The sequence below is a fragment of the Nicotiana attenuata genome, unplaced genomic scaffold, assembly GCF_001879085.1.
Source record: "Nicotiana attenuata strain UT unplaced genomic scaffold, NIATTr2, whole genome shotgun sequence".
Lineage (NCBI taxonomy): Eukaryota > Viridiplantae > Streptophyta > Magnoliopsida > Solanales > Solanaceae > Nicotiana > Nicotiana attenuata.
The window spans coordinates 923,000-988,248 of NW_017670291.1; the positions used below are offsets into that span (position 1 = coordinate 923,000).

The 65,249-nt window shown below is 39.1% G+C and overlaps 1 protein-coding gene and 1 non-coding gene across 2 annotated transcripts; one reads left to right on the plus strand and one right to left on the minus strand.

Moving 5' to 3' along the window:
* Nucleotides 1–18,952: 18,952 nt before the first annotated feature.
* On the plus strand, nt 18,953–19,024 carry TRNAE-UUC. Its single transcript has one exon. It is a non-coding gene; the product is annotated as a tRNA-Glu (tRNA).
* A 6,741-nt stretch (nt 19,025–25,765) lies between these two features.
* Nucleotides 25,766–40,581, minus strand: LOC109237352 (protein RETICULATA-RELATED 1, chloroplastic-like). The gene is made up of 8 exons (XM_019403652.1): nt 40,029–40,581; nt 38,517–38,681; nt 38,339–38,431; nt 38,148–38,263; nt 27,581–27,679; nt 27,188–27,493; nt 26,900–27,064; nt 25,766–26,468 (listed from the first exon to the last, which is right to left on the minus strand). The coding sequence occupies exons 1-8, from the start codon at nt 40,389–40,391 to the stop codon at nt 26,183–26,185; spliced, it is 1,593 nt and encodes a 530-aa protein (XP_019259197.1). The 5' UTR covers nt 40,392–40,581; the 3' UTR covers nt 25,766–26,182.
* Between the last annotated feature and the right edge of the window lie 24,668 nt (nt 40,582–65,249).

Sequence of the window (65,249 nt, forward strand, 5' to 3'; positions counted from 1 at the left end):
CCAAATCCTAAATCTACCCGACCCAACCTGGATTTAATCCTGGCCGTTGATCAATTTTGATCAATGATCACGCCCAACTCTAGTCCTAAAAAGGATAAGCGGTCGCTGCAAATATAATCCGGTCTAAAAGTCCGGAGTCGAATCTCACAGAGAACTAAGGTTTCGCTGTAATTGTTCAATATCGCAAAGAAGACAAGTTTGAACAATTTTTAAATTATAATATTAAGATTTTTATATCTAACTAATTAACCAACAAATACTATAAAACGGTAAAATTATCAACTAACGAGACAAAGGTTTGGAGACTAAATTAAGGAGGTCTAGAGTTATGATTTCCCCAATTGTTGATTTCAATAATTGTATGTTTCTTATAGCTTTGACTTAGTTACCTCTATCAATCATGAACTCTCCAGCTATCATAAATCTCTCTCAAACAATTATGATAATTTACTAGACGGACTCTCTCAAGCTACGCTAGCTAGATTCACATTACAGTTCACTTAGATCGCACCCGAGGTATCGTTATCTCTAATCCAACCTCTAAACCCTCGGTTATGACTCTCGCCTATACTCCGGGAGTGATGTTGTTCAAACAACTACCTAAATATGCACTCTCTCTCAAGCAGATACATAATAAATAGGAACGGCTAATTGAGGATCCTTTCAATTAACCAAAATCAAAACGTAGTTGAACAAATAGAGATTAACAACTAACTCAAAACTATATTAATATAACAACCAATTCATCCCCAAAAGGTTCCATCAAAACCCTAGAAAATGAATTAGCTATTCATAATAGTATGTAAAAACACAATACTCCAATTCATNGCCCACGAAGGTACTGACTCGGAAATACATACTGGAAATACTCTCACTACCAGAACTGACTCAACGGTAGGAGATCAGCACAACATCGCTCACAAAGGCTAAATATGCAAAACATCCCTTCTCAATGATCCATTGGGCCTTCAAATATGAAATCACTCTACTAGGAACATAATCTAAGGAGCATCTCCACTCTAACCTCGGCACCCCAGGCATCGCCAATGCCACGATCTTAGCCCGACGATCAAAGATGGCGTGATATAGCAATAACCAGTCCGTGCCCATAATCACGTCAAAATTAACTACCGAAATAATAAAAGATCAACCCTCATCTCTAATCCCCCAATAGTCAGCACACACGACTGATATAGATGGTCACAACAATAGAATCACCCGCTGGCATAGATACATGTACAGGCATGGCTATGGAATCATGAGACATATCAAAATAATGAGCAAAGTATGATGACATATATGAATAAGTCGAACCAGGGGCAAATATTACATAAGTATATCTGTGGCATACTGAAGCAGTACCTATGATCACAACATCAAAAGCAAATGCCTCTGATCTGGTGGGAAACGCATAGAAACGAGCCTGACCACCACTTGTCTGACCTTCACACGGAGCTGGCTGAGTGGGGTGTGTAGCAACTTGTGCACGGGTCATAGACTGACCTCCGTACTGCATATGACCTCTATATTGACGGGGACGATACTTGCTCACTGTCACGAACCAAACCGATGGGCCACGACGGGCACCCGGTACCTTACTCAACCTAGTACCAACATAACGTATCTTTCCTATCATGCTATCATAGGTAAATGAGACGGAAAGGCTGCTGTAGGATAACTAGACTAAAACATGTAATACCAACTTATACGTAACACATATGGGCCTGTAAGACCAAAATGATCACGCGTATACTAAACATAGGCCAACAAGGCCATACAAACTCTCACGTACATGACATTTTTCTACAAGCCTCTAAGAATACATAATACATAATATCATAAAGGTCGGGATAGGGTCCCGCCATTCCAATCAATACATGTACTAATCGTACTGACCAAAGAAGCAACTCCGGAGCAAATGGAGTGCACCAACATCTTCCGCTGATCTGATGGCCTACTTGGAGGACTCTCGACCTGTCTATCGGAACCTGCGGGCATGAAATGCAGCGTCCCAAGGCAAAAGGGACGTCAGTACGAATAATTTACCGAGCATGTAAGACACATAAATAAGTACATAACAGACATGGAAGAAATATAAGTAAATGACTCAANAAACCCAATACTTATGTCAAACCAAAACTCCACCTTCACATCAATGTATATTACCCCATTCTTCTTTAAGCACACTTACATCAAGAGCCACCACTTATCAAGGAATTTTTTTTTCACAACAATCCAACTATTTTATTTTTTTCAATTCAAGTGGCTCTTACTTTTTTCAAAACAGTGCACCTTTCTCCTTATTTCATTAGTTCCACTCAAAAGCCAAACCAACCACCCCACACTTTAACTTTTACACAGTTCATAATAATTCAAGTGCTCATGAGAGGTTAAAAGGTTCAAATAGATGATTAATTCAAACAAATGGGTAAGGCTTGTAATGTGGTTGCCAAAGAAACAGATTACAGGCTCAAAGGAGTTAACTACGATACATAACAATTAGTTGGGTAAAATATACATATCTGGCTCAACAAAGAAACGCCTATATCACTTCCAAGACTGAACAAAACTACTATTTCGCTTTGCAAACACACAGGGCAAGTTCTAGGCATCAAATGTAATGCACAGAATATAACAAATCCTTACACGCACATGGCACATAACTCACTCAGGATTGGTCTCATCAAGACACTCTAGTCAAAGCAGTTAAGCAAAGTTAAGATCATAAAATTTAAGGTACTTATACAAGAGTCAAAAACTGAGTCTAAGCATCACAAATAAAGTACTCACTATTCTCAAGGCATAACAAAGTCAAGAGATATTGCTTCAATTCAAAATACAACACAATGGCTCCTATTCCCCAAAAAAAAAACTAACTACACTCGGTTCAAACAAAACCCTTGGAAAAGAACCGCGGCACAAAGAAAAACCAAGGGGTAATTGCTACACTACCTAACAACTACACTACCTAACAACAGAAAATCTTTTTTTTTCTTTAGACTTAATCCCTCAAGAAAATTGTCTAATAGATCATCGTCGGGAAAAGTCCAATCTTTTCTATTTTAAAAAAAAAATTATTCAACTAAACTAACACAACTAAAATAGCATAGAAAATCACCCAGATAATCTCCTCACCCCACACTTAAAATTGTGCATTGTCCCCAATGCACACCATAACTAATAAAAGGGTAAAAGAGACTCCTGGTAGGCGAAAGGCCGAAGCACTAACAACTCATGGGGTACTCAGACTTCTCCCAAGCTTGGTCCTTTGTGCGGGTACCTCACACTTAGTTCCAACCATTTGGTTTGTTGTTGCATCCTTCCAATACCTTTGATTTCCATGCTCCTAAAAAATAAAAATTGACACTACAAAAATAATACAATTAAAAAAAATAAAAAATAAATAAAAGAAAACAATAAAGCTGGGTTGCCTCCCAACAAGTGCTTGATTTAACGTCGCGGCACGACGCGAATCACTTTTTGCCTCCACCTCGAGCTTATGAATTGAACCCCAAGTTTTGATTCAAGCTTATGATTATGGTCATGGGGCGGTGGAACGAATCTAACTGGCCCAAGGAAATAATGTAGTATTCTGCACTCCTTGGCCTTTGTATGAGGTATGTAATCCTGACTTTCTGGCAAGACGAATTCCAGAATATATGCATCTTGTTCCTCATTCCTTGACTCTTCGATTGGTTCAGATGACTCTATTTCCATATCATCATCCAAACATAATGTGGAAAAATGCTTGGAGTGTGGACCAATGCGCTCAAACATATGAATTTCAGGACATTCAACATCCTCCACATCAATGATACTAGAGTCAACAAAATTTATGTCCTCAAAGTCCTTGGTTGGCTCTAGTCTCACTTCTTCAACATTGACATCCTCAAATTGTAGTTGGCTAGGTTGTTGATGTTCTACTCTGACCTCCCCAATTAACACCTCAACTTCATGCCCTTCTTGACTGCTATCCTCAATGTTGGCTTGTTGAGCATTAAAAGCTCCAACCACTTGAGCCAATTGAGCCTCCAACTTGCGAATAGTTGCCTCTTGCCTTTCTATGTGCAATTGTTTCTCATTGTTTTGTTCCAGAAGATACTTTAGCATATCCTTGATCTCCTTCAGGTCCGCATTCCCAAGTTCTTTGTTCCTATTAACTTCACAAGAAAAGGTAGAACCATCATAGTAAGGGGTTGGGGGAAAATAAGAAATAAAAGCACAACCATGAAGGTGACCATTTTTACCACCACACACATCACACACATTCCACAAATAAGATTGAGTTGGTGCACATAACTCGCTCTCAGGAACATTTTGAAACTTTTTCCACGGGTGGTTTCCTTTACAATATGTATGGAGATCAATATTAGAATTATCTACACCTAAATTCCCATAATTCCAAGATGTCATGTTTCTCAAATCAACATTTATAAAACAAATACCAAAAAAAAGCAAAACAAAATAAAAGTTCAAACTTGAACCCTAGCAATATATACAGCTATAACTACACCGTTAGTTCCCCGGCAACGACGCCAAAATTTTTGATCACGCCCAACTCTAGTCCTAAAAAGGATAAGCGGTCGCTGCAAATATAATCCGGTCTAAAAGCCCGGAGTCGAATCCCACAGAGAACTAAGGTTTCGCTGTAATTGTTCAATATCGCAAAGAAGACAAGTTTGAACAATTTCTAAATTATAATATTAATATTTTTATATCTAACTAATTAACCAACAAATACTATAAAACGGTAAAATTATCAACTAACGAGACAAAGGTCTGGAGACTAAATTAAGGAGGTCTAGAGTTATGATTTCCCCAATTGTTGATTTCATTAATTGTATGTTTCTTATAGCTTTGACTTAGTTGCCTCTATCAATCATGAACTCTCCAGCTATCATAAATCTCTCTCAAGTAATTATGATAATTTACTAGATGCACTCTCTCAAGCTACGCTAGCTAGATTCACATTATAGTTCACTTAGATACGCACCCCGACGGTATACCGGTTATACTCCTAATCCAACCTCTAAACTACTCGGTACTCGACGTCTCGCCGTATACCCCGGGACGTGAACTGTTACGTTCGAAACAACTACCTAAATATGACACTTCTACTCTCAAGCATATACATAATAAATAGGAACGACTAATTGAGGATCCTTTCAATTAACCAAAATCAAAACGTAGTTGAACAAATAGATATTAGCAACTAACTCAAAACTATATTAATATAACAACCAATTCATCCCCAAAAGGTTCCATCAAAACCCTAGAAAACGAATTAGCTATTCATAATAGTATGTAAAAACACAATACTCCAATTCATAACCAACAATAAAATAGGAAGAAGAAGGGGAAAAACTCGTAGTTGAATCTTCCTCCTTGCTCCTAGCGTGTTCTTGCCTCCAAGGGTGTTGTCTAACCCTAAAGTAGTGTCTCCTCCTTCAATGTGGTGTTTTAGGATGTATTTATATGACCTAGGGTTGATGAGGGGCGGAATTCTTCAATCCAACTTCGGATGGGAGAGCTGGAATCCGCGTCTGCCTTCGCCTCTAGACGCAGACTTTGACGCGGATCCGCGTTTGCCTTCGCGTCTAGACGCGGACTTTGACGCGGATCCAGATTTTGAGATTCTTCCATTTTGCAAAGCGCTCCGTGCCTTTGCTTCGCTTCGCTATTTTGTGCCTTAACTTTTCTCCTTTTTCGCGTCCGACTTCGTGCCACGTACGAGAATAGACGAGCTCCCACTCCTTTAATTTCTTCTTTTTGTGTTGAATTGTCATCTTTTGATCATTTATCATCCAAACTCGTTCCTACACATAAGAAACACATAATGAGTATATTTCATTTTGAAAATCATGTAATCTCCCGCGACACACACAAGAATTAATATGCAAATATACTCAAAAATATGCACTTTTCATCATTTATCAATCAACGGTCCAGATTCATTCTTACCAAATTAAACCAAACGACCCCCCAAACCCCTCTCATTCCTCAGTCATCTCGATCTCTCTATCTCTGGTTTTCTCTAGAACCTTCCTCCTTCCCCTCCGTTCCGATGAGTCTCACTCTCCTTCTCCGGCCACCTCCTGGCTTGAATCTACGGTGGTCTCACCACCTACCAGCCTTCCATGGTGCATACACGCTTGTTTGCTGAAGTTTCATGGTCTGGCCATGAAGAAGCTTCATCCAGACCTTGTTGATTCAAGTTTATGGCCATCTCAGGCCTTGCTCCGACAAGCCATGTCTGTTTCGAGCTTGACCTTGACTCCTCCTACTTAAATCTATCCAAGCCTTTCTTACCGTTTGGGTTCCTCTGAAACCCTAGCTTTTGAGGTTCTTCTATTTTCTTTATATCTGTTCTAGATCCGTGTTTTTCCTAAACTTTTAAACGATTTCTTGATATTTCTTGCAAAAGTTATGCTTTCAAAATCTTTATATTTTTCCGATTTAGGGTTTTTCTTTTTTTGTGTTCCTTATATGTCCTCTACTGTGTTCTTTATATGTTCTATACTGTGTTCTTTATATGTTTCTCTACTATGTTCTTTATATGTTTCTCTACTGTGTTCTTTATATGTTTCTCTACTGTGTTCTTTAATGTTTCTCCTACTGTGTTCTTGTTAAGTTTCTTCTAATATGCTTCTTAATATGCTTCTCTTACTGTTCTTATTAGTTTCTTCCATTAGGTTTCTTATCAGTTCTTATACTATGTTTCTTTGAGTTCCGCTGTTGTGTTTCGCTTGTTGTTCTTTTACTATGCTTCTCATGAGTTCCTGCTACTGAAAGAGCATGTTAAAGGTCTCAGTTCCTTTCTAAGACCTCTGAACCTGTTTCGATTAGTATCTTTTTCCTTGATTAATTGTCCTCTCATCTCTGCACTCGATTGATGGTGAAACCCTAGAATTAGGGGATTCATTCGAGTTTGAGAACATTGGCTATGTGATATGACTCCATCTTTGAAATTGTCTGATTTCAGAAACCCTAACTATTTCGAGTTTCTGAATTTGTTTCATCTGCTGCTCAACTGAGTCTTGAAATCTTTGTTTTCAACCTCTGTTTCTTTAAGCAATTCTGATTCTCCACTAAACTCTTCTAAGGTCTTTACACTGGACTTTTATATGCTATTTGATACTATCTCTCCTCTACATTGCTGACCTATGTGACTACCATGATCCTATATCCTATTACCTACTGATTTTGCAATGACATGACATTTTTATTTGCCCTAAATTCAGCTTAGCATGTTTGTGTGCTCTTTATATGTGTTGAACCCCCTCTAAAATGGCTTTTAATTTTGATTGGTTTCAGTTCCTTGTTTGCTGATTTTCCTATTGCTTGGTTTGAGTCGTAAACTTTCCTTAGCTTTTCTGACTTGGTTTATTCATGGACCAATAATTACAAAATCTCTTCCTTGATTTACTATGTACTAATTGATTTTCTACCTTATTTTATGAAACCGTGTATTTCAAATTTCTGCCTTTAAATAAACTCGTATGTATTTACCCATAATTGCCTACTTTGCACAAGATGCTTGTTTGATATCTTTCCTTAAATAATTTCCTTGCTCATTACCGTTTAAGTCTGAATTCCTTAATTAAAGGAAGTCTTGCACTGATTGATTTTAATTGATACCCAGTTCCTTAATTATTTTCTTACCTTATTTCTGCCTGTTTTTCACACTATAAGTACACGACTCTTTCATTAACACAACGACCCCATCACTGGTAGTCTTTCTAAACTTATACTCACACTCAAAAATTATTCTCTCTTGTTTGCTTATACTGTGGCCTGTTACAAGACCTGTTGCTTGCTTTCTCTCTATTTGTTTCTTTGAAACTGGTATGTCCTGATTTAAGTTTCAGCACCACAACAATGTGTTTATTTACTGCTTTAGTATCCCTGTTTACTGCTTATGTATAGTTCAACACTCATTCTAGCATGAATCCAAAAAACCTTACCCCCCCCCCCCCTATGTGTTTAAGCTATGGTTTGAGGCATGGCAATACTGCAAGTTATTGTCCATGAATCAGACTTGATCCCCTAGGATCCTAGCCTCTAATAGTATGTGTTCTAACAGGCTTATAGGTATGCTAGCACCCTCCATTGCTGGGCATGCCTAAAGTCTGCCCTTGCCTAAGCAATAGGCTCTTTACAATCTCCCCTCTTCCCTGCACCCTTTATGTGTGTTTACTTGTAGTTGTTCCCTCTCCCTTTCCCCTTTAGCATTCTGTTCTACACTTGCACTCTCTCTTAGATTTTAAGTTCTGCCCCCCTCTTGTGAGCCTTGCCTTGGGACCCTTTGAGCTCCCTCTGTACTTGGACACTCGAGGGCTGGCCCTTCCACACTGCATTTGTCCTGATCTGATAATACATTTGGGTGTGAGCATTGCCCGAAGTCCCTTCGAGGTTCTTAAGGAACTTTGACACACTCAAATGAAAGAAAGGCTTTGGATCATGATCTCTTGGAGTTAGTTTACCTCATATTTCAGACATGAATTCTGAATCAGGCTGTCCTTTGGTTGTACTTTTATTTTACTATTTTTTTAATGTAATTTTTATTCATTCTGGTTAGTAATAAGTTGTAATAAATGCTTGGGGCTGGCTAGTGAAAAAGGGTGGGTAATTCTGCATGCAAAGGGTAGAAATCATGTCTATAGGTCTATCATAATTTTGCATATTTCAAATACATATAGAAACCATGACTATAGGACTACTATATTCCTACCTATCCAACTATCACATAGAAACCATGTCTATAGGTATTCTGAATTCTGCATATTCAAATAGAAATCATGTCTATGGGTCTAATCCTGCATATCCAACTTCGTATAGAAATTATGCATATAGGTTTGTCAATTCTACATATTCAATTACATCTAGATACCATGTTTATAGGTCTTAAATAAATTTTGCACCTAGATGTCATGTTTATAGGTTTAAAACAAGCCTTATGCATTTAGATATTATGTCTATAAGGTTTCTGCATTTTTACGCCATGTCTATAAAGTTTAAAATCAGCAACGCATAGAAAGAATGCCTATAGGAATTGCTAATCGAATCTTATTCGCCTTACTCAGTGTTAGATATAAAACCAATAATAATGGATACTGACGGTTGCAGAATTTATAATCAATTCGTTAAATCCTGCCTCTCATTTAATAATCTGATTCCTCCACTTAGCAAGTTTAACAAGTAAGCATTCAAATAATTTATTTCAAGCCTTACTATTTTCTGAATTCAGTAGATATCATGCGTATAGGACCCGTCTTAACACTTAGGCAAGCCATAGGGTAATAACTATAAACTGGATCTGTTCTATTAATTACAACTAGCAGGCAGGTCTGATTCGGGCTTCTTATCTGAATTATGTAATAAATCAGTCTGCCTCAACCTTTAAGTTATTTCACGTTTAGTATTCACTCAGACCCTAAACAGTATGTGTAAGTCATACTAATTACGTGCTTCTTTGTTAAAAGGGGGTATATTTGAGCCTTTGCTTGTTATGTGGTTTCTCCCAACTTGTTATACGTGTTTTGTATGTCGCCTTAGAATTTTCCCCTTTGAAACCACAAATAAGCTAACATCCCTTCCCTTTAGGATTAGTAGTCCTCATGCCCCCGGGACTGATAGGATTGGGATGGGTAGTAGCATGCAATAGAAGACCATTCCGCGCTTTAATACCTAAACGGGGTGGGAAGGGTAGATATGGATATGATGACCACACGATAATGTCACATGTAGCCCCTCATCGAGGAGTGATTACCGAGCATTGTTTGGGGTGATCCATATTATTAATAAACCTAGGACCCCCCCTCCCTCTATTCTTTATTTTTTAACTCTTTTTTTTTTAAATCAGCTTTTCTAATTATTCCTTCAAACCTTGTTTACTTTCAAACCTTTATGTGATGAAATCCCCTCTTATTTGAGCCCTATTTGTTTGTATGCTAAGTGTACCCAAATTCACAATAATAGTCTGGCCGGGAACCACACTAGTAGATTCTGAGGGGTGCCTAACACCTTCCCCTTAGAATAATTTCAAGCCCTTACCCAATCTCTGGTTACTCAAATCAAATCTCCTTGGTGTCCTAATGCACCCTGATCATTAGGTGGAGACTCTTCAAATCAAACCCAATTCCCAAAAGGAATGAGTTGTCCTCCCAAATGTCATAAACCCGATTTCGCGAGAAAAAGGGGGCGCGACAATTGATCGGGGCCTCGGGTGGATTCCGGATGGTTAACGGATCAAACTTGAAATTTGAAAAAGGAAAGAAGCAGCTGCCTTCTGGTGTAACCGCACCTGCGAGGCTTGGGCCGCAGGTGCGGAGCCGCAGAAGCGGCCTTGGTGCCGCAGAAGCGGAAGTGGCTGGGCTAGGCTGGGACCGCAGATGCGATCATCTTGCCGCAGAAGCGGGACCGCACCTGCAGAAGGAGAAGCGCAGAAGCGGAATGAGGGGAGCTTGGTGAAGGACCGCAGATGCGGTAGTGGGGGCGCACCTGCGAAACCGCAGAAGCGGTCAAGCGACCGCAGGTGCGGAAAGGCTGGAGGCAGTGTGTTCTTTTAAAAATGGGATTTGGCCCATTTTCCTTCATTTTTCTCTAGTTTGGGCGATTCTTGGAGGGTTTCAAGAGGGGGTTTTCATCATCAATGGAAAGGTAATCCATCCCCACCTTTTATGAGTTAAATACATTGATTATGTATATGTTTTAACATGGAAATTAGTAGAACTTGGGCTTTGAGGGAAAAACCTAAAAAATTGGTATTCTTGGATTTTGACCACGATTTTGGACGTGAAGTTGAGAGTAAATTATATATTTGAGTTCGTGAGGTTGTGGCAAACTTTATCTTCAAAAAATTTTGGAATCCGAGCACGTGGGCCCGAGGGCAATTTTGTCAACTTTTCGATCGGGGTTTGAAATTATTATAAATTGGATTATTATGAGTGATTGGACACATATTAATGGGTTTACATAATCATTGGCTAGTTTTGGAGCGTTGTGCATCGATTTGAGCCTTCGAAAGGGCGTAAAATGCCGGTTATGGAACTTCGGAGCGAGGTGAGTCTCCTTTATAACCTTGTAAGAGGGAATTATCCCCATAGGTGAATTAATTGGATATGTGCTCCTATTTGTGGGGGCTACGTACGCACGAGGTGATGAGAGTCCGTGCGTAGCTACTATTATGCTTAAGTCCGGGTAGTCTAGGGCCCAAAAGCATGCTTTACTTGTAATATTTGCAACTTTGTTGTAAAATTAAAATGCTTAAAACATATCAAACGTATAAATAAATTTCTAAAAGGCTAGATGTCATTTCTTGACTTTTAAAAAAAGAAACTTGTCTTTTCCTGAATAATTGCTCCTTGATGAATTATTTATTTGACTGTTTGAATGTGTTTATCTATTGTGGAACGGGCCGAACGCCTCGGTAGATTAAATCGATGCATCTATGGTTCGCGCCATTCGACCCTCTGGCAGTGCACAGTTTAAATATTTGTTGGATCGGGTTGTACGACCTCGGCATGATTTGCGCATGCTTGTATTGCTTGCCTTGAAATTCATAGATGTTGATATTTGTTCTCCCTGGCCTGAGGTAAATATATAAATGATAAAAAAATGAATTTGGGAATTTCCTATTAACGAAAGAATTGTTTTACTTGCCTCATGGTATTGAGTTACAACCATTTTTATGAAAATCCTCGATTTACTATATTATTGGTATATTATTATTGGATCACTAGTAAGTGTCGAAGTCGACCTCTCGTCTCTACTTCTTCAAGATTAGACGGGATACTTACAGAGTACACATTGTTTTTATACTCATGCTACACTTGCTGTGCATTTTTGTTGCACAGACACATGTACCTCTAGCGGCCTAATGGGCGTAGCAGCATGGATGATACGGTGAATTAGGTGAGCTGCATCTCTCGAGGCGACCCACAGCCAGCATAGTCTCTTTCAGTGTATCGTATTTATTTTCTGTTCAAATTTGTATTTCGGACAGTTATTGTACTTCATGTGATTTCCTAGTGAATGCTCATGCACTCGTGACACCGGGTTCTGGGATGATTATGAGATATTAAATATGAAAAGTTGTAAACACTTTCATTTATTCAGTGACGATTACCTTTTTACTAGTTAAATTAAGGGAAACTATGGTTCCTAAAATATTAAAATGAGGGTTTAGATTAATTATTTAAATGTTGGCTTGCCTGACCGAGGTATCCGACGCCATCACGGCCTTTGATGGATTTTGGGTCGTGACAACATGGTATCAGAGCACTAGGTTCCCTTAGGTCTCATAAGTCATGAGCGAGTCTAGTAGAGTCTTGCGGATCAATACGGAGATATCTGTACTTATCTTCGAGAGGCTACATGGCTGTTAGGAGTACTTCCTTTCTTGATTTCCTCATCGTGCGATTTGATCCCTTTGAGGCATGTGCCTTTATTTCCTTTCCATTCAATCTTATGCGACGCGAAGCGCTGGTTATAAATCGGGAACTGAGTATTGGTAATGGTACTACAGATGTGGTGCGGGATGTATCTCCCTGCGTGGTTGTTTGGGCTATTATCGTCGGCTTGCGGAAGGATAGTTTGTCATATCCGCTCTGTAGTTGTACTTTTGAGCGCTTTGAGGCTATGCACAGGTTGCTATGATGCTCATGAATGGTTATCGCACAGTATTGATGTGATCGTAGGATGCTTGCTTATGTGTTGGGGCAGTGAATGACTTGAAAGGAGGTTTACTCAGAGCACGATTCTCAGATTCGGTATTTTATTTCCGGTTAGGAAGGGCAATCGGACTATAAATGTTCAGGTTTGGTTTAATAGGGCAACGAGACATGGTGTTTTCAAGTGTGGTGGAATTTTCATCTACAGCGTGGTGTCGTCGTCCTCGATTGAATATATTAAGTTCGTCGGTGTTATGTTCTTCTACAATTCGTCTCTGGGGCAGGATATTGTTAGATAGTATTGAAGAAGCGGCTGTCAGAGATTGTGAGGTGTGGTGGTTCAGGATTGAAATCGATGTTTCTAATGTCGACAGCTCGAGAAAGATGATCTTCGGAAAGGTTTAAAGTTAGTAGCGGTCTATTGGTTCAAGTGCTACCGAGATAGATTTGATCTAAGGCATCAGCTGAGCAGCAAAGGATGAGAAAGGACATGTGAAAAGTGTCATGCGGTGGTTAAATTTCTAGAAGGCCAGGTGTAAAAAGCCGAAGTCGAGTAGTTTCCTAAAGAAGAGGGGTTTGGCCAAAGTGGGAGAGTGGCAGAGTAGCATATGGGTTCAGTGGCAGGATGACTACACACCTTGAGGAAAAGTTTAGAGTGATTTGGGAATATTAGAGGACGGTGATTGGGTCAACGGGCTTAATTCGAAATATTGGTTATTATACGTCGGGAGATAGGATGCAACAGAAAGGGAGTTGCTTGATATGAAGAAGGATTTAATATAACTTAGAATTGGAAGGTGTTGTCGCACATTTAGCTGATGTCCATGAGGAGTGAATGGGCTTGTATAGCTAGCGTATGAGCATGGGCTCAGGTTGGGTTACGGATTTTGTAGTAATTGTGCAGTGCAGCATCTTTGGGAGATGTCGTCATGTAATTTCCACAGGTGGGTTATCTCCTGTGAGCAGGTTAGTGGTCGCGTGGTGTTGACGAAGCTTATGCGAAGAATTCTACCGGCTATACGGTAAGAGGTCGGATAGGTGAATGTGATTAGTGATTCAGAGTGTTCATGAAAGTCAAACAGAAGGATTTCGAGGAATTTGGCGGGTTGGTTGTACAGGATCATGTCAGCAATATAGTGTATGTGTGTCTTTGTGTGTGTGAAATTACTCGTATACTTAATTATAACTTAGAAATTTAACTTAAATAGGTGCTATTATAATTTATTAAAAGTAATTAGTTAATATAATTATTTATAAAGATTATGCTTATAGTTTATAATTATTTATAATAAATATATATATGTGAATAAAATAAACGCGTATAGTTTATAATAATTTTTTATAGTTTATAATATTTTAAAAAATAAAAACACAAAAAAAATTAGTTTTTTTTAAGATAACCGACCAAAGTTGGTCGGTTAATAGTCAAACCGTCAAACACTTAGTGTACCGAGCAAGATTACCGACCAACTTTGGTCGGTAATTCTAATTTTAGATCTGAAAACGGGATTTCCCCCTCGTTTCTTTTACTTTCTTCTCAAAATTTTCATACTCCTCAATCTCTTCTCCCTCACACACACAACACCCTCTCCATATCTATTTTTCTCACACAAATCTCATTCCCCACCCCACGTAGCCACTGCCCCGAGTCGCCACTCCCCCGCCATCGCCGCTGCCGCTACAGTTGCTGCTGCTAGTGACTCCACCACTGCCGCCCCTCCTTCTCCACCTCCTAAAAATTCTAGGTTAGAAATACAACTTATTTATTTTTTATAAATTTAAAGTTTTGGTAATTATGAATTAGTTAATCAGTGTTTAAATTGATTGTTTAACTTTGCATTTTATTGAAATCTAGGGTTTAGGTCTTGTTTTAATTGAATTGATTACATATGGTGTAAATTGAATGTTTAAGTTTGTATTGTTGAATAATTTAGTTAGAATTGAATTATTAACTTTGAATTGAATTGAGTTTTTAGGATTAGTTCTCGTGAACTGAACTTTTAGTGTATGGTTGAACTTTTAGGATATGAATTGAACTTTTTGGATATGAATTGACTTTTAGGATATAAATTGAACTTTTAGTTTATGTTTGAACTCTTAGGATATGAATTGAATTGAGTTTTTAGGATTTGTTCTTGTGAATTGAACTTTTAGGGAATGGATTGAACTTTTAGGATATGAATTGAACTTTTTGGATATGAATTGAACTTTTATGATATAAATTGAACTTTTAATTTAGGGTTAAACTCTTAGGATATGAATTGAATTGAGTTTTTAGGATCTTGTGAATTGAACTTTTAGGGTATGGGTTGAACTTTTAGGATATGAATTGAACTTTTGGATATAAATTGCACTTTTAGTTTATGTTTAAACTCTTAGGATATGAATTTAATTGAGTTTTTAGGATTTGTTCTTGTGAATTGAACTTTTAGGGTATGTGTTGAACTTTTAGGATATGAATTGGACTTTTTTTATATGAATTATACTTTTAGGATATAAATTGAACTTTTAGTTTATGTTTAAACTCTTAGGATATGAATTGAATTGAGTTTTTAGGATTTGTTCTTGGGAATTGAACTTTTAGGGTATGGGTTGAACTTTTAGGATATGAATTGAACTTTTTGGATATGAATTGAATTGAACTTTTAGGATATAAATTGAACTTTTAGTTTATGTTTAAACTCTTAGGATTGAATTGAACTTATAGTTTTTAGGATTTGTTCTTGTGAATTGAACTTTTAGGGTATGGGTTGAACTTTTACGATATGAATTGAACTTTTTGGATATGAATTGAACTTTTAGGATATAAATTGAACTTTTAGTTTATGTTTAAACTCTTAGGATATGAATTGAACTTATAGTTTAGAATTAATTATATTTACTAAAATTTAATTTTGGTGTAATTAGGAAAAATTAATTATCTTAATTAACTAAAAAAGATTTAATTAATTTATAACTGTAGAATAAATTAATTTGTTCTTGTTTATTTGTATAGATGGAACATCGTATTTGGATGTACAATAGGAATTGTCCTAATCGGCGGGGATTGCGGAAGAATTTTATAGAAGGGGTTGAAGACTTTATTAGACATGCAATGTCACTTTCACCATACCAAATTGAAGGAGTAATTAGGTGCCCTTGTGTCATCTGCGATTGCGTGAAGTTTAAAAAACCGGAGCTAGTTAAGCTTCATCTTTATAGAAAGGGTTTATAGAGAATTATTTTGTGTGGACTAATCATGGAGAGACCGATGGTAGCCGTGGAATATTTCATAACATGGTTGTTGGTGAAAGTAGTAGGTCGGTGGAGAATACAAATCATGATTCTAGAATTCACGATATGGTTGCAGATGCTTCTAGGATGCACTTCGGGGGTGAGCCCAGTGAAAATGTTGAACAAACTCCTGATGATGTTGCAAAATATTTTTATGAACAGTTAGAGGAAGCTAGTCGTCCACTACGTGAAGGAAGTTCGCACTCTGAGTTGTCTGTTGCAGTTAGAGTACTAAGTATCAAATATGATTGGAATATTTCTCAAGCAGTCATGGACTCTATCATTGACCTTATGAGTGAACTAGTTGACCCAAATATCAACTTACCTGGTGATTTCTATAAGGCAAAGAGATTGGTTTCTAAGTTAGGACTTTCGTCAATGAGAATTGATTGTTGTGAAGATGGTTGCATGTTATATTATAAAGATGATGCAAATTTAGAAAGTTGTAGATTTTGCGAAAAGCCTCATTTCAAGAGGCTTTCCAACGGGAATATGGTCGCTGTAAAGGCGATGCATTATTTACCTCTTATACCTAGGTTAAAGAGGCTATAGTGCGGAAGTGGCTACAAATTTTCATCATAAAGCTCGCAAGAGATTGGTGGATCATTTCTTGGATGGTAGAAAGAAAAACAAGAGGCCTGGCTGGTGTCTTGAGCATTTATGGAATGATTTGTTAAGCCAATGGCAAACCGCATATTTCTTAGAGAGGAGCAAAAAAGGAAAGAAAGATCGTTCATCCGGGAAGGGAGGCTCCTTGCACACTGGGGATGCTATCAGCCTGGGGACAATAAAGAAGATTGGTAATTGCTTAATTAAATTATTTTACTTTTCTAAGTATATCAATTCTATTTATTAACTAAATTAATTTATTTTCAGGAAAAGAAGTATGGGCGTCCAATGAGCCATGATGAGTTATTCAAGGACACGCATAAGAGGGGGATGGAGGTAGGTGGGTCGAGGACCGGGCCGAGACTTCATATGTAAGCTTTCAATTTTCTTTAGGTGTTATAATATACTTTTATAAGAATGTTTAAATACTAATTTAACTTAAAATAATGTAGCGTCGCAACCAAAGTTACGTGGAGGACTTCATTCGTAGTCAGCCAGCTGGTGAATCGGGTGAGACACCCCAACCTTTGGATGAGGATGCTGAAAGACTATGGTTGGAGACTATTGGCGGTCCAAAAATGGGGGAAGGTGTACGGGCTTCTTACGAAAAAATTCCATCGTTATAGGTGTTGAATGCAAGGAATAGGGACTTCCTCACAGGGCGATGAGCTTAATAGGGAGAGCCTCTCGTCTATGCGGGAGACAGTGTCAAAGCTTACATCCGAGCTAGAAGTAGCCAAGGAAAGAGAAAGGGCAAGAGATGCTCGATTCCTTGGTATGCAAGCTCAACTCAGAACTCTTCTTTCTGCTGGAGCTTTTCCGTTGCCCCGGTCTCGTGAGTCATCGCCAAAGGCTCGACCTCCAGGTGATCGTTCCTCCAGTCCTCCTCGTGATCGTTCCTCCAGTCCTCCCCGTGATCATTCTTCCTGTCCTCCACAAGAGCGTTCTCTATACCGTTTTGTAGATGAAAGTTCATCAGATGGTGATGATGATGTTGTAGAAAACACCCTTGACCAATACTTTGATATAATTTGAACTAGACTAATAGAACTAGTTTTGAATTAGATTGAACAATTTTTAACTTGTTGTAATTAGTTTTTGCTTGGTTTTGGATTGTGATGTTCAATTGAACTTTAATTTGTTAGTTTTAATGTATTAATTGGATATTTGGTTGTTGTTGTTGTTGTTGTTGCTGAATATTTGGTTGGATTTGTGGTGAATTAGGGGTTTTATGAGGTGAATTGGTGATTATTAGATGTGAATTGGGGGTATTGGTATGCTGTTTTTATTTGGCAGGTGGTGTAGCTACCAAAATAGGCATTTTATGGCAAAATTAAACCCAAAAAATTGACCAACTTTGATCGGTAAATAATTAAAAAAAATTAAATTTCACATTACCGACCAATGTTGGTCGGTTAATATACAATAAAATTCCCAGAATTCAACATTACCGACCAACTTTGGTGGGTTTTCTGCATACATTGTTCAGTTTACCGACCATCGTTGGTCGATAATTTTAATATTTAATTATTTAAAAAATATATATTTTTCATTACTGACCAAAGTTGGCCGGTTTTTTTAAATTTTAATAATTTATAAAAAAAAAAAAACATATTTTCCAGTACCGACCAACTTTGGTCAGTTTTTTTTGGATGATTTTGCCCGGATTTTTAGTAGGGAGTGGATATTTTCTAGTTGTATATTCTTATTCAAAAAAAGAAAAGAAAAGAATTTATTTATCCCTTTATTACAACTTTTAGCCTTGTGGTACTAATGGAACACAAATATCAAACAGCAGAAGCAAATGGATAATATTATTTGCATGTTATAAAATAACATAACACAAACTTTAATTATCAATACTATATCTAAACGCGTGACTAATAGTTTATATCCTAACAGATATTTTATCATCTCGAGCACCAATTCGATTGTCCTACTGCTACCTATTGGAAAGCTATGACAAACTCCTAGATTTTATATTTGTCAGGAAAAAAAAATGAGATAAGAAATATCAAAAGACAACAGAGAATAATTGATGAATTGTGATTAACGCAAAAGGAATAAACTAAGATCAGAAGAATAAGGTGAAATCGATTAACTTAAGGTTTAATTAAGAGTATTCTTTTCCACCACTTACGTTGTTAATGTTCAAGCTTAAGCAGTTAGCTACTCAATCTGCTAACTCAAGGGCACCAGCGTTTTTACACACAGAGCAAAAAAATATATGTAGAAGTCATTAAAATTTTGTAACTGATTTTGAAATAGTAATTTTAAAACTAATAAGTTCAATATTAAACCCCAAATAATTGAATCCAATTAAATCAGGAGAAGTGCCGAAAATTCAGAGTTGGAGGCTCGTCGATAAAAATAAAATCATATCTATCTTTAGCAGTAATTCCGTTATCGTCCAGCGGTTAGGATATCTGGCTTTCACCCAGGAGACCCGGGTTCGATTCCCGGTAACGGAAATTGTTTTATGTCTGTTTTTGTTATTTTTTGTACTATGCATGTAAATGTTTCCAATTAATCTCTTTTGGCTTTTCGTGGTCATATAAATGCATATATTTTGGACTCTATTTTTGGTATGGCACTTCACAACTGCAATATATCTTCTATCTTGTGATTTTTATCAACAAGAAATTTGTCAGACTTTATTCAGAGCAACATCTGAATAATCTCGAGCGAAATTTTAAACTAGTTGAGTAGAATTAACACAAGCTGATTGAGCATGCTTTTCTTTTTCTTTTTTGTTTTCCGCCTTTCTTTTCTTTTTAAAGAATGGGTAGTACTAGAGTTCAGAGGCGGCTTAACCCCCAAGCCACTAAAGCGGTTGCTTTAGGCCTCACAAAATTAAAGACCCCAAAAGCTACTCTTCTTATATATAATTTAAATATTTATTGTACTAATTATGTGGTCTTCTTTTTGTAGTTGGTTGAAAAAATTCTAATGAAAGTGAAAGGCAATTAAATCTGCACTTGCTTTAAACAAAAATATCTAAAATTATAAACAAGTTGAAGGCCTGGCATCTATTTATGGCTTGAACCGCCTCTATACTAGACTTTAGCTTAACCCTAATAATATTGGGTCGTTGCCAGTGAGATGATTGCTTTGCATTTCTCGCTAAAGAACATATAGCTTAATAGATAATTAATCTGGTATAACTATGCAGAATACAGGGTTGATGTGGAGAATGATCTTCCATTTATACATTTCTCAGTTTGCATAAGCTAAATTGGCTGTATCCATATGTCCTATATTGGACTATTTTATCACAAAAGACCATTTTCCGAGATTTATATCACAAAAAACTGTTACTTGTCCTCATCTCTTTTGGCCTATATGCTTTGAACTACTCATCTTGCCAACATCTCTTTTACATATATATGCACTAGAGAGCAAAGTGGCTGGCGGAGGTGGGATATGTTGGAAAGAATGAAGGGATTAGATGGTTAGGGAATTTTTGAGAAGCATTAGGATTTGGAGAGGGAGTTTCAAAAGAGGGTGTTTGAAATGAATAGTATTTGTCATTTTGTGAGGATCAAACATGAACCCGACTTTTTGCTTGTTGAATGTGAGCATAGGTTCCAATATAATGAACATGGATATTGTACAAGGAGATGAGCCGAGAGAGGTGGAGGAATTTGTTGAGATGGCCTTGAGCACGTAGTGGTACCATGCAGAGGCGGACCTAGGATTTTAACGCGACGGGGGCACAATAGTCTGTTCAATCAGTGCCTCCTAAAGGGTTTTAGCGTTTAGGGTGCTAAGCGATTTCATTTAACCATTTTTAAGGTATACACATATACATATACAAGATTTCTGTTGAAGTTTACGGGGTCCAGTGACCCCTCCACATAACACATAGGTCCACCTCTGGTACCATGACTACAGCTACACCATATTGGCTATGGCTTTTTAGGGTGCATTTTCAGCCATTTGGAAGTGTTGTCTGATTTAAGAGAGGAAGAGAAAGATTAGAAAAGAGAATCTTTGAACTTGCTTGCAAATTTTAAGTATATATATATATATATACTGTATTGAACTCAAGTCACATTAAACATAGTGATGGAATATATTCTTTTCCATGTAGGAAGTCAGAATGGTTGGTACCAATCCAATACTATACAATAATGAAAGACAATTACAAGCTAACGACTTTCTCAATTATATTAATGATTTTATATATGAATATGATTAATGTCCTCCTGGCCAATTAATACCAATACTGGCAAACAGAACACTACAACAATATATGGAGAAACTATTCTTAATTATACATCTCGAGTGGAAGGATGAGGCGATGGTGAAATGATTTGTTTTTTTCAACATCATTTAAAGACGAAAAATATGAATTCAGCTTAAAAAGTTATGGCATGCTTCTTTAACTTACCTAGTGCTTGAACTTGGAATCGTGCATTGACAACTATTAAGCAGGGGCGGACTAGTCAATCGAGTACAGGTTCAGTCGAACTCAGTCGCTTTGGCCCAATCTATATGTTTGTCTTAAAAAATTTATTGAATATATTTTTTTCTTATCTATACCATATATGAAACCTTATTACAAAAAATGTGCATAATTCCTAAATTACCCGTCCAGTCCACATTATTTCTACAGTTTTTGTACCAATCACTAAAAGCTAATTAATAGCAGTTGTATCTTCCTATTTATGCGAGCTAAATTTTAGGAGAAGAATATTCTGAACAGATTTGGCGTGAATATTCTGAACAGATTTAGGAGAAGAATATTAAAACGGAAAGGAGATTTCTGTTCTTCATCTTCATCTTCATCTTCATCTGTTCTTCCATATATTTTCCACCATTGATAACCATTAAAAGCTTGAAAGCTTTGAATTCAAATTTGGGTTTTCAAAAATCATTATTTGTTTGGATTGGGTGTCATTGTAAATAATTCGGAATATGTTTAGGAGTTTATATCTCAATTTTGAGGGGTTTTGGTGAAGATTAGACTTGGTTTTGACTGAATTTCAGATTGAAACTCGAAGAAGAAGAAGAAGAAGAAGAAGAAGAAGAAGAAGAAGAAGAAGAAAAAGAAGAAGACATATTTCCAGAAATTGTAGATAAATTGTAGATTGGGAAGACAAAAACTTCTAAAAATCTTCTACAATTATGTCGAAAATGTCAATTATGCTACAATTGAAATGGGAATTGGGATATTAAAATTCAATGTATCCATTTTGTAGATATCTTGTAGATAAATTGTAGATTATTTGTATTCTGATTGTAGATGCATTGTTTTCTGTTTTCACAAATCCAAAACGGCTAAAGCTTCTACAAAATCTTCTGCAAAAAACAGTCTACAATTTATCTATAATTTTTTTAATTTTTCTACAATTTATCTACAATTTCTGGAAATATATCTTCTTCTTCTTCTTCGAGTTTCAATCGACTGTGTTAACCAGTAACCTTCAGCCACTGCCCAAAAAAAAAAAAAAAAAGAGGTCAATGAAAATAACGATACATTGATGTTTTGTACGTGTAAATAGAGAATTGGTAAATAAGAACTAATCTGAAGATACGGTCGCTAAGTTAAGGTTTTTGGGGAAGTAAATGAGAACTAATCTGAAGATTATTGATGCTACTGTCCATCTCCAAGGGGGGGGGGGGGGGGGGGGGAGAGACGGGTAAAGATAAATGTGGGAAGATACGGTCCTAAATTAGCGCTTAATATAAATTCACCCTTAATTATATCCCTAATTTGAATTATGGTATATAAATGGTAATTTGGTATGCTGAAATGTAATTAACACAAACCTTAAACATTGAGGGTAATAAGGTTTCATATATGGTATAGGAAGGTAAAAATCGGTAACTTAAAACTAGTACCCCGAACCCATAAGCTTCAAATCTTGGCTCCGCTTCTGCTATTAAGGTGTTAGACTGCTATTAGTGAAAAGCTCGATTGTGATTGAGGTTTAAACTAGCTCAGCTTCTTCTTTTTTTAACATTAGATTTTTTCACGTCAATCCTCTGATTTTAACATGGCTTGTCTAATTTCCACTGAGACTAAGGTAGGATTTAGTTTCAGTACGTTAAGAATGTTATTGAGTCAAGTGATTAAAAGAAGGAAAGAAACAGTAAACTCGGGTAACGATTTCCAGCAAAACTTTAAATATAAAAAATAAAAAGTGAGAGAAAACAACCACTCCTTACGTTCCATTGTATGAATTCATTTGACAAAGGAATTAAGATTTTGGAACTTGTAGCCTCAAACGTGTCATCACATTTATGTTAAATTTTTTTCATATTTAAAAAGATTTTCTTTTTTAAGCAGAATAAAAAGGAAATAAATTCATATAAATTGGAACCGAGGAAGTATTAGCCATGTGTTGGCCACTAAAATAAATGCTGCATTTTATCTGGGCACTTCTCGGTGTTAAGACTTATTACTCCATGAATACTAGACAAAAAATTATGAAATATAAGGAACATGAAATCGTAAAACCAAAGTGAGGTCATAATTGAATGAAAAGATTAGAGAAATTGTTTTCCAGAGGTACCCAAAGCTAAGCAAGAGATTCAACAGGATTTGAACAAGAGTTAAGGAACACACTTATAACTTTTAATACGCTCAAGGAATTCTAAAATTATTTGAATTTCTATTTTATTACGTATTTATTAAAATCTCATGTGGCTTATTGTAAAGGGAGAACATGTGAGATGTGAACGATAAGGGTCGTTTGGTTCGGTGCAAGAATATCATAACATTATAATCTCACATCTTATATGGGTAGATAATACTAAATTACGAGATAGCTGTAATCCCAAATTTTATTAGGTAATTACGTGTCTTAATGGCCCATGAGTGTCTAAATTTTACGTAAAAATTGCATGGAGCACCCTATTCGGTCGCCCCCTTTTAATTTATACCCATTTTATTTTTCCTTTTGCATCCGTACTCTTTTTTTTTTTGCTAAAAGCATTTTAAAAAGACAATTTTGCCCTTCTTTAATAAAAGACAATTGACAAACTGCGGGACAAAAACTAAAGCATGTTTAGGCTGAAGGTTTACCAAATGAACTAAAAATCTTCAGCTTGTTTAGACTAAAGTTTCGGATAAAACTCAGGACAAAACTGTAGACTGCGTTACAAAACTTCAGCATGTTTTGGTATGAAGTTTTAGCAAATGAACTAAATAACTTCAGCATGCATTAGCACAAACTCTTTAGAAAATTACATACTGCAAAACAAAAATTTAAGCATGTTTAGCCTGAAGTTTTAGCAAATGAACTAAAAAACTTAAGCATGTTTAGTCTGAAGTTTTAGCAAATGAACTAAATAACTTCAGCATGCATTAGCAAAAACTCATTAGAAAATTACATATTGCAAAAAAACTTAAGCATATTTAGTCTGAAGTTTGAGCAAATGAACTAAAAAACTTAAGCATGTTTAGTCTGAAGTTTTAACAAATGAACTAAAAAAACTTAAGCATGTTTAGACTGAAGTTTTAGCAAATGAACTAAATAACTTCAGCATGTTTAGACTGAAGTTTCGGATAAAACTCATGACAAAACTGTAGACCGCAGGATATATAACTTCAGCATGCATTAGCACGAAGTTTTAGCTTCAATGAGAAACAACTTAATACTAAATTAGTATGAAGTTTTAGTTTCAACGTGAAACAACTTCATGCAAGTGTGATTCTGAAGATGAATCTGGATAAGTTTCTAATTTTTTGATAAAGCTGCTGAGAGAAGAGGAGGAGATCTTTTTTCACGAATAAAGTTGCAGATCACGCGATTAATGCGTGATGCAGGTTTTATATCTTTTGTCATGGGTGTAATTGTCATATTATTACGGGTTTTTTGTCAGCTGACTATCAAATCAATAATTTTTAAAAATTGAATACAGGTTAAAAAGTGTCACAAATATACGATACGCATGCAGGCCCCCCAAATTTTACTTGGCACGAACATGATTTGCGTGTCATTGAGCAAGATTTTATGACTTAATTTGACTCGATTTTAGAAACAAGCCTCCAATATGTCATCAGCTAATTCAGTGTGAAGCCTTCATAAAGCAAAAGCTCTGGAGCTCTACCGAACCTCAACAATACTAACACGAAAGGAATAGAACGATTTCGCAAATTGAAGAATCCATAAACTCTCATTTAAAAGTCTGTATGAACAGCTAATGTCAACTTACGTTGTCGTCCGGTGGTTAGAATATCTGGCTTTCACATAGGAGGACCCGGTTCGATTTCGGCGACGCAATTTTTTTTTTTTTTTCCTTTTGTTTTGCTTAACTAATGACTGGTGAGTATTGTTAAGTCGTATTGTTCTTGTTTAGGAAATTTATATGTTAGCAACTTCTTTTTACCATACCCGTTTTACTAGTGAAGCCACCGATATAGTAAGAAGAACTTGCTCCCTTTTAAAAATAAAAAAGAAGAAAATTTAAGCTAAGAATGTTCCATTTTGTTCTCATGAGGCTGTAGTGCATGTACTAGAGTCTAGAGGTATAAACATAAGTAGAAATAGCATTAGGTCGCTGCTTTTAGATGTGTTCTTCAAATTTTTAAAAAGTTTAGACAGATTTGTCAAACTTTAAATCGTTCCTCCTTCTCCTCTTTTCTTTTTCTTCTGACCTTCGAGTATGAAGTTTTGAACTATTAGAGCCTAATTTCAGATCTGAAGTTTAAATTGCTTAAACTAAAACCTCAGACCTTCAGGTCTAAAATAAGCCTTCGGTTGTTCAAACTTCAGACTTCATTGAAAATAAAGGCAAAACAATGTTTGAAGAAAATGACGTGTTTAGAGTTTACTCAGATTGTAGATAGTTCGATCACCACAAAGGAAATTCAAATAGAGTTGTATAAGAGTCCCTATTTCAACTTGTTATCCCACCCGACCAATTCTAGTTGTTGGACCATTTTTTGCTCTCAGCAGTTTGTTCTGGGCAAAGTACAGAAATAGCCATTTTTAGGATGTTATTTGGCAAAAAAAAAGTTGAAATTTATAAAGTTTTTAAAATTTAGTCGCCTCAGAATCAAACTTTAAGTTCAAGAATTTCTGCAGAATCATCATATTTTCAGGCTCTTAAAGAGTCTCCCGAGTAGCACACTAGCTTGAGTACCTACTATCTCCCACCCCAACCGAAATACTCTACTTACCAAAGCTTAGGCAAATGAAAAAAAATCACCTAGTTGTTTTCTACTGAAATGTTAATGGGCTTCAATTGAGTACACTGACTTTTCTTGTTAAAACTAAAAGAGGAATAAGAAACTGCTGGGCATCATCATCCAAGACCATCGAAAGAGGCAACTCTGAGTGCACAAGGGAAAGATACACTAAAAGCATGACAGCATATATATACCTACTCCTAACTATGGAATTCATTTTCAAAGTTCAGTCTCAAATATTTTCCTGATAGGCAAATAATCTCACGTATATCAGAGATTCATGAAAATTTAGGAAGGGAAAAGGAATTGACAAGAGAGCTTCCCCAGCATCCTAGTATATTCAATCGCCTTACTGCTGTAGCGAACATGGCAATGCTCGTGATCAGACTTGCATTTTAGCCGTCTCCATTTGGTGCTTCAATCAAACACTAAATGCTTATTAAATTCTCAGGCTGCAAAATTGAGTGATGGCTACTACATCAACTACCTAGGCTCGACTTGTTACTTTTTTCTTGACAATTCTTTTTCTCCGAGCCTTAGGAGCTGCTGTTTCACCCTCAGAAGCCGAGTCAGTCTGACCCTGTTTGATCCCAAGAAGGCCAAGCCCGGAAACTATGGCATTCTTAGATATCAACCATTTTGAAGAAGGCTGTTCAAGACCCTCCGTGGGTCGACTATAAGCCTTCAAGACGTCATCTGAATGGGCCAAGGGATCCACCTCCACACCAAGCCAAGCTAGTCTTGATGTCTCTCCAACTTGAACATTCAAAACCCTGCATACATTCGAATGATTATTAAGCAAGAAAAAATCGAATCCAATGAGCACCAAAAAATGTGCAAACATTAAGCTCTGCCAGAAAATCAACAAACACTATAAGCATGAACCATAAACAGCAATTTACACCAATTGCTTTATTTTAGGTACTAAAGCATTAAAACTTTTTCCCAAAAACGTGTAGCAAACTTGGATAAGCTGCTTCAGAATGGAGCATACTCCTAGTTTCTCTACTCGTAAGATTATATCACTTGGAATTTTTCCAGTATATCATTTTTGTGTTAATGTGGCAAGAAGATTCTTATTCTCTAAGCTCTGTAAGCTTATATGTACTATCAAAACGTGAAACTCTAGTTGATAAATGAAGTTTGCACTTGTTGAAAAAAAGGAAAGGCATATGCTACCACCATTTATTTACCAACTGTATACCTCAGGGCAGTGCTGAAGAAGAGAGCCACTCCAATAACATCAAAGTGGTTAACTACAGCTCTGTCAAATCCACACAAGAGCTGATAACGAAGGTTCGCATAAAGACCAAGAAAGGCACCATAACCAAGTGCATTACTGCTCACAGATGGGATAGTCACTGACAACCTAGCAAACAATAGTAGCAAACGAGATTTAGACTGGAACATAAGGTGTCGTCAATGGTATTTTACCTTTATAAAAAGAGTTAAATGGGAAATTAAATTGCCCAATACGCCATCCAATATCTACCTTCCCTCCTTTTTAGTGGCAACAAGGTTTGATAGAGCCCCTTGGACAGCTCCCGCAGTGAGTCCAACCATACAGAACTCTGCAGCCTTATAGAAAAAGGAATGAATTCTCTTCTGCAAGTCAAATTCTCTTAGTGGATAACTCTTTTCAAAGATATTGTTTGGAAGCTTCTGTAACGTGTTTTGCAAATCAAAGTGGAATGTGTTTCCATATGAGCGACAAGGAGCAAGCGACCAAACAACAATAGCATTGCAAGCCGTTACAGTAAGCACATTAAGAAGGGCAAGATCCCACTCATGCTTTATCCTAGATCACAATAAAAAAAACATGTTTGTTTAAAATCCTGCATGAGGACTTTTTAATGAGTTTTATTTCCTTGAACTGAACATATACCTCTCCTTACGGTTTTTGATCTCCCACCAAACTGAGCAACCAATTGTACTGGCCTGCTCTAGAAGCAGCTTGTACAAAAATGCCGGATCTGCAATCATCCTGTGTTAAAGATTCATAGAAAATCAGGCAACTAGAAGCATCAATCTAAATCTGCATAAAAACTTTGAATGGCTAAGACATCGATAGACAGAAGAGCAGTATATACTACCAGAATCTCAAAAGCTTGGAGGTGCCAAAGAACTCCCTGTTGAATATTCTAAAACTAAGCGAAGGAGGGTGAGGTTTATTCAGACTCAGCTCCGCTATTACACAAGCCAAGCAGCTTGGCTTATGCAAGCTCAAGCTCGTCTCGAGAAATTATTTTTAACCTTCAAGTTTCTGAGCTCCTTTGCGAGCTCAGTCCATTATGCAGATATCTATTCTTTTCCCTTTTTCCCCTTTCACACAGTAAGCAACTAATGGTCGAAATCAATTTGACATCATTTATTCTCAGTAACTTCAACAATGGTATCAAGGACAGGAAGGTTATATTGCACAGTTATAAAAAGGTTTTTGAAACAAAAGCCATCCTGTTGGAGAAGAGCGGGACTGCCCTCTGCTCCGTGAAAGTGTTGAGATCGCAGAACTTTAAAATGGGTTCACTGCTGCCATGTTCAGAGATAATTACCAAATTGTAGAATAAAAGAAATACACTATAAGAATACTGAGGATAGTGAGAGGGCAGACGAGAGATAGTCCAAGAACTTGTAATATTAGAGCCACAGAGGATGAGCTGGAGAGGAAAAGCCTGAAGGTGAGATGCAACGAGAAAGAGAGGTGGATGAGTAGACAGTTTGCATGTTTTGATACCAAAACTTGACTAGCTGAATTCACATAAGAAATCCCCAACATGAACACAAATGAAATCACAAATTCCAAAGATCAGCCCGAAAGAAAAGTTGAGGAGCGAGGAGACTAGAGTGTTACACCCCGTGTTTTCGTACGTAAGAATACATCATAAGTCAATTAATGTAAGCTAAGAAAGGGAATCGTCTTTTAAAAGTTTACAAAGTTAGTTCATCATGTTAACGTGGAGGTTACAAATATTTAAGATCATTAGTACCAAGTAGCAAGAGGGTTTGAAGGCTTAGAAGCTAAACGAATTGAAGAAAATAAGTTTCGTCGAAAGTCGACAAGTTGGAATGTTTTACCATGTACTTTTGGGGTGATACTAGGGTTATTAACATTATAAGGAGATTATATTATGAGTTATTTTAGTCGTACGATAGTTGGTGTTATGTTTTGAAGTCAAGCGAGTTGTGGAACAAAAGTTGGAAAAGGTCATCACAAGTTCCATTTATAATATGCTGAAATTTAGGTCAAATGTAGATGCACTTTTCTCCCAATATACTTGGAATCAATAGATTATCTACATATAAAATTGAAGATCTATGAGTCTAGTTTCCAACGCATTAAACTTTTTGTCAATACAACATCGGAGTAGAGAGATATTTGCATTTTTGCGAGACTGCGCGGGTTGGTAGGTGACAAGTAGGTGCATCACCTACTTGCCAAAATGAGAGGACTTAATTAAAAGCCCCAATGTCGGCCAAGAGGGGTCTTTTAAGGGAATATAAACTGAGTTATTTCACCTGTATTTCAGACCAAGAAAACCTAATTTAACCCCTGCAACTCCTCCCCCAAAATCCCACACAAACCCTAGGGTATTCCGGGTGTTACGACGTGATTCTAGTGCTGAAAAGTTCGGACAGCATGCTAGTTTCTCTTTCTCCTTCTTGTATCCGTGTTGAGGAACTTATTTTTGATGAAAAAGGACCAGGTTTCGTGGGTGATACTCAATACAAGGTAAGTTTGTGCTTCTCCTTCCATTATCTATGCGTTTGCGAGTTGTAACTCGATCGTAAAGAATAGACCTAGCTAGTTTCGGAAGAATGGTATGTTGTTTGATCTTGTGCAATGGTTGGATGGTTGTGAACTTATTTTTAAGTTAAATTCATGGCTGGTTTATTGGATAAGAGGTGTAATGATGTACTTTCGGTTGTATTTCTCAATTTGAAAGAAAAGACAAGTCGAAACGTATTTAAGTAAACCGAAAAATTATGTTTGAGTTGATGAACTTGTGAGACTGCTTTTGGGCTGTTTCGTGTTGGTATTGGGTTGTCTCTTTTACTACTATTTTTATGGAGTTGAGAGGAGGAAGGGTGTGGAGAAACACCACATAATGGCAAGGTTGTTTGTTGGTCGTTCGTCATAACATTTTCGGATTGTTTGACACTATTATGGTTGTCGTGTTGTGTATGAAGCGATAGGGGTATGTTGGGCTGTTTGTGATTGTTTTGACTAGTGTGAAGTCATATATATAGGGGAGGTGTTGTCCATTTTATTGTAAAATAGATTGTGGTCGATACATAATAGTTACGACGCTTAAACGATAACGAGAGTGTCATTTCTCTTATTGTAGACTAAGGAGCCGTGAAATTGCATAGCTTGAGGTTGGGAAGAATATACAAGGTATGTTAAGGCTCTTCCTTCATTCTTTTGGCATGATCTAAAGTGAAACGAACATAAACGATACGCTATTTCATAATGAATCTACTCCTAGCAACTAAGGTTGTCCATGTTATTCTTTCCTTACAAAGTTATTCCAAGAAAGTGTATATGATCCTTAAGTCCTAGTGAAGTTCATATTGATGGTATGATGTCCATAATGTTAATCGATGGTGCAATGACCTTATGTCACTCCAAAAGGTTTAGAACGTGACTCCATGAGTCCAGCATGCATTATATATGTATCTATTTTACTCTACCGAGCCGCGCTATAGTCGGCCGGGTATGGCACCTATTGTGCAACCACTGATCAGTTGGGTTTACCGAGCTCCACGTGGCCGGGTACGTTTTTACCGAGTCCTCTTTGAGGCCGGGTATGATATGATGATGATGATGCCCACAGAGGCGTATGTTTTTAAAAGTTTATGTATATATATGTATTATGCATTTCATGTCAGTAGCCCCCAGAGGCACTCAGATGTTACAGGTTGTATCTCCTCTATCTCTCTTTACATTACTGTTCTTATTTATGCTTTCCTGCCTTACATACTCGGTACTTTATTCGTACTGACGTCCCTTTTGCCTGGGGACGCTGCGTTTCATGCCCGCAGGTCCCGATAGACAGGTTGACATTCCTCCTAGTAGGCTATCAGCTCAGCGAAGGTGTTGGTGTACTCCACTTGCTCCGGAGTTGCCTATTTGGTCAGTATGCTTTGGATATGTATTGATTGGTATGGCGGGGCCCTGTCCCGACCTTTATGATATTAGGTACTCTTAGAGGCTTGTAGACAGATGTCAGGTGTATGGATACTTGCATGGCCTTTTCGGCTTATGTTTTGAGTTTACAAATGGTCATGTCGGCCTTATAGGCCCGTATGTCACATGTATAAGTTTGCATATCATGGTGGGTCGTCATATGTTGAGTATTCTCCTATGTTTCATTCTTGTTATCTCATGACGAGTTTTCTAGCTCATTTACCATGATAGTATGATAAGAAAGATATGTTATGTTGGTACTCGGTTGAGTAAGGCACCGGGTGCTCGTCGCGGCCCATCCGGTTTGGGTCGTGACAATAGAGAAACCAAGAGAATTTGATCAGAGGGAGTGTGACTGCATGCTGCACGAGGTGTAATTTCTTTCTTTTTTTTTTCTTTTTTTTTCTTTTTTTTTGGGGGGGGGGGAGGGGGGAGGGGGAAATAAGGTAAAGGTTTATTAATTGATGTACCAAGATGGTATCAAAGGAAAAACAAGACTGCTGGGAATATCCATAAAGTCAGTTACATCATCTCCCCTAATAGTTCTAGAAATTACATATATTGAACCACACTATCAATGAGACGACTCTTACACCAAAGAAACAAATTATTCAAACACTTATTTTTTCCTCTAGCAATATGATCTTTCTACCCATCAAAACAAGCTCTATTTCTCTGTAGCCAAATAGTCCCGAATATTGATACAGGTATGGTTCTCCAAGTCTGTTTCAGTTCTCTATGTGTCCTCTGATGCTTCCAGCTCTTCAATAATTCTTTAACACTCTGAGGCATGATCCATGATTTCCTACAGATGTTGAAAAAGAGTTCCCAGCATTGCCTAGTATATCTACAGTGCAGAAGAAGGTGATTCACAGTCTCCATCTCTTCTCCACACAAGAAGCACCTATTACTTAATGCAAAACCCTCTTTTGAAGGTTGCTCTGGGTAAGACAGGCTTCCCTAGCTGCAATCCAACCCAAGCATGTAGCTTTTATAGGCGCTTTAGCTTTCCAAATCACTTTCCAAGGCCAGCTAGTATTCGAGTGACCTGCTTGTTTCATAAGTAGGCTGTAACAATTTCTAACAGTAAACTTCCTATCTTTACTCTCTTTCCATACTAATGAATCCTATTTGTTTTGATCAATGTGGGTAGATTCCAATTGAAGGAGCAACTGGCAGAAATCTACTATTTCCCAATCATTCAAACTCCTTCAAAAACTCACCTGCCAACTTGAACTTGAATAAAGTTCAGCCACAACCCCATCTTTGTTATTACAACAACTAAACAGATCCGGGAATTTTGATTTCAATCACTCATCACCAGCACATAAATCTGTCCAGAAACTAATCTTACTTCCATTGCCCACCTCCAATCTAGTAAACTGCTTAAACTCTTCACATAATTTGTAGGTTTCTTTCCAAACTCCCTCTCTGGCGTACATACTTTCAAAGTGGAGGATTCCAGCCTTGTTTGTTCCCATGAATAGCTTCAATTATTTTAACCCAGGTTGCTTTTGCTTCCCTGCTAAATCTACAGAGCCACTTAAAAGGCATACTTTTATTCTGTAGTCTCAAAATTATAACCCCCAAACCACCTCCTTTCTTTTCTCTAGTGACCATCTTCCATCTGAATAAGTGAATTTTTTCATCCCATAGAAACTGATTTCGCAGAGAATTCAACCTTTTTTCAACTGCAGCAGGTGTTTGACCAAAAATTTAGATCTAGGTTTAAACAATTAGATTTTCTAATAAAATGGAGTTAATCTTAGCCAATATTAATATCCAAAAGATATGTTAACCGATTTTGTAGTGAGATATCACGGATATTATTTGAGTAGTAATAAATGACTACAATAATGCTATATTGAATCATTCAAAAATAAAGGAGGTAGCATTAAATAACAATAAATAGCAATGAATGGCATTTATGTAAATAAAGCATGTGAGTCACACAAAAAAGGTGAGATTCTTTGATATTCTTCCTGACAACGATAAATGATTGATAAGCCTTTGAATATTCGGATTCTCCTTGGATCGTGGGAGAAAAAGTTAGATAAATATCTGAAGAAAATGTGTATTTTGTATGATAGAGCAAGAATCTTCAGAGAATGTCAATGTGTTGTTTTTTACAAGGAGGGTCCAATCCCCTTCTATAGTTACATATCTAATACTATAGATTGGAGGAATATCTACTATAATATTCTGTTTAAAGTCTTATTTCTAAAACTAGCCGTTACTACTCTGCTAAAGGGAGTACTCATCCTTGTCCTCGTCCCCGTCCTCGTCCTCCGTTGGGTCCTAGACCTCGCCTTCATCCTTCGTTGACATCAGATTGATGACACGTGGCAGCCTTCGAAGGCTTCCTTAATATTGATTAAGCTCACATATAGTTATGATAATTTTTAGCCCATACAGTTAGTCCCTCCGCTTGTTGAGGTCATCTTCATGGACGAGTTCAATGAGCGGATAACAGCGGTCGTGATCGTTGTGATAAACAGGCGACGTGGCTCTTTGTGGACCGCATATTTCAAACCTTCAAATTTTCCGGGTGATTTGCTGGAACCATCTGGTCCAAGAAACGAAGTGACATCAAGACGTCATGATGATGCCAATTCCTGACGCATTGCGTGCATTCACACGTGACCTTTGATTGGTTCTGCCGTTCCGATTCTAGTGCCAATTATGATGAACCGTTTCGGGTTTGGTGCCTTAATCTCTATAAATAGAGATTGCTTCCTCATTGTTCAAACTTTACTTCCTTTCATACCATCCTTGCTCTACGTAAATTCCGTTATTTATCTTGAGTCTTCCTTGCCTCCTGAACCTTAACTTTCTTTCATACTCTCATCTTCTTATAAATCGCATAACCATGTTTGACCTTACTTCTAATGTTGATGAAGAAAGCCACGCCGTTATTTTGGCTGTTGTATTCCCCGTTCCGGGGGGGGGGGGCAGCCGTCGCCGCCGCAAAATATGAAGCTCTTCCTTCAGTGGAGGGGATCATCCCCCGCGACCCTAATGCTAGGTCCGATTTTCAACGGTCGCCGGATGTGATGACCGGAAAGTTTCAATCGTCAATGACATTATGGGCATTTGGCTGAATTGAAAGCTAAGTTTGGCCTTCCCAACCATGTGGAATTAACCCATGCTGGCAAGGACGAAGTGCGGTTCAACATCTTGGGTATTGCGCTCTCTATGCCTACCCATTCGCCATCGGCTACTCGTTCCCCCTTCTCCCGCTGGTGGAGGAGTTCTGACGGCTCAGCTCGCCCCTTATGTTTACAAGGTTATCAAGATGCTATCAAAGTTTGCTGAACTTGCCGAGGTCGAGGTCACGGTGCGGCATTTGGTGCATCTGTTCGCGCCTAGCTTCTACAGAGGGACGATGTTGAACTTTCGACATCGTGGGGCAAATACTTTGTGGTGAAGATGGACGATAAGAGCAGTCGGCAGTTCTGGCTCGACTACTTCTATGTCAAGACTGAGGCCGTTGTGGTTGATGTCGACGGTTTCCCCGAGGCTTGTAACCATACACGTAAGTGTTCGTGTTTTTTGCTTTCATCCTTTTAGGAACTTTGTTCATTTCAAATTAGTCGAGTAACTCTTCTCCTACAGCCACTAGTCGTCCTCCTCCTTTGGCGACACACCCCGCTGACTGGGTCAGGCAGGTTCTCCCTTACACCGTGAGGATTCGTGATTGGCCGAGCTTCTTTCAGAAGTTCAAACCGGCCCTCCCCTTGACATGTAATCTCCTTCTTCTGGTCGTTATCATATTGTGTATTGGCTTGTGCCGTTGTAAAATTTTACGCTTCGTTCTTTTTTAGGCTCAGACAGGGGGACTACCAGAAGAAACAGGGCGCCCGTGCCCACGTTTAGGAGGAGAAAAACTGTTGTGCCTTCCGTCTCCGCCCCCGTCTCAGCTATTGGGCCCGCTCCTCCCTCGTTTTCACTCATCGACGAAGACGACGAAGTCTCTCCTCGTGACAGGGACCTAAGTCCCCGCAAAAGGAAGGTTGTGGACGTAGGGGGAGTTCCCTCAGCCATCGATTCAGTAGAGGATGAATTCTCTCTCCGGGAGACGGCGACGATCTACATCGGATATGATGTTGGGGAGACCTCCGAGGACCCACAATTAGAAGAGGCTAATGAGGGTGTTCCCTTGCGTCCCGAGGAAGAGAAGGCTGTGGACAGGACGTTTGGTGACAGCTCTGTGCCTCCATGGCAAGAGAAGGCATTGTAAAAAATAACAAATTGACATACTCTGAAGATTCTTGCTCTATCATATAATACACCTTCTTTTCAGATCTTTATCTAACTTTTTCTCCCACGATGCAAGGAGAATCCGAATATTCAAAGGCTTATCAATCATTTATCGTTGCCAGGAATAATATCAAAGAACCTCACCCTTTTCGGGTGACACACATGCTTTATTTACATAAATGTCATTCATTGCTATTTATTGTTATTTAATGCTACCTTCTTTATTTTTGGATCATTGAATATAGCATTATTATCGTTATTTATTACTACTCAAATAATATCTGTGATATCTCGCTACAAAATCGATTAACATATCTTTTTGATATTAATATTGGCTAAGATTAACTCCATTTTATTAGAAAATCTAATTGTTTAAACCTAGATCTAAATTTTTTGGTCAAATAGCAGTTATAGCGAATAAGGACATTAGATAAGAAGGCATACCATCTAAAACACTATTAATCAAAATGAGTCCGCCTCCAAATGATAAATATTGCTTCTTCCGGGGAACTAATATGTTGGCACATCTATCCAAAAACCCTTGCCAAATACTTTGATCGTTTCTTCTAACTCCTAGTGGAAATCCAAGATAGACTATGGGAAAGTTGTCCACCCATCATCCTAAAATATCAGCCAATTCACCAATACAATCATCAGCATTAATACTATAAGTACTGCTCTTTCCCAGATTTACTTTCAATCTAGAAGCTGCTTCAAAGGCCAGTTAAATTCCTCTAAGATATAGAAATTGCTCCTTCTCTGCCTCACAAAACAAGAGGGAATCATCAGCATATAGAATGTGAGATAGCATCACACTATCACTACTGTTTCTTCCAATCCTCAGCCCCTTGACCAACCCAGGTCTTCAGCCCTCTTCAATACATGGCTCAGCATCTCCATTACTAAAACAAATAAATAAGGTGACAAGGGGTCTCCTTGTCTAAATCATCTTGAAGACTTGAAATATCCATGAGGGCTTCCATTGATTAAAATTGAGAATCTGACTGTCGAAATACAAAGCATAATCCAGTCAAGCCACTTATTTCCAAAATACTATCATTCTCATGACATTAATTAGGCAAGACCAGTTAATGTGGTCATAAGCCTTCTCAAGATCAAGTTTACAAGCAACACCTCTTTCTTTCATTTTCAACAGATACTCCACCACTTTCATTGGCCACCAAAGTTGCATCTATTATTTGTCTACCTTTTATAAAGGCGTTCTGATTGTGTGAGATTAGTTTGTCAATCACCATCTTCAATCTTCCCGCCAGTAGCTTAGCCAATATCTTATAAACACTGCCTAGTAGGCCTAAAATCCTGCACTTCCATTGCTCCCTTTTTTTTTTTGGTATCAAAGTGATGAAAGCCGAATTTAAGCTTTTAACAAAAGTACCCTTCTGATGAAAAGCAACCACGGCGTTCCATACATCCTCTTTCACAGTATTCCGGCATTTTTGGAAAAAATAAAGGTTAAAACCATCCAGGCCTGGAGCTTTGTCACCACCGAAAGAGTTAATTATTGCTTCCATTTCTTCAAAAGAGAAGGGCCTCTGCAACCACTCTTTATCTTCTTCTCATAGTTTTTTCAGGTTTTCATCCTCCCAGCTAGGCCTCCATGTTTCAGTTTCAGTAAAAAGACTTTCATAAAATCCCTGAATATGGTCCTTAATAATTTTATCACCCTCAACAGGATTCCCTTCAATCATTAGCTTGTCAATAGAGTTGAATCTCTTATGGGCATTTGCTTGTTTGTGAAAAAAAATTGTATTTCTATCACCATGCTTAATTCACAAACATCTAGATTTCTGTCTCCAACTTATTCTTCAGATTTTGCAATTTCATCAAGCTCCCTTATGATAACCGATCTTTCAGCCTCCAATTGCTCATTATTCTGATTATTTCTTAACCCATGATCAACATGTTCCAATCTTTCTAGTGCCTTGTTCTTCCTCATTTCTAGATTACCGAATACTTCTTTGTTCCACTTTTTGATGTCTGCCTTCAGTAAACTGAGTTTCTAAGCAAGGATGGCATCAGGATCCCCTTGAATATCATATGACTCCCACCAAGTATCTATCAATTCAGTGAAGCCCTTGTACTGAAACCAAGTTTCTTAGAAAGCTATTTACGTTTTTAAAAACAAATAAACCAACTGAGGTTTTTCAAACTCAACTCGTTTAACAATTGAGCATAAACTGAGTGTGAGCTTGAGCTTGAGCTTGGGTCATATCATAAATGGATGTGCTGGCCATGTTCTGTTAACAAATGCCTAAGCTCATTTACACCCCTGTTCAAAACTTTCAAGCTTTTGGAAGAAAAAGTCAAGATCATCCTTCCCCTGCACTCCCCTTCTTCACTGGAATCCCAAAACAAAATCTAAAAGGATAAACAATTCTGTCAATTCCTCTCATTTCAAGATACAAAATTCCAGAATGAGGCCACACTTTAGATATATATGATTTTTGGAATTCTGCCTTATCTGTTCCCAACTACAGTGTACCTCTTTCACCGAAGCAATATGCTTTTCAAGCGGCATATTCTCTTATGATAATTACATGTGGGCGGCAATAAATAAAATTTAACTCCATTGCACATTACACTCACTGTTCTTTCATAATATCCAATAAGCATGACAATCCATGACAGATTCTCAGGAACTTCTTTTTTCACTCCTGTACTAGGTTCATTTCATATTAAGAGTACAACCAGAGTGTCTTTATATCTTCTTTAGGTAAGGCGTGGTAAGAAGCAAAAGCATGACCTCTCAGTAAGAAAATGCTTGTGAACCAAACTTCTTTGAGACCTCAAAGTAAAACTTCGTAGGTATTTCTAAACACATAAAGTGATTAAAGCTAAATAGAGAGTATAAGGACTTCAATCAGCAAAGTAATTTCTCCAACCCCAGCAATCATACATATACTAAATTTCTAGTAGAAAGGCTTTTGTCCAGCACCTTTGCCCTCTCCAAGTGTTTTGAGTAATGAGGTAGTGTTGTATTTACCTGCCAATGAATGCCCTTGATAATCCTTGAGGAAGTGACCGGGAAATAAATCTAGCTGTTGTCGGCCTTGCATTAATGGCAAGAAACTTCACCATTTGGGCAGAGCTAACTAAGCCCTGGATGAAAGGTACAAACCATAGTTAGACACATAATAATGCAACTACATAACTACATTAAGCAAAGTAACTTGCCATTTCATAGGCTTGCCGAAACCCAGCTGGTAAATCCATCATTGTCTTCTGCCACTCATTCAGCACGGCATCAACAAATTTCCGATCAAATAACTGAAAATTATGAGAGATACAATACTGTTACTATTTTTTCCCCATGAATTAACAGAAATTATTTCCATTTGCAGAAGCCTCATACCTCTTGGAGTATCATTCTTCTCCTAAATAGTCCACCCTCATCTCCCTCATCACCATCATCAAAGTCATCAAAGTAATCATCATCATCACCATTATCGTCACCTCCATCACCACCGCCATGATTTAAATTCTTTCCCATATTTCCACCTCCTCCGCCAGTAGAAAGCTGTGATTTTGCACGGCATTAGCCAATTTTTTCAACACCCAAAGAGTTACCAAATTGTACCACGAAATCTTAAGATCAGGCAAAACACAGAGAAACAGGTTCTTAATAGGTGGAATATTCTGTCATCATATAAAGCAAGCACATGCCAAATTCACACCATCTAGGCCAGTTGAAGCACATTAATTTTTCGCCCTGTTCTTTTCTCACTTTTCCATTTCATTGACAAAGGAGATGCTTTAGAACCAAAATAACAAAGAGATACATTTCATTAAAGCGCATAAGACACATCTAGGAGCTTTAATTTGTCAGTGCTGGGTGCTGGATCCTCACATTGGCCAGTCATAAGTAAACAGCACCAGGAAACCCACACAACAAAACTCTTCAATCCAACAGAACATGTGGCAATGAAACAAACACATTTGCTCACCTACATAGTTTTATCCTAAAGCAAAAGCATTGTGTCTACACCTCCATACTTTCTAGCAACATGTCTGAAGGAAAAACCACAAACAAATAACAAGATGAAACTAGTCAAGAATACAACAACAGTTTCAGTTCCATTCGCATAGCCCAGCTTCACACCTCTGATTTTGATATAGGATTATTTCTGGAAAACTAGACACGCCTTAACGAAGCTTCTGGTGCTCCAATAATAATAAGAGATGAAAATTGATGTTCCTATAGACAAGTGTAAAATGATGTTCCTACAGACAATCTCAAAGTTTTGACTAAAATTTCTACTTTAACAAAACCTCTCTAACTCAACTATGAGTACCACACCGGAGCTTTCCCAACACCGGACACCATCAATGTTTTTCTTCAGCTTAAGTGATGAAAAGTGCCAAAAAGCAATAAGGTCTAGCACAAGGTCTACGGGACATGAAGCGAAAAGAGAGAAAGTGAAGCGCACGTTCCTTAGAAGTGAAATGAACAATATACGAAATAAGAAAAGTACAAATATAAATGAATTTAGAACTATAATAGTCCAATAGCAACTAAAGTAACTAATTTCAAAGTCCAATAAACAGCATTGTTGTTACTAAATCAACTCACCAAAAACATCAAATATAATTAGCATACAACAACACAACACCACTAAAGTCTCAATCCCAAGTTAGATGGTGTCAGCATATGAATCACCAATATCCATTTCATTCATTTGGGGGCCGTATTCAATTATTACTGACGCACTTACAAGCTGATATCTTTACAACATAGTAGAAAAATGGAAGTTCACCAGAACTATGAGGAGACAACAACTTCAGCACAAATTTCATTCAAGAAAAGCCAAAAAGTAAAAGAAAAATAAGGATAAAAGCTGCTAAAATCAATAATCTATTCACAAACCTCGGGGCTAGACTTGGTCTGTTTCTGGGTCAAATCAAGTTTCGATTTTTCCAATGTAACTGCACCTAAAGCACCGTATTTTCCCCCTTTCATTACCGGAGCGTACATTACCGAAGAGGATGACGACGGTGACGGAGAATCAATCAACGGTGACGCCTGAAAGCACCGCTCCAAACCGTCAATAGCGTCTCTGTCAATCGCTGGAGCAGTGGACGCCTTGATAACGTTAGTTTGACAGAGCTTCCCGGCGACCACCGGAGCTGGTCGACGGATAACTACGGCGGGAAATAAGGGTTTGGAGGTAGGGACAATTTGGGTATTTATGGGCATGAATTGAGCTGTTTGAAACACTGAGTGAGACATTTTTGTGATGATAATTCTTGAATCTTTAAGGTCTTTTCTTTCTCAAGTGTTTTTCTTATCTATGGAGAGCTTTTCATGGGTAAAATGGAGGAGGGAAATTTTCTCTCTCCAGAGAGAGAGAGGAGGAAGGGAAAGAAGGAATATCGAAGGGAGTGTTGGGGGGTTTTGATAGAATGGCCGAGAGAGTCAAACCCATCCAGAGAATGAGTCGACTCGGGCTGTCGACGGGTCAACTCTGTCGAGCTCCTCTTGGCTACATCGAGTGTAAAACTAAAGACAATGTGTTTGAGTATACAATTTTTAAAAATAGGTGAATATTATGTGTTTGATTTATATTAAAAAAAATAATAATTAAGAAAAAATTCCTGAAAATAACGAATATTATATTATTTAGCTTGCTCAATAAATGAAGGAATTCTGTTTCCTATGTCTTACTATGATTTATGTGGATTTATATGAGATTATCTTATAAATATTATTGTGTAATAAAAACAATAAAAGTAGAAGAACAATATTGCAGAGAAAGAGAGTAATTCTTATTGAATTTTGGGATGATTTACAATGGGGTAAGACCCCTCTATTTATGGGGGAAAATAACTTAGCCACAAAGTAAAACTCTCTAAAAGATAAACATTCACTCTAATTACAATTCTATTCATAACACTCCCCCTTGAATGTTCTACTCAATAAGTAATGTGCCTCGTTAAAACCTTAACTAAAATAAAACCCAATGGGAAAAAATCTAGTAAAGAAAAAGAGTACACATATCTAACAATACGCATTTTGGTTGCCTCGTTAAAAACCTTGCAAGGAAAACCCAGTTGGACAAAACTTTGTAAGGGAAAAAGAGTGCAACGCGTATTAAACTCCCCTTGATGAGAGCATCATTTCACATCCTTGAGCCTTTGCACCAATCTTGTGCACTAGCTTCTTGAAGGTTGACATCGGTAGAGATTTTGTGAACAAATCAGCCATATTATCACTTGAACGAATTTGTTGCACATTGATATCACCATTCTTTTGAAGATCATGTGTGAAAAATAACTTCGGTGAAATGTGTTTTGTCCTATATTTTTTTATGAATCCTTCTTTCAATTGGGCTATGCATGCTGCATTGTCTTCATACAAAATCGTGGGTAGTTTGTCACATTTCAAACCACATTTGTCTCGAATAAGATGTATTATAAACCTCAACCACACACACTCCCGACTTGCTTCATGAATAGCAATTATCTCAACATGATTAGATGAAGTAGCCACAATTTATTGCTTAGTCGATCGCCAAGATATGACAGTGCCTCCACAGGTAAACACATAACCTGTTTGAGATCGAGCCTTGTGTGGGTCAGATAAATACTCAGCACCAGCATAACCAACAAATCAGGACTGCAATTATTGCCATAAAATAAGCCCATATCGGTAGTCCCTTTTAGATACCGCAATATGTGTTTGATTCCATTCTAATGTCTTCTTGTGGGAGCAGAGCTATATCTTGCTAAGACATTAACTGAAAAAGTTATGTCGGGCCTTGTAGTATTAGCAAGATACATTAGTGCACCAATTGCACTAAGATATGGTATTTCAGGACCAAGAAGCTCTTCATTCTCTTCTTGAGGTCGGAATGGATCCTTATTCACATCAAGTGATCGAACAACCATCGGAGTACTAATGGATGTGCTTCATCCATGTAAAACCGTTTCAATACCTTTTCTATGTAGGCAGATTGATGAACAAAAATTTCGTTTGCCAAATGTTCAATTTGCAAACCAAGACATAATTTAATCTTTCCGAGATCTTTCATCTTGAATTCCTTCTTTAAATAATCAATTGCCTTTTGGAGTTCTATAGGAGTTCCAATAAGGTTTATGTCATCAACATATACGGCAAGTACAACAAATTCTGATGTTGTTTTCTTTATAAAAACACATGGACAAATGGCATCATTTATATAACCTTCCTTTAATAAATACTCACTAAGACGATTATACCACATTCATCCTCATTGCTTAGACCATACAATTTGCAATTTGATTGAAAACATTTCCCGGGACTTTGAATTATGTGCGTTAGGCATTTTAAATCCATCGGGAATTTTCATGTATATCTCATTATCAAGTGAGCCATAAAGGTAGGCGGTAACCACATCCATTAAATGCATGTCAAGCTTTTCATGGACAGCAAAACTAATGAGATAATGGAACGTTATAGCGTCCATAACGGGTGAATATGTCTCTTCATAATCGACATCATGCCTTTGTGAAAATTCTTGTGCAACAAGGCGTGCCTTATATCTTTCTACCTCATTTTTCTCATTCCTCTTGCGTACAAATACCCATTTATAGCCAACAGGCTTAAAACCATTAGGTGTTTGGACTACAGGCCCAAAAACTTCACGTTTTACAAGTGAATTCAACTCTGATTGGATTGCTTCTTGCCATTTTGGCCAATCACGTCTTTGTCGACATTCTCCAACAGATTGAGGTTCAAGATCTTCGCTTTCTTGCATAATGCTAGATGCAACATTATATGCAAAGACATAATCCACCACTATATCCACTCGATTCAAATTTGTCTCAATAACGTTTGGATTTATTGATAGTTCCTTATTTTCTTGAGTCTCAGGCTCAGTGATTTCTTCATGAATCTCAGGATTGGTTAAATCATGGATTTCTTCATGAGACTCTTTCATAGTGTCATCTTGATCATTTATTTTTCTTTTTCTAGGATTTCGATCCTTAAAACCTAATGGTCTGCCACGTTTTAGGCGTGCTTTTGACTCATTAGCTATGACACTAGAAGATTGTCCAACAGGGACATCAATACGGATTGGAACATTCTCTACATGGATATGTGATTTTGTTATCCTTTCAAATCCGTAAATGCATCTGTCATTTGATTTGCTATTTTTTGTAAATGAATAATCTTTTGCACCTCTTTTTCACAAATAGAGGCACGTGGATCAAGATGAAACGATGATGGATTTTTCCACAAAATTTTCTGTTTGGTTTCACCATTTTCTCCCCCTAATTTTGGGAAAAGTGTCTCATCGAATCAACAGTCTACAAATCGTGTAGTGAATAAATCCCCCGTTAATGTTTCGAGGTAGCGAATAATGGAAGGCGATTCAAACCCAACATATATTCCTAACCTTCTTTGGGGGGCCATTTTGGTGCGATATGGCGGTGCTACGGGCACATATACTGCGCATCCAAAAATTCTTAAATGGGATATATTAGGTTCATGACCCAAAACTAATTGCAACGGGGAATATTTATGATAATTTGACGGTTTGAGACGAACTAGCATTGTTGCATGCAAAATGGCGTGACCCCAAACAGAAGTGGGCAACCTCATTTTCATGAGTAACGGTCTTGCTATCAATTGCAGACGTTTAATTAAAGACTCTGCAATGCCATTTTGAGTGTGAACATGAGCTACAGGATGTTCCACTTTTATCCCAATTGATAAATAATAATTATTAAATGCTTGGGATGAAAACTCAGCAGCATTATCAAGTCTAATAGACTTAATTGGATTATCGGGGAATTGCGCCCGTAATCGAATTATTTGTGCCATTAATTTTGCAAACGCGAGGTTGCGAGATGACAATAGGCACACATGAGACCATCTAGAAGATGCATCTATTAAGACCATAAAATATCTAAACGACCCACTATATGGGTGAATAGGTCCACAAATATCCCCTTGTATAGGTTCCAAAAACGCAGGGGACTCTATCCCAACCTTTGTTGGTGATGGTCTAATAATTAACTTGCCTTGATAACAAGAAGTGCAAGAAAATTTATTATTTAAAAGAATCTTTAAATTCTTTAATGGATGCCCATTTGAGTTTTCTATAATCCGTCTCATCTTAATTGATCCAGGGTGTCCCAATCGATCATGCCAAAGTACAAAAGTATTGGAATCAGTTACCTTTTGGTTTACAATAGAATGTGCCTCAATTGCACTAATTCTTGTCCAATACAAGCCGCAAGATAAAGATGGGAACTTCTCATTAACCCTCTTTTGGCCAGAGACATTCTTGGTAATGATGAGATATTCAAGATTATTCTCATCTATTCTCTCATTATGATATCCATTTCGGCGGATATCTTTAAAACTCAACAAGTTCCTTTTGGACTTGGAGGAGAACATTGCATTATCTATGATAAGTATTGTTCCCTTAGGCAGAGTTATAGTAGCTCTTCCAGAGCCTTCAATTAATTTACTACTACCAGAAATTGTAGTAACATCTGCCCTACACATACTTAAATGAGAGAAATATTTCTTCTCTTTGAATATTGTATGTGTCGTATATCAATCAATTAAACAAATATTTTTACAATTGAACTTTGATCCAAATTTAGTTTGAGAGATATCCATATTTGCTTCACATGGTTTGACATACAAAAAAAATATACAAATAAACATTAGTATTTTCAGAGAAAAAGGGAAAAGAAACAAAATTGAATCAATGATTCAATACTGACCTTTTAATTCAATTTCGAGCAAACTCTAATTATGACATAAGCAATTGCGTAGCTAAAAAATAATGTAATTATAAGTACACTACCTATATGATCAAGAAGTATTATTGATCATACAACAGTATTAAAATCGAGATACAATATAAGGATATGAGAATCCCCTTCTTAAATCCCAAATTCTAATTAATAATACATGATTAACATAAAAGGAAATAATTGTGTTGCCTTACGATGAATCAATTGAATCTAAGTAAATTATGCACCACTTTAAATCACATCACGTTGTTATCTTGATTGTCATATTTGACAGAATCATTCACTGGGTATCCATATATACATCATAAGTTGGAAAACTACTTTTATAGCCACGAACAATTTTCCCATAACAACGTGCACGTAGTAAAAAAATTACAGTTCATATTATGTAAAAGAAAAATTTTACCAGACAATATAATGACAATATAGTATAGTTGCATATTAGTCATATTAGGTAATGTATGATTTTAAAACCATTAGGTGCTGACGAAATAACAGATGATTCTAGAACTATATTCCATAAAAACGAACTAACACTATTTTATAAAATAAATAATACTAATTGATATTAATGACTACTACTCATGTAAAGAACTATGATTACATGATGTTTATTCACTAGCTACTACGAATAGGCAAAAATAATAACCAAACTACTCAATCATCTTTAACCACAGATCCATCACCGAGTGGTCTATTTTTCCGTCAGGGTGCTCAAAGAAGTCTGCCACATCCAAGTGGGTAATGTCAAATTCATTGTCATAGACAAGATTAGCTTCAGTGCCTTTATTTTTTAGAGATGCTTGATAAAGCTCAACCAAATGTCTTGGTGTACGACAAATATTTGCCCAAATACCTTTTTCCACCGCAACGATAATATTCAGTTTCTGAACCATTTGCCTTTGGCTTCTTATCTTTCCCTTTCCACTTTCGGTGGTTATTTTTCTTTGGGGGGTGATTAACACCAGGAAAATTTCTTCCTTGCCTACGGCCACGACCACGACCACGAATAGGGCCACAGCCTTTTCCACGCTTAGCATAATAGGAATACACCTCATCCACTTCAGGCAATGGTGTAGACCCAGTGGGTCGATTTTCGTGATTTCTCATGAGCAAGTCGGTGTTTCGTTCAGCCACAAGGAGAAGAGAAATCAACTCAGAGTACTTCTTGAAACCTTTCTCTCTGTACTGCTGTTGCAGGACCATATTGGAGGCATGAAACGTTGTAAATATTTTTTCAAGCATATCATAGTCAGTGATAGTATCTCCACAGAGTTTCAATTCAGAAGTAATACTGAACATCGCAGAATTATATTTAGAAACTGTCACGACCCTAAAATCCCTCCGAAGGAGTCGTGATGGCACCCAGTCTCTAAACTAGGAAAGCCTAACATTAACTGAAATAACCTTGACATTTACTGACTTCAAATTAAATAACTCTGAATAAATCACAATTTCCCAAAACCGGTGGTACAAGTCATAAGCCTTTCTAAGAGTAGTTATACAAAAATAAATACAACACTGTTCCAGAACGAGAAGGAACCAATGGAATGTAAATACAAACGAAGGTGACTCCGAGGCCTGCGAACGTAGCGGTATGTTACCTTGAGTCTCCACCACGACGATCTGCACAGCTACTATCGATCAATTCCTGGATCTGTACACAAAAATGTACAGAAGTGTAGTATGAGTACACCACGCAGTGCCCAGTAAGTATCAAGACTAACCTCGGCGGGGTAGTGACGAGGAACAGTCAAGACACCTACTGGTCAGACAGATTAAACAAGATATGATAACAAATATCAAGATAAAGGTAACGAAATAATATCAACAGCAGGGATAAATCAATCTACAAACTGTCTAAATAATAAAAGGAAACTCGGATGGAAACGAAAGATAACCAAATAAATCAACACAAACATAGCTGGAACACAGAGAAGTAGAATGAACTCAAGTAAGGAAGACAGTGTCAACTCAATCAATCATATCGTTTCTGGTGCACAACCAGCCATCTCAGAACTCGATGTCTCATATCATAAACTCAACTTCCAAACCTTTAGCACACCCGGCACCTTGTTCCCACATATTTTGTCTCACTTTGTACAACAACATTCTCATGTTACTCAGTACATAGGACCCATAACTAATGCAATTAAGATGTTCCAGGGGTCTCATTTACATAACATAAAGTAGAGTACAACTTCTAAACCAATTAGGAACTCAGCAAGAAAAGATGAAGTTATTTTTAGAAATCATTTGAATAAAGAAACTACCATTTTCAATTTAAAATACAACATCAAATGAATTATTACCTTTAACATGGGATTTAATAAATTAACTTAGTAGAAATTCCTTTTTAAGTAATTACAACTTCAGACGGTTTATGGGAATTTAATTGAGTAACTGATTGAATTAAAAATGTGACAATTTTGAAAATTTGAAGTATTGAAATATGTATATATAAATATGGCGAGGTATTGAAAACACTATGAATTCCAACACAAAGGATCACAACAGTAAAGGAATCTAAACAGTTAAAACACTTGAATTGATAACAACAAATAAACACAGCAAACAGAAAGTGCACGGCATCACCCCTCTTGCTTTAACTCTCAATCCTCACCATGCAATCAATATAAATGTAAATGTGCACGGCATCACCCTTCGTGCTTTATCACTCTTCCTCACCATATAAATAATATAAATGTGCACGGGATCACGCTTCGTGCTTTATCTCTCTTCCTCACCATATACATCAATATAAATGTAAATGTGCACGGCATCACCCTTCGCGCTTTATCACTCTTCCTCACCATATGAATAATATAAATGTGCACGACATCACCCTTCGTGCTTTATCTCTCTGCCTCACCATATGCATCAATATAAATGTAAATGTGCACGGAATCACCCTTCGTGCTTTATCACTCTTTCCTCACCCAAACAGTGGAAACAACAACATCCCGGCAAGGGAATAAACAATAGAAACAAATACACCCGGCAAGGGAATCAACAATAGAAACAAATACATCCCGGCAAGGGAATCAGCTATAACCAATCTCGTTCCAACAGTTAACTTCACAAAATAAATCCTAACTTTAGTCAATACTCAACAACGGTCAAATACTAAGGAAATACCATAAGCCTGATCCAATATGAATACTCATCAATTTAAGCATAAATAATACGTAATACGAATCACAACAGTCACAGTGTAAGACTCACGAAACAACCAAGAAGCGCAATAACCTTAACAAAACAACAGACATAATAAGCACGTGATAACTACACCGACAACCACGACAATTTGGACACATATCATATATACACGGGGTCATAGAGGAATTCACAATTAAGAGATAACGAAACAATAAAGAGAACAACCATTTCAATTAAGGCAAATAAGGGCCAAGTAACAAGTAAGAGTTAGAGGCAAGCTAACAACATCGTATGGAGCATATAGAGGTAAATTAAACAATTAGGAAACTCAATCATAACAGAATACTTCCCACATAATGAACACAAGGACCTAAGGACCCTAAAGGCAAATTTCCCATAAGTAAGTCCGAGCACACACTCGTCACCTCGTGTGCACGGACTACAAATGGCATAGAAGACCCAACTCCTAAAGGGAAGTCCCCCACACAAGGTTAGGCAAGATACTTACCTCAATCCGGGCAATTCAATACTCAATTTAGCTTTTCCTTTACCAATTCATCAACGCTCGACTCAATCTAGCCAAAAACGGCTTGAATACATCAAACAATGCAAGAGAAAACAATTCCAATGAACAAAAGTATGATTCTTATACAATTTGCAAAAAGTCAACAAAAGCCAACTCCCTAGGCCCGCGCCTCGGAACCTGATAAAATTTACAAAAATTGAACATTCATTCTGATACTTCTTGAACCTCTCAAGTCTCTTCTGCTCCTCCTCTGAAGCTACTCCCCTCTCCTCGGACTGAGCTGGGGCTACAGGCTGTGCCGGTATAATCTCTGGGACCTGCTCAACATGCACTCGCTGCTCAGGAGTGCGGGCGGCGGGAGTTTGTGCTCCTCCCCCGGCCTGGGATATGGCTGCAGCAAAGGGAAGCAACCCTGCCTGAGCTAGAGTGGTGTACATACTCATAAACTGCGCAAGAGTCTCCTGGAGAGCTGGAGTAGTAGTAGCAATAGGCGTGTCAGGCGCTTGTGCTCCAGCTGGAACTGCTGGTGGCTCCTCTATAGCAGCTCGCGCGGGTGCTCTGGCTGCACCGCATGCGCGTCCTCGGCCCCTACCCCGGCCCCGACCTCTGACGGCTCTCGCAAGGCACGCGGGTGTCTGGTCACCTCCAGTACCACGTGTCCTCACCATCTGTGAGAGAATAGAAGACAGAAGTTTAGAATTTTGATACCAAAATCTCGCATGATAAGGAATTCAAATGAAGTGAAATTTTCTTAACAGTTACATAGCCTCTCGTAGATAAGTACAGACGTCTCCGTACCGAGCCACCAGAATCTAATAAACCGGCTTGTGATTCATGACTCCTTTGAACCTAGAGCTCTGATACCAACTTGTCACGATCCAAGTTCGCCCTCCGTGAAAATGTCGTGACGCTACCTAGTCCCTACGACTAGGTAAGCCTAAAAATTTCGAAAAAAGAAAGAAACAAATACGGGAAAACTAAATAAAAACCAAGATAACAAAATATAACAGTGTTTAAGATGCCGTCCGGCATATAACAATGCAAGATTTCCAACTGAACACTCCCCAAACCCGGAATCCCATGAATCACAAGCTAAGAGTACATAAAAGGCTCTAAGTCCAGAAATGTCTATCAACAAGGAAGATACAAAAGGGCTATACTAGTACAGAGAATAGAAAGGGACTCCTCGGTCTGCGGACGCGGCAGATATACCTCGAAGTCTCTACAGAAACGCCTCGCCTCAAGGGTGATAAGACTGAGTGAAAGTACCTGGATCTGCACACGCAAAAACATGTGTAGGAAAGGGCATGAGTACACCACAGCGGTACCCAGTAAGTGCCAAGCCTAACCTCGGTCGAGTAGTGACGAGGAAGGTCAGGGCCCTACCGGTCATATACAATAATATATAAGGAAATAAGCATTATTAAAGTAACACAGGATAATAAGAGTAGCAACAACTACAACAGAGACAAATAATCATAGAGGAATACAGCCCAACACAGAGATAACAACCGGGGATCTCCCAAGATACCGTCCTGCAGTCCCAAATATAAATGTCCAGTGGATTTTCCGGGTGTCGTCTCGTAGTCCAACTCATAACGCGCAGGGGATCTCCCGGAATACCACATCCGTAGTCCCAAATGTAAATACTCAGTACTGGGAGAATCTACCGGGTGCAGTCCCGTAGTTCCAATATAAACGCGCACGGGGATCTCCCGGAATACCACATCCGTAGTCCCAAATAAAACAGGCAAGGGGGGATCTCCCGGGATATCGCCCGTAGTCCCAAAATAAACACACAGCAGCAACACGAAGAATATTCAATTTAATCAAATTTATACCTAGGAAAAACACGTATTTCTAGCCTAGCATGCTGCACAGAATTCAAATAAGGCAGTTTGAGCAAGTAAAGCAATTGAATCAGTCAGACATGCTTTCCTAAGCTAATAGTAGGCTTAAATGGCAATTAGTAAAAATAGGAAAGAAAATACACAGTAATAGTTATTTAATAAAAACCGGATTTTTCAACAATTAGCACATGTACGCACTCGTCACCTTGCGTACAAGGTATTTCATATATCAACAATACCAAATCCTAAGGGGAGTACCCACACACAATGTTAGGCAAGCCACTTACCTCGAACCAGCTCAATCAAATCTATACCACGTTCTTTCCACGAGTGTCCGACTCCAAATGGCCCAAATCTATTCAAAGTAATTGCATAATTTAAATAACACTTCAAGTAACTAATACGACTAATTAATTCTAAGCTTATACGCGAAATTAGGAAAAATGACCAACCCCCCCCCCCCCCCCCGGGCCCACAACTCGGAATCATGTAAAATTTACAAATTTAGGATCCTCACACTCTCACGAGTTCAGTCATACGAAAAGTACCAAAATCGGGCCTCAAATGGTCGCTCAAATCACCACTCAAAGCTTTCTAATTAACCAAGTCCTAACCCCCAATTTACCACTGATTTTCCCCTAAATTTCATGCTTACAACAATAAAAATCACCATAATAACGAGTTTACAGACCAAGGACCTTACCTCAATGAACCCCTCTGAAAATCTCCCTTGAAATTGCTCTCCAAAGCCTCTTCCCGTATGAAATATTGTGAAAAAGGGTCCAAAATCGCGAAGAGTGGAATTTATAGGTTCTGACCCAGTCAAACCGCACCCGCGGTCAAATAGTCGCACCTGTGCCATCGCATGTGCGCCCAAAAATGCGCATCTGCGGCTCCTGCCTGACCTCCCTCTTAGCCACATCTACGACTTGCTTTCCTCTTCTGCGGGCCCGCACCTGCGGTCCCTAAGCCGCATGTGCGGTTATGACAACAACATTAAAACTTCAGCTGCCAATTTCAACTCAAAAACTCCCGTTAACCATCCGAAATCACCCCGAGGCCCCCGGGACCTCAACCAAAAGCACAAGCAAGTCGTATACCACCTTCCAAACTTGTAACGATCCTCAAAACACCTAAAACAACATCGAAACATCGAATTAACCATGGATTCAAGCCTAAAAACTCTAAAGACTTCCGAATTTCGCTTTTGATCAAAAAGTCTATCAAACCTCATCCGAATTACCTAAAATTTTGCACACACGTACCAAATGACACAACGGACCTACTCAAACTTCCGGAATTCCATCCCGACCCCGATATCAAAATCTCACTATCGAACCAGAAACTTCAAAAATTCAACTTTCAGCATTTCAAGCCTAATTAAGCTGCGGACCTCCAAAACACAATCCGAACACGCCCCTAAGCCAGAAATCACCCAACGGAGCTAACAGAACCGACGGAATTCCATTCTGAGTTCATCTTCACACAGCTCCGACTACGATCCAAATTTTAAAGCTAAAACTCTCATTTAGGGACTAAGTGTCCCAAAACACTCCGAAACAAACAACGAATCCTCCCGGCAACTCACAATAGTAGAAACAAACACGGGGAGTGCAGTTAATAGGGGATCGAGGCGTTAGTTCTTAAAACGGCCGGCCAGGTCGTTACAGTGCATCTGAAGTGCAATTTTTCACTTCAGACTTATTGGCCTTAAGTGCATGAAATTATTGGTTACACTTCAGACCAATTTGGCCTTAAGTGCATCTGAAGTGCAAATTTTCTCTTCAGACTTATTGGCCTTAAGTGAATAAACGTTTGTTGCACTTTAGACTTTTTGGCCTTAAGTGCATCTGAAGTGCAATATTTCACTTCAAACTTATTGGCCTTAAGTGCATATGAAGTGCAATTTTTCACTTCGGACTTATTAGCCTTAATACATGAAACTATCGGTTGCACTTCAGACCTATTTGGCCTTAAGTGTATTTGAAGTGCAATTTTTTCACTTCAGGCATTTTTTTTATAACTTCAGATCCATAAGTTTGAAATTGATCGTAAAGTGGGTACGCTTGCAAATTTTTTTGCAAAGTGAGTATAGGTTCAATTGTGGCCCCAAAACCGGGTATAGATGCAAAAGCCCCAAGACCACCTATTGGTATTTGGATCGGTTCCAGCCCAGCCGTTTGAATATATGGGCCTGATAGTTACTCCCGAACCAGAGGTGAAAATATGTGACAACTGTTAAACTGAGAAGACGCTAATTATGCTCTCACAAGTCTAATAAGTTCATCGTTCTATTATAGCCTTGTCCCTAATCCAAAGAGAATATGTACGTCGTCTATGATTAATGGTTTATTTGGAAAACGCTAATTGCATACTTAGTACTCCACTAGTATTTGTTGACATGTATGAACTATATATAAAAATGAGAAAATGCATTGCTATTTATTTTTTTGTCACGGGAAGGTTTAAAGTCCCAAATATCAGAAATGTTACATCATTGAAAAATATGAAATAGTCACAGTTGGAAAAAATTGTTTCTAAAAATATATGAAGAAGTCAATTTTGAAGCTAAAAAATAAAATAACTTAATGAAGCATTCAAACTGTAAGACGCTTACCGTTTGGTCGGATGGAAGTACCCTGTACTTCCAGGGAAACAAATTACAAAAGAAATTAAAGAAATTTGAAAAGTCGTTGAACATCATATTTGCAATGTGATCAATTGTTGCTTTGTTCTTAGTAGAATAATACCATAATGCTGCAATGATAATTTGGACTAATTGTAAATATTTGCAATAGTACATTGTCATATTGTTGGTTTTCAAGTGATGTCTTGTAATCAATCATGCAACTAAAATGCGGACTTAAATAGAAGAGTATATCCGTGTACGCACACACCAACATTGTTATTCGTCTAATTATTTAAAAAATATCTGCTTGACACTTAAATCTATGATTCTTTTGGATGACGAAAAAAAATCTAAAATAGTATCCTAGTAAACTACATTATTTGTAAAGGAAGAATTACTATGCAGGACAGGTGTATACGGTCGAAATCGGAGAGCTCGATTTCGAGGACTTAACGGTACCCCGGGCTCGAGTTCAGGCAGCACGAAATAAAGATCAAATCTGACTGAAAAATGCATACCTCGAGGGAGCATATCGGAGACCCGTCATGATCTACCTCGAGGGCAGTACAATTTCGATGACACTCAAGAAAGAGCGGGAATTTCTCAAAGACACGTGGATCAGGGCATAAATTATGGGATAAGATTGTACGAAATAGTACGAGTCCGTACTAGGTTGTTATACAACTGTGCCAATAAAGTTCTTTACCATAATTGGGAATGTACCATATTAGGGTTTTCCCCTCCTAAATAAAGGGAACCCCAATCATTTTGTAAGCACAGATCTCATTCACTACAATAGAACATTCTATTATGCTTTTCTCGTTTACTGTGCTCCACAATTGTTCTTCAGCTTTATTGTTTTTACTTTATTGTTCATACTTTATTTGCTCTTAACTCACCTCGAGGCCCCCGAGATAATCGATCTCGAGGTCCCCGTTGCTCTAACAATATTGGTTTGGTTCATCAATTCCTCTTACTTAAACCTAATATTACTTTTATATTCACTAGTATTGGAATAAATCACATATCTTTAAAACCACAAATCACCTTTAACTGTTACTCACATTTTTTGAGGTAAACAATTTGGCGCTACAGTGGGGCTAAAGATCATAGTGATTATGTTAGTGCTAGTTTTTTGATAACACACGTCATTCTTCACCCATTTTCTTGTCAAAGATTATTTGATTTTAGGCTAAAATATGTCTAGCTCAGCAAACGCACCCGTGCATGGAAACGATGGTCTCGGATCCCATGGAGAAGACAATGCAACAACTGCAGGGACCGGTGTGCCACCGCTAAACACTGGGGTAGCACCAGCGCCAAACCTCGTCGATGTTGGTTCACACATTGCCGTGAACGTCGATTTGGAGATTGATGTCGAAGGAAGTGTATGCGGAGGGGATCAACCTGACGCTCAAAGGACACAGGCTCAAGGAGAAAGAGAAGTTAGTCTACAAGTGATTTTTGAGATGCTACAAGAACAACAAGTTGCTATCGCCCAGTTACAGAGTCAGCAAAAGACTCCGAGCGTGGCTGGGCCAGAAATCGCTCATCGTGTTGAGCAAACCCCGGAGAGATCAAGCAACAGCGGCTCGGGAACTAACCCTACCGTCATGAGAATGCTCGAGGAACTCACGAAAAGGATCAAGTCAGGAGAAAAAAGGATTGAGGACAATGACAAAAAGGTGGAAACATACAACTCGAGGGTCGACCAAATACCGGGAACACCTCTGATTTTGAAAGGACTAGACTCGAAGAAGTTCATGCAAAAACCATTCCCCCGGAGTGCGGCTCCGAAGCCCATCCCGAAGAAGTTTTGGATGCCAGACATCCCAAAATACAACGGGACCACTGATCCCAACGAGCACATCACCACATATACTTGTGGCATAAAAGGAAATGATTTGGAAGACGATGAGATTGAGTCTGTTTTGCTAAAAAAGTTTGGGGAAACTCTGTCTAAGGGTGCCATGATTTGGTACCATAACTTACCCCCGAACTTTATTGATTCGTTTGCCATGTTGGCAGACTCATTTGAAGAGGCACATGCCGGTGCCATAAAAGTCGCAACAAGGAAGTCCGATGTATTCAAAATAAAGCAAAGGGAGAACGAGATGCTGAGGGAGTTTGTATCCTGCTTCAAGTCAGAACGAATGGAGTTACCACCAACCTCCGATGACTGGGCCATACAAGCCTTCACACAGGGGCTAAATGAACAAAGTTCGATAGCTTCGAAGCAGCTGAAGCAGAACTTGATCGAGTATCCCGCTGTGACTTGGGCGGATGTGCATAACAGGTACCAATCAAAAATTAGGGTCGAGGATGACCAATTGGGAGCCCCCTCGGGCTCAGTTTATCCAAGCAGGTTACTAGCAAAAGAGTCAGGAAACGCAGACAGGGAGTCAAGGTCGAATAAGGAAAGATATCAGCCATACGTCGAAGATCGAAGGAACATTTCAAGGCGTAACATACTTTGGAATGATCGAAGAGCAGATCGAGGTCAAAGTTCCCGAGGACTCATGAGCAAAATTGAATTTGATAGACACTTGGGACCGGTGGAGGCACCCCGATTATCAGAGTACAACTTCAGCATCGATGCCTCAGGTATCGTCTCAGCCATTGGCAAAATTAGAGATACTAGATGGCACAAGCCTATACAGACCGATTCTTCTCAGAGGAACCCCAACTTGATGTGCAAGTATCATGGTACTCATGGGCATAAGACCGAGGATTGCAGGAAGCTTAGAGAGGAGGTAGCCCAGTTGTTCAACGGGGGGCATCTTCATGAATTTCTCAGCGACCGAGCCAAGAACCATTTCCGAGAAAGAGACGCAAACAGGAAGAATGAACCTGAAGAACCTCAACATGTCATTCGCATGATCGTCGGTGGAGTCGACGTCCTACAGGGACCCATATTCAAACGTACCAAAGTATCCATCACAAGGGAGAAGTAGACTCGGGACTATATACCCGAAGACTCCCTCATATTCAGCGAGGAAGACATCGAGGCCTTATTTTAGCCTCACAACGATGCACTGGCAATATCTATCCTTTTAAATAAAGTTCAAGTTAAACGTGTTCTCGTGGATCCAAGGGTCGTGGAGCAGCTCGGGTTGCTCGATCAAATCATACCAGAATCTCGAGTCTTGAATGACTTCAACATGGCGAGTGAAACAACAAAGAGAGAAATCATCCTCCCAGTCAACGTGGCCAGAACCATACAAGACACCGAATTTCATGTCATCGAAGGTGACATGAGGTATAATGCTTTGCTTGGAAGGCCGTGGATCCATAGCATGAGCTCGGTGCCATCGATCCTTCATCAAATGATGAAGTTCCTAACAAAGGATGGCGTGAAAATAGTATATGGAGAGCAGCATGCAGCTAAGGAGATGTTTGTAGTACACGACTTGGCACCGGTATCGACACCATCCACATCAGAAAAGTCAAAGGACAAACAGGTGGCCAAATAGCAATCACATCCCATACCCTCGGTTGAGCTCGAGGGACAGGTGATCGATGAACAGGTGGTCGAGGACGAAGAAGAAGATCTCCTCACCCCCCGAACCTTCGTGGCCCCGAGGAATCGGATGTGACGAAGTCCACGGTCGAAGAACTCGAGCAGGCCATATTGATCGAGCATCTTCCAGAATGAAAGGGATCCCACCGGAGATAACTACCCATCGACTAAGTGTCGATCCCAGATTTAAACCGGTGAAGCACACATTCATCAAAGAAGAGGTGACCAAACTTCTCAAGATAGGAACCCTTAGGGAAGTAAAATATCCCGAATGACTAGCTAACGTAGTGGTAGTCCCTAAAAAGGGAAATAAACTTGGAACGTGTGTAGACTACAAAGATTTGAACAGAGCATGCCCTAAAGATTCTTTCCTATTGCCCAACATCGATCATTTGATTGATGCTATGCGGCCACGAGAACCTTACCTTTCTCGATGCCTACTCTTGGTACAACCAAATTCGAATGAACCCGGAGGACCAGGAAAAGACTTCGTTCATCACGAAGTATGGTACTTATTGTTATAATGTAATGCCCTTCGGGCTAAGAAATGCAGGAGCTCATATCAACGCCTAGTTAATAAGATGTTCGAACATCAAATAGGAAAATCCATGAAAGTTTATATTGATGACATGCTAGTTAAGTCCCTGCGCGCAGAGGACCATTTGACCCATTTGCAGGTGACGTTTGATATCCTAAGAAAGTACAATATGAAGCTCAACCCCGAGAAATGCGCCTTTGGAGTCGGCTCGGGCAAGTTCTTGGGCTTCATCGTGTCGAACAGGGATATCGAGATCAACCCCAATAAAATCAAAGCCATCAAGAAAATCACCATAGTGAACAATGTGAAAGCCGTACAACAGCTGGCCGGACAGATAGGTGCCCTAGGCCGATTTATCTCGAGGTCATCAGATCGGAGCCATCATTTCTTTTCCCTACTCAAGAAGAAGAGAAACTTCGCATGGACTCCGGAGTTCCAACAAGCCTTGGAAGAATTAAAACGGTATCTCTCGAGCCCACCCCTGCTCCACACTCCGAAGGAGGATGAAACACTCTACTTGTATTTAGTCGTGTCCGAGGTGGCGGTAAGTGGCGTGTTGGTTCGAGAAGAGCAAGGTACATAATTTCCTATCTATTATGTGAGTCGGACCCTAGGAGATGCTGAAACCAGGTACCCACATTTGGAAAAGTTAGCTCTTGTATTAATAAGCGCATCTAGGAAATTAAGACCATATTTTCAATGCCACCCTATATGTGTATTGACTACGTACCCACTTCGAAATGTCTTGCATAAGCCCGAATTATTGGGCATATTGACCAAATGGTCCATCGAACTTGGAGGGTATGATATTGAATATCAGCCTCGAACGGCTATCAAGTCTCAAATTTTGGCAGACTTCGTGGCCGATTTCGTGCCCACCCTCGTACCCGAAGTAGAAAGGGAACTCTTGCTAAAAACGGGTACATCATCGGGGGTATGGACTCTCTTCACAGAAGGTACCTCGAAAGCGAAAGGATCCGGGCTCGGCATCATTTTAAACCGCCTACGTGCAGTGTCATTAGGCAATCTATCAAAACTTCTAAATTGACTAACAATGAGGCCATGATTGCAGGTCTCGAACTAGCCAAGGGCCTTGGAGCAGAGGTCATCGAGGCAAAGTGTGACTCCCTTTTGGCAGTAAATCAAGTAAACGGGAGCTTCAAGGTTCGAGACGATCGAATGCAGAGGTACTTGGACAAACTTCAACTGACATTGCACCGCTTCAAGAAATGGACACTGGACCATGTACCTCGAGAATAGAATAGCGAGGCCGATGCACTTGCAAACTTGGGGTCATCGATTGAAGAAGATGATATCGTCCCGGGGACTGTCGTCCAACTATTGAGGTCGGTGGTCGAAGAAGGCCATGCAAAAATTAATTCGACAAGTTTAACGTGGGATTGGAGGAATAAGTACATCGACTACTTGAAGCACGAGAAGCTCCCCACATAACCAAAAGAGTCGAGAGCACTTCGAGCCAAAGCAGCTCGATTCTCACTCGATGAAAATGGAACGTTGTATAGAAGAACCTTCGATGGACCACTAGCAGTGTGCTTGGGACCCAGGGACACCGATTATGTATTACGAGAAATCCACGAGGGCACTTGTGGGAACCATTTTGGTGCAGACTCTTTAGTTCGCAAGGTGATCAGAGCGAGGTATTATTGGGATAGCATGGAAAAGGATACCAAGGAGTTTGTTCGAAGGTGTGATAAATTCCAAAGATTTGCACCGATGATCCATCAACCCGGTGAACTACTCCATTCGGTCCTATCCCCGTGGCCATTCATGAAATGGGGGATGGAAATCGTCGACCCCCTACCAATGGCGCCAGGTAAAGCTAAATTTATTTTGTTTATGACTGACTACTTTAAATGGGTAGAAGCACAGGCTTTCGAGAAGATAAGAGAAAAAGAAGTCATCAACTTCATATGGGACCACATCATATGTCGGTTCGGGATACCTGCCAAAATAGTATGTGACAATGGGAAACAATTCATCGGCAGGAAAGTGACCAAATTCCTCAAGGACCATAAAACAAAAGGATTCTATCAGCGCCTTACCACCTAAGTGCAAATGGTCAGGCCGAGTTCACAAACAAAACCATCATTCGAAACTTAAAGAAAAGGTTAGATGATGCAAAGGGGAAATGGAGAGAAGTATCGCTCGAGGTACTGTGGGCACATCGAATGACGTCAAAGTCAAGCACGGGGGAGACCCCATTTTTCTTTGGTATACGGGTCCGAAGCATTGATCCCAGTCGAAGTCGGGGAACCTAGCATCAGGTTTCAGCATGCCACCGAGGACTAAAATCACGAAGCTATGAACACTTCTCTTGAACTACTAGATGAAAAACGTGAGGCCACATTAATTCGAATGGTCGTGCAAAAACAAAGGATCGAAAGGTATTACAACAGAAGGACGAACCTTCGATATTTCGGAGTCGGGGACTTAGTCCTAAGGAAAGTCACTCTCAACACTCGAGACACAAACGAAGGGAAACTAGGCTCCAATTGGGAAGGACCGTACCATGTCCTCAGAGTCGTAGGGAAAGGATCCTACAAACTTAGCACAATGGAAGGCGAGCAACTACCAAACAATTGGAATATATCGTTGCTCAAACGCTATTACTGCTGAGGTATGACCTTCTCCCATTTTCCATTTGTATTTAAAACTAACTCCTTGCAGATGTTCGATTGGAAACATCGAGGCACCTTTCCGCTCGAAGACCTTGGGTTTTAAAGCATGTGTTGCACTCTTTTTCCCTTAGATTGGGTTTTATCCCAAATGGGTTTTACCGGCAAGGTTTTTAACGAGGAAACATCTATATGCTACCTAAGGAATATTCAACAAGTATTCAAGGCTTCTTTTCAATCAACCTTGAACACTAGGGGGCATCACCCTCGGAGGATGCATTCTCGAAGAAAGCAATTCATGCCAAGAAGGGCCTCGATAGGGGAATGTTGTAATGGGCCAAACGGAGAAATGAACCGTGTCCATGTAGATAGTCGAACCCCCAGCGACAAAACATGTACGCATGTATCAATTATTTGAAGAAGCATTCTTATTATATCAAAACACTTTGTGCGTCAAAGAAGTCTACTATTTTCACATTTAACGGCTCAAGGGCCAAAACCCTGAATGCACCCGAATACTCGGAGACTGTCATCGACAATTGACACATCGAGTCAACGAACACTCAAACTTATAAGACCTCAAAGAGGCACACTCGAGCTCACAAGACCTCAAAGAGGCATCCCCTCGATATTAATGCCAAGGCCATCACACTCGGGACTAAAGGCTACGGCCATATAAAAGACTACGGTCACATGAAAAGGCTACGGTCGAAATAATGCAGCTCGGAGATGTCCGACTTCCGCCATTAAACTAAAAGGCCTTCATATACTTTGAAAAAACCGGTTAAATCAGTCTACCCTTGGCAAAAGCAAATTATAAGGGGCTTCGATATAATCAGCCCTCGAATAATGCGAAGGCTTTGATAACATCAGCCTTCGAAGAAACCTCAAGAGGTATTCGATTAACGTTGAATATCAAATTACAAACGAGGTTCCATTCAATTGAACCTTCGAAAAACCCAAACGGGTACAAAAAACACATGCTAAGGCATACAAAATTTTCACTAAGTCTTTTAGCCGAAAAGAGGGAAAAATTATAGCCATTTTGGAGGCCGAATCGCCCCAACTTAAAGAGCCTAAGGGCCGATGTATAAGAGCCTAAGGGCCAATATAAAAAAGCCTAAAGGCTAACTTTATTTCGAGTTCGAGCAATTACTCACTAGACCACCAAGCCCAAGGGCTACCCGAGTTCGAGAAAATTCTCACTCGGGGACTATCCACAAAGCCTAAGGGCTAACTTTATTTCGAGTTCGAGCAAGTATTCACTCGACCACTAAGCCAAAGGGCTACCCGAGCTAGAGAAAATTCTCACTCGGGGACTATCCACGAAGTCTAAGGAATAACTTTATGTCACATCCAAGACCTCGTTCTCATTCAACTCGTGCCCGAGGGTTGCGTCATTACAAGCTCGATCTAAGCTCGAGAATTACCTAAGACCTCAAGAGGCATCATGTTAATCAGTAAAGAACCTAAGGGTTCATTGCGTNTTTCAAAAATTGAACATTCATTCTGATACTTCTTGAACCTCTCAAGTCTCTTCTGCTCCTCCTCTGAAGCTACTCCCCTCTCCTCGGACTGAGCTGGGGCTACAGGCTGTGCCGGTATAATCTCTGGGACCTGCTCAACATGCACTCGCTGCTCAGGAGTGCGGGCGGCGGGAGTTTGTGCTCCTCCCCCGGCCTGGGATATGGCTGCAGCAAAGGGAAGCAACCCTGCCTGAGCTAGAGTAGTGTACATACTCATAAACTGCGCAAGAGTCTCCTGGAGAGCTGGAATAGTAGTAGTGGTAGGCGTGTCAGGCGCCTGGGCTCCAGCTGGAACTGCTGGTGGCTCCTCGGTAGCAACTCGCGCAGGGGCTCTGGCTGCACCGCATAAGCGTCATCGGCCTCTACCCCGGCCCCGACCTCTGACGGCTCTCGCAGGGGACGGGGGTGTTTTGTCACCTCCAGTAGCACATGTCCTCACCATCTGTGAGAGAATAGAAGACAGGAGTTTAGAATTTCGATATCAAAAATCTCGTACGACAAGGAATTCAAATGAAGTGGAATTTCCTTAACAGTTACATAGCCTCTCGTAGATAAGTACAGATGTCTCCGTACCGATCCACGAGACTCTAATAAACCGGCTTGTGATTCATGACTCCTATCATCCTAGAGCTCTGATACCAACTTGTCACGACCCAAGTTTGCCCTCCGTGAACATGTCGTGACGGCACCTAGTCCCTACGAATAGGTAAGCCTAACAATTTCGAAAAAACAAACAAATGCGGAAAAACTAATAAAAACCGAAGATAACAAATATAAAAGTGTTTAAGATGCCGCTCGGCATATACAATACAAGATCTCAAAACCGAACAACACCCCAAACCCGGAATCTTATGAATCACAAGCTATGAATACGACAAAATGCTCTAACTCCGAAATGTCTAAATCAAAAGGAAAGATAGAAGGGCTATCACTACAAGAGAGAATGGAAAGGGACTCCTCGGTCTGCGGACACGGCAGATATACCTTGAAGTCTCTGGAGAATCGCCTCGCCTCAAGGTAGTAGGGCTGAGTCGAAGTACCAGGATCTGCACACGAAAAACATGTGCATGAAAGGGCATGAGTACACCACAGCGGTACCCAGTAAGTGCCAAGCCTAACCTCGATCGAGTAGTGACGAGGAAGGTCAGGGCCCTACCGGTCATATACAATAATATATAAGGAAAATAATTATTAAAGTAACACAGGGTAATAAGAGTAGCAACAACTACAACAGAGACAAATAATCACAGAAGGAATACAGCTCAACACAGAGATAACAACCGGGGATCTCCCAAGATACCGTCCTGTAGTCCCCAAATATAAATATCCAGTGGATCTCCCGGGTGTCGTCCCCTAGTCCAACTCATAACGCGCAGGGGATCTCCCGGAATACCATATCCGTAGTCCCAAATGTAAATACTCAGTACTGGGGGAATCTACCGGGTGCAGTCCCGTAGTTCCAATATAAATGAGCAGGGGGATCTCCCGGAATACCACATCCGTAGTCCCAAATAAACAGGCAAGGGGATCTCCCGGGATATCGCCCGAGTAAACACACAACAGCATGAAGAATATTCAATTCAATCAAATTTCATACCAAGGTAAAACAGGTATTTCTAGCCTAGCATGCTGCACATAATTCAAATAAGGCAGTTTGAGCAAGTAAAGCAGTTAAGTCACTTAGACATGCTTCTCTAAGCTAACAGTAGCCTTAAATTGCAATTAGTAAAAACAGGGAAGAAAATGCAGTTATAGTTACTTATTGAAAATAGGATTTTCAACAATTAGCACATGTACGCACTCGTCACCTCACGTACAAGGCATTTCATATAATCACGGTACCAATTCCTAAGGGGAGTTCCCCCACACAAGGTTAGGCAAGCCACTTACCTCGAACCAGCTCAATCAACTGAATACCACGTTCTTGCCACGAGTATCCGACTCCAAATGGCCCAAATCTATTCAAAGTAATTGCATAATGTAAATATAACTTCAAGTAACTAATTAATTCGGAACTAATACGCGAAATTAGGAAAATCGCCCAAAAAGTCCTCCCCGGGCCCACGTCTCGGAATCGGGTAAAATTTACAAATTCGGAATCCTCACACTCTCACGAGTTCATATATACAAAAATTGCTCCAATCCGACATCAAAATCTTGATCAAAACTCCAAAATTAGGCCTAAGAACTTTTCCAATTTTTCTCCAAATTTTCTCCCCAAATTCGAGTTTAAAGGATGAATTTAAGCATAGATTCGTGGAAATAATCAAAATCGAGTAAGAATTACTGACCCAAAACACCCAGGTGAAATTCTCTCCCAAAATCGCCAATCCCGAGCTCCCAAATGAATTTCTAAGGTTTTGAGACTTGACCCTCGATTCTGCCCCCTTTTTTTCTGACCAGTGGAACTGCACCCGCGTCTCTGGGACCGCACCTGTGGTCTCGCTTCTGCGGAGACCATGTCGCACCTACGACTTTTCATTAAACCAAGGATTCCGCACCTGCGACCCCCTTTCCTCAGATGCGGTGCCGCTTCTGCGGTGTATGGGCCGTATCTGCGACCTAAGCCCAAAATGCCTCAGACCGCACCTGCGGTTCTCCTACCGCTTTTGCGGAGCCGCACATGCGGTCCAATATACGGAGGTGCGGTTATTTCAGGTTCAGCCAACTTCATATTTCTCCTAAGTCCAATTTAACTTTCGTTAAGCACCCGAAACTCACCCGAGGCCCCCGGGACCTCAACCGAACCTGCCAACCAATCCTAAAACATCATACAAACTTATTCCAACCCTCGAGTCACATCAGACAACGCTAAACCACAAATCACTCTCCAATCCAAGCCTAGGATTTCCAAAACTTCAATTTCCGCTTTCGATCAAAAAGCCTATCAAACCTCGTTTGAATCACCTGAAATTTTGGACACACGTCCCAAATGACACAACGGACCTAATCCAACTTCCGGAATTCTATTCCGACATCAAAATCTTACTATTGAACCGGAAACTTCAAAAATTCAACTTTCGGCATTTTAAGCCTAATTAAGCTACGGACCTCAAAAACACAATCCGAACACGCCCCTATGCTCGAAATCACCCAACGGAGCTAACGGAACCAACAGAATTCCATTCCGAGACCGTCTTCACACTGCTCCGACTACGGTCCAAATTCTAAGGCTAAAACTGTCATTTAGGGAGTAAGTGTCCCAAAACACTCCGAAACACAAAGTGAATCCTCCCGGTAACTCACAATAGTAGAAATAAGCACGGGGAAAGCAGTTAATAGGGGATCGGGGCGTTAATTCTTAAAACGACCGGCCGGGTCGTTACATCCTCCCCCTCTTAAAATATTTGTTCGTCCTCGAACGAGCATAGAGACATACCTGAAGTAGTGAAAAGATGAGGGTAACGGCTGCGCATATCCTGCTCGGTCTCCCAAGTCGCCTCCTCGACCGGCTGAACCCGCCACTGAACCTTCACTGATGCAATGTTCTTTGACCTCAGCTTTCGAACCTGCCTGTCCAATATCGCTATTGGCTCCTCAACATAAAATAGATCCTTGTCCAATTGGACTGAACTGAAATCAAACACGTGCGACGGATCACCGTGATACCTCTGGAGCATCGAAATATGAAATACCGGATGAACTCCTGCCAAGCTGGGAGGTAATTCAAGATCATAAGCAACCTCCCCAACACGCCGCAATATCTCAAAAGGCCCAATAAACCTCGGACTCAATTTCCCTTCCTTCCCAAATCTCATAACGCCTTTCATAGGCGAAACCCGTAGCAAGATCCGCTCTCCAACCATATAGGAAACATCACGAACCTTCCGGTCCGCATAACTCTTCTATCTGGACTGGGCTGTACGAGGCCTATCCTCAATCACCTTAACCTTCTCCAAAGCATCCTGTACCAAGTCTGTGCCCAATAATTTGGCCTCACCCGGCTGAACC

Bases quoted from the DNA above. Each gene is read 5' to 3' on its own strand.
- LOC109237352 (XM_019403652.1), bottom strand. From the start codon at position 40,391: ATGTCTCACTCAGTGTTTCAAACAGCTCAATTCATGCCCATAAATACC. The intron at 38,264-38,338 runs GCAAGTTACTTT...CCTTTCATCCAG, and splicing joins TTCGGCAAGCCTATGAAATG to GGCTTAGTTAGCTCTGCCCA. The intron at 27,680-38,147 runs GTAAATACAACA...TCTTTAACACAG, and splicing joins TCAAGGGCATTCATTGGCAG to GATGATTGCAGATCCGGCAT.